Source organism: Gallinula chloropus (genome assembly GCF_964237585.1).
Source record: "Gallinula chloropus genome assembly, chromosome: 6".
NCBI lineage: Eukaryota > Metazoa > Chordata > Aves > Gruiformes > Rallidae > Gallinula > Gallinula chloropus.
This window is the reverse complement of record NC_140091.1, coordinates 4,208,839-4,280,927: the sequence shown is the minus strand read 5'-3', so window position 1 is coordinate 4,280,927 and position 72,089 is coordinate 4,208,839. Positions and strand designations below refer to the sequence as shown.

Sequence of the window (72,089 nt, the reverse complement as noted above, 5' to 3'; positions counted from 1 at the left end):
GCTGAGTACCTTCTCAAGCACACCAGTGGTACACACCTAATTGTGTTCACCTCTCCTTTCCTAATGCATATAGTCAAACCTGTTTTTCCCTGCAGCAAGGCTTAGTCATAAAATCATCTGGAACTTTATACAGTGCTGTTGCATTTGCATGCTAATCAGAAAAGTCCTCATCTCCCAGCCCAGAAGAACTATCAAGCTGCAGGCTTACAGAAACCCTTTGCTGGCAGGGTTAGGAATCTCTTATTACTCCTGAGTCCTTCTCTGAGCTTCATCTAATCTATCAGGAGTCAAATCTGGCCTTTAACCTCGTACACCCCTTCTGCCCCAATCCTGGCCAGTATCACAATTTGACCTCCCCAGGTCAATGCTGTGGATTTTCTGCGTCCAGATGTTCCTTTCTCTTCCCCTGTGCTAACAGTGGTTACTACAAGGATAAGATTGGATTTTTCAACTTGTGGGTGAAGCAGTGAAAAGAAATGACCATTTTAACAACTCCTGCTCACTGATGTTAAAGTGATGATATCGTTTTACCATCATTCAGGGCTCTTTTAGATCTTGGCACTTACCAAGCTGAACAAAACCCACTTTGATCAGTTCCAACAAGATGACAAACATATATATATACAGGTGATTCAAAATCCATTTCTTTGCATGAGATTAATAAACACTTTGCTGATAGAAATAATTCAAAATGTTTAAAAGGGAAAATTTCCATGTTCATAATATAAACCTTGCCTGATTCAGTGCAGTAGCAAATGTTTGTGTTAGGGGTTTTTAAAATGTTTTTGCTGGTTACATTCAGCCATCATTTAACACACTTTTTAAATATATGTGAAACTGGACTTAAATTTTACAACTACTAAGTTCAACTTACAAAAATAAAGATCTAAATTTTCCACACCACCACCTCCAGTATCAGAGTTCAGGCTTGTCTCCAGCACAATCTCACATAGAGAAAACTAGTACCTGCTCCCTAAAGCACAGATAATCTGTCAGAGCCCAAGTTTCTGCAACTTCAGGCTCCTTTCAGGTTGCAGAACATACACCTTGCCCTAAGCACTGTCCTGTTGGCTCTCCTGCATGCAATAGCTAGAGCCTCCATGGGTTGCCCAGTTGAACACCACCTGCATCCCCAGGTTCCCCAGACTAATAATATGCATGAAGCTATTTGCACATCTTTGTTTCATTAATAAATCAGGATTTTAAATAAAGGAAGATGGTTCAGCAATCAGGCTGTGGACTTGGGATTCTTATAGCCTTTCCCCTGCTAAAGATTTCTGATGGGTAGGGTAGGACTCACGTAGCCTGACTCTAGGTATCTAAGAATTAGTTGCCACAGGCTTTGAAATAAAATTCATCTGCCACTGACTCCTGCAGAAACCAATTCTTCCTCACTAACTGTAATGGGTATCTACAGTTAAATTCAGTAGGATAAATCCCACCTTTGCAATCCCATCTCCTCCTATAAAACAATAATGTTGTCCTATGAAAAAGGTGGTTTTAGGCACTTCTTTGCTGTGGAGTTCCACTTCATCCTGCCTCTCATTTACAAATGACAGTAATTTTCAGAAACAGCACTGGAGCAGGGACCAAGCAGTGTAAGCACTAATGTAAATTTTTCTTCTCCTCTGCTGGAAGAAAAATCTTTGCTGACAAGAAAGCCTCTTGCTCCCCTGGGTGAATGTAGCCCTGGCTCTGTCTGTTGAGACTGACATAAAGATTATTGCTTGAGATGCTGCTCTTTGTGCTGTGGACATCTGGGACGGGGATTAAAGCCACTGCGCTCATTTGACATATAAGAGACCACTACCACCTTGGAAAAGGGTAACAGACACCATCTGATTGCTTTCAAGCCAGCTGCCTTAAGGATGAAACTCGGTGTAACCAGTTTATGGTTATTTAACAAACAGATTTGTAATGTCAGTAGGATTGGACAGACACACAGAAGTTTCCTATATATGAGCTGAAACCTTGCAAAAGCTATGATTTTGCACCAGAAATGTTAACATTAAAACAGATCCATCTTAATACATTTTTTCCCCTTGGTGCATGTTGAAAATAGCTTTGGCTTTTAATATATTTTTATAAGATTTTAAAGGTGACTTCCATAGTAGCTGTCCTATATAATTTCTTCCCCTTTCCTGATTTCAGAGGATTGAACCAGATGCCACTTCAAGGATTGTTAAGCAACAGTTGTACACAACAACTAATCACACAAAGAAGCTCAAACTCTGGAAAGACTTACATGATGCACAGGCCCTAAAAAATGTTAATGGGCCAGAAACAGACCAGGAAACAAACCAACATTGGACTTTGAAGGCAGCTATCTGCTTCCTCTCTTCTGGGATAAGAACTCCCATCTTCAGCATTCTTAACAGGCCAATTCATTTCAAATGACTGCTTGAGGTTTGAAAGCTGGTAACCTTAGGGAAGCACGGTACTTTTAAGTAATTCTAAGTATTTTTTCATGTATTTTCAATCTCAGCAATTGACAACCTTAACTGGTGTGTAAAAGCTAATGGACCTCAGTAGACACCCAGCTGAAATAATAACCATCCCTTGAATATTAAAAAGCAGGAACTCGAAGCACCTATAACAAGTGATTTACCTTGAAAATTAGGATTCATGTAATTAGCATGCTTTTTTTCCACACAGCAGACCCCCATCTCTAAACACACTGGGCCCAATTCTGTTTTCATTTACTGACTCAGTCAAGCTCAGTGGATTTATACAGGTGGAGGAGAGAATCATACTTGCTGCATTTAGCTTTAATTTTAAAATAAATGAATTTTCCAGAACAGTGACAGTATTGACCTTACATATTATCCAAATAGAAATTTTAATGAAACAAGTATAACACTGAGTATAGCCATAATAGATATGCAAATATTGGTCTTTTCTTAAAGGTCTCCCTATCTGGTCACATGGATTTTTCTCGCATTTCTGGGGGTGAACACAGAGAGCATTTATTAGAAGCAGAGAAGGAAAGGATGGCTGCACAGCCATGGAGAATCAGGCCATCAATTAGATTTTCACTCTCATTTCATGAGAATTCTCCCTTGAACAACGATCACAGGAGAGCTGTAAAATTTGCTCCCTTCTTAATTTCTTCTTGCTATGTGACAGCATCCACCTTTGCTTTGCACTGGCACTGAAGAGAAACCCCTGCTCCAAGCCAGGCAAAAAAACACCTATGTACATTTTATCTTAATTGTGCTCAGCAAAACATGGTCACATGGATGGTGATTCATCCAAATGTACACAAGTCAACTAAAAAAACCACCAAGCCCAAAACTCCGACCCACAACAATGGTGTCTCCCACAGTTCCCAGCCCCAGCAGACTGAAATTGCCTTTTGCTTACTTTAAAGCTCAAAGACACTGGAAAGCGAACAGAAGGCGGTAACTTGGCCTAGATTCATGCATAAGAGTACAAAGGTTATAAAATAGAAGGTTTGAAAAGCAATCAGAGCCACCAGCTGAGAGGTTTACAGTAACAGCCTAAAATCAGGAGCTTCAAAATAAAAGTCAAAGAAAAAGGACCTACACAAAACAGCTTAAAAATGCATGATCTGAAATCACATTGTCCATCTCCTAGCCAAAATCCAATTACCTATGTACTGCATCTGCCTAACATTTTATTACAGTGTATTGCCTAGGGCCAGATGGTTAGAGGTATTTAGGTACCTAAAGATGCAGAGAGTGGCCTACTGGGATTTTTCATTCTTCCTATAGATTTCCTTCCCGCTTATGTGATTGCCATGCACTGTTCTGACTGCATGCAGAGCAGTTGCATCACTCAGAATCTCTTAAAATGAGGACTTGTGAATGAGATTCCCCAAAAGGTCACTTCTCCAGCTTTCACTTTCCACAAAATATCTGGGTGGATGTTTCCTGGTGGAACTGGTGAAGGCTAGAATGTTCCTGAGGACTTACCTGTAAACTCTCTGAAGTGGTACATGAGTTATCTTGAAAACCATCTTCTTCCAGTCATAGAAATGGGGTATTTAAAATCTTTCTTTTCAAAGGAGGGGTGCTACTTTGTGTAAAAAGTGGGCATGCTAAAATATCCAGTGGTTCCTTACACACATCTGCATGTAGCAGGTGTATGGAGTCAATCACAGCAGTAACATTATCTGTTGTTCAGAAATGATCCTCAGGGTGCAGATCTTCATATTTCTCAACTGTGTTGTGAAAGATGCTGGGTTTAGAGAAGAGCTTACACAAGAGTCCATTAGTAGGACAACATCCTCACAGACTGAGCTCTTAAACCTTCTTAGAGCTTGCCTGAAAGACAAATAAATCAGGGGAAGACCCCTGTCTGGGAACAAGCTGAGGTCAGGTCCCAAGAGTCCTATCGCTTCCATTCCTTGCCCAGTTCACAGGCCCATTGCCACTTCTGCTCATTTACGAAGGATGAGCATCGAAAGGGCCAGAGCCCCACCACTCCCCTTCAGGCACCAGAGCTGAAAGCTTACAACAAAGCAGAGCTGTACCCCAACAGTGCAGCAATAAGTAACTCTGGACAGACCTAAAAGCAGAATGCCCTATGGCCACTGTGCAGCTTTCCACCCCCCAGCTCTGAGAAGGACAGCAGGACATACTCCGTGACTCAAGTAGCATGGACTCTACAACATAATTTTTAACACCTGACTCAACCTAAGCATGTGGCATATCTATCACTTGCATGGATAGAGGGGAGATCCCATGATGTGAAGAGAAGGTTGGGTAGATGCCCACAGAAAATGGAGCTGGGGACTCCTGCATTTGGAGATGGGACCCTGCAATGCTCATGCTCCCTCCATACACCAAACTCATCAGCCATTTCTTAACTAGGCTCTGAGTCCCTCCTGCTGTTTGCTTCCTGGTGAACATCCAGCTCGCTGATGACTTTTCTGGTGATGTTGCTCATTCCTTCTCTTTGGAAATCTCCCAGGGTCTGACCTGGGCTTGTTTCTCTTCCCTTGTGTGCTCAGTCTCATGGCCCTCTCTTGCTGTTCCACTATCACCTCTGTGCTGACAACTCACATATCTGCCTTTCCAACCCTACCCCATACACATAAATCTCTTCAGCACATCATCCAGCATACCCTCCCTGCCAGCTCAAGGGCAACTTGCACAAAATTGAGCACCTTATTTCTTATACCCTCCACCCTCCCCCTTCCTGCTTTTCTCCATTATTTTCTTAATTTCTCCTCCCTCCCTGCTTCCTTCCCCTTCTCCCAGGCCAGCAATGTCAGCACTACCTTTTATTCTTCTGCCAACTCCTTCTCACATGCAAGCTGACAAGATTTAGTGAACTCTCTTCTCCATAATATCTGACCCTTTCTTTCAGTCATACCAACTCAAATTTTGCCTATGCCCTTGCCATCTTCACAAGTTTATTATTCCACAACTACAAGCTCCTCCCTCCAGGCTGTTTAAGATCCACGATGTTTCCCCTCCAGCCCATCAGTCAGAGATTGGTGCTTCTTCTGTATATCATTTCACTGACTTCTTCTGTAATAGCTTTCTAGTTGTCTGTCTACAGCTCTGCCTACACAGAGAGCCTCCCTTCCCCTATATTCCTTTTTGTTCCTTTAGTTTGCCAGCTGGGGCAATCCTGGCATTCATGCCTCATGCTATACAGAGTAATTCTCTGTGCTCCACAGATTCCAAATAACAATGTGCCTTTGTCTTTCCAAAACAGAAAGGCCATAACAAAAGGGATTTTGTTTTATTTTTGAAGTGTGTGTTAGATGGAGCAATTTACTATCTCCAAAAATCCTTTTCTGAAGTACAACACCCCATGTTGTTTGAACAAAAATGTACTGCTGGCAGGTAAGTTTTATGGCAAGAATTGTTCTTCACTCCTGCAGAATGAATGTAACAATGCACTGAGACTTTTTTAGCTGAAGAGCTGCAGGTGTTTGGCATAATTCCATGTCTATCCAAATTTGTGTTTAAACATGAGTGTTTTGTCATGGCATTCTTGAGTGGGAAAGGGGAGGGGAAACATTTAGGGTTCATCTGAGTCAAAAGAAGGGCTCCAGCTCCATCCCTGGGAATGTTAGCATCAACAAAAGCCACACTAGGCATCCCTTCCAAGAACAGATTACTAGCATGAGGCAAGGTATACAGAACGACACCCCTTTATTTCTTGGAGCAGGCAGGCAAGAGACTGGGTCTCAAAAATGTGATTTTAAAGGGATATGCCATAACTCCTCCTGTTTGGCCAATCAAACCTTTCATTTCTTTGGCTATTTTTACAAGATCCTGAAAAGAAAACATTTCACTCCAAGGTCAAAGAGAATGCTTTGTATTGTACTAATTAACTTCCTGGTTCTCATTTCAGGATGAAAAACGTTAGATCTACTTTGGTTTGGTCAACATCAAATTTATTTCCTCCCTGTTTACTCTTTGGCTGCCAAATCAAAAAGCAAATGCTCAGCCTCTTAGCTGAAAGCTGATGTGTTTTGCTGCCATTCCTCACTAAGAGGAGTTTCAGTTGGGCCTTTTCATTTCAGTGGTATAAGAAAGAGGTTTTTCCCCAGTTCTGTCTGGATCCCTTCCAAGTGTCTCTCATTTTTCAGTCTTTCTCTGAAAAATAAAAAAGGACCCTCTGCAGAAAACTATTCTCTAACCTCTCCTTTGAGTCCCTTCCCAACACAGTCAGTTCACTAGATTCTCTGTGCTCTTTATGTTTCCCAGTAGGAAATGGCTTGGAGTCTCACATTCCCCTCAAGTGCCCTATGAATTCCTTCTCCTTATTCAAGGCACTGAGCTGAGTCCTGTGCAAACTACCCTGTCCTGCACCCTACAAAAGGGCCTGGTTTGCCTTTAACAGTTCCTTAAGACTTTTCCAAAAGAAAGCAAAAGGATAAAAATCTATTGCATTTGCTCAGAAAGGAAAAACCAGTCAAAGGCACAGTTCTGCATATCCCTATAAGCCTGCAGCAATTCAAGACCCCTGAGCTTTCCCCGAGTACTTAATGGCTTTCAAAAGACAATGGCAGTTTGTCCATTTCTAGAGGAAATCCTGTGAACCTTCCCATCAGTGTCACTGGGGTTGATGGGAACCCATTTCAGTGGAAGGAATGGCACATAAAAATTAACTCTTCATACAAGCAGGTTTTAGCCCTTTTCAATTCATGAGAAAACCTTTCAAGTGTGTGCCAGCCTCTCCAGAAACATCAGCAAAGGAAGAAGCCCCCCATTCCTACAAAACAGAAATCATTTGTTCTGGTCAGAACAGAGGCAGAACGAGCAGCAGGGAAGGAAACAATACTGGGTGCTTCCACAGCCATTGTTACGAGCGTTCCCAGATCCTGCACGGGTCACAAAGCAAAAATGAAGATGTTTTGCACAGACAGGTGCAGGCACTGCTGTGATTAATCAAGCCATAATTAGGGACCTGTCGGCAGGCACTAAATATATGTTCTAGGGCTTCAACCCTCTTAGAAATCTGTGGATGGAAAACTTGCCAGGCAGGAAATTTATAAAAACAGCGAGTCTCTGGATGATGAATGCACACAAGAGAAGAAACTTCCACCAGGCTATGATAAAGACAAGCCTCTCTATTGCTTCACCTCTACAATTTTTTTGTCTTTCTATTTCTCTGAGTTTATTCAAGTATTTTAGCATCAATTGACTATGCAGTATAACAGACAAAGCCCACTTTCTCTTCAGTAAAACAGGCACAATTTCAGCACCTATAGAGGACTAGTGGGTTTGCTGTTTTGCAAAGAGCTGTGTACCTGCAACAGTATGTGGAAGCATCTGGGGGTTCAGATTCACTCTGGGAACAAAACGGGTCTCCTCTTGCCCTGCCCTCACCTTACATATCCTTGTGTCTAGGCAAAGGTGAGGTATTTCTGTTTAACAATGAATAGAGGGCATAAGTTCAGTGTCATCTTATAATCTGCACATGAATTAGTGCAAAGTCAAGGCTTGAGATATTGTACTTATTTCTATGCAAATGTAAGATGAGGGTGTCCCTTTGCTGAGTACTACATCACCCCCAAGCTGAACTGGTCGGTAACCAGCTGCTGCAGAAACTTGTGAGGTTGGTACCCATGAGGGAAGAAAGGCAACTAAATCTTGATCTGCCTTAAGAAGTACCACAGAATAGGTCCAGATGAAGGCCACAAAATGAAACAAGGTTACCTGGGGCATCTGTGCCAGGTAATGCTGTCCTATTCAGGATAAAGCAGCTGTGGCACTGGTGGCCACCGGTTTGCAGCCACCCTTCTGACAGAATTTAAGACTTAACATGGATATTCTCCTCTCTGTTCCACACAACACACTCCTGTCTCTATATGAACAGTTCCTTTACATTTTAAGACTTTTCTTCTGACCTGCTCTGAGATACATACATGTCAGTTACAGCAGCTCACAGATGAACTACCAGTAGCATCAAAGTGCAAAGTGATGGAAGTCAATGCTTAACAAAACGTCCAACCACCAGCAGAGTTTTGTAGCTGGTCCTGACTTTCCCACTAATGCATGATGCTGATTGGAGAGGAGTAGATAGTTTGAAACGAGCTCAAGTATGTCTTGATGACAGGTTGGCTATGAGCCAGCAGTGTGCACTGGTGGCTAAGAGAGCCAATGGGATCCTAGGATGCACCAGGAAGAGTGTGGCCAGTAGGTCGAAGGAGGTGATCCTTCCCCTCTACTCTGCCCTGGTCAGGCCTCACCTGGAGTGTTGTGTCCAGTTCTGGGCTCCCTGGTATAAAAAAGACAGGGATCTCCTTGAGAGAGTCCAGAGAAGGACTATGAAGATGATTAAGGGCCTGGAGCATCTCTCCTATGAGGAAAGGCTGAGTGAGCTGGGACTGTTCAGCCTGGAGAAAAGAAGACTAAGGGGGGACCTAATTAATGTTTATAAATATCTTAAGTATGGGATGCTGGGGGAATTGGCCAGCCCCTTTTCAGTGTCTGTGGAGACAGGACAAGGGGCAATGGCTGCAATGCACAGGAAGTTCTGCACCAACATGGGGAAGAACTTTTTCACAGTGAGGGTGACAGAGCCCTGGGACAGGCTGCCCAGGGGGGTGTGGAGTCTCCTTCTCTGGAGATATTCAAGACTCGTCTGGACGCCTATCTGAGAGATATCTCCTAGGGAGCTGCTTTGGCAGGGGGGTTGGACCCGATGATCTCTTGAGGTCCCTTCCAACCCCTACAATTCTATGATTCTATGATTCTGTGATTTATGAGCTGAAGTTGCTTTTGCATAGACTTTTGATATTAAAATATATGCTGTCACATGTGCTGTCACCATGATTTGCAAATACAGAGGTTGTGGGTGATGTGGTTAATATAGTGATTGCATTATACAATGCTATACTATGTTACACTATGATATTGAATAAAAGAGATTGCAGGAACTAAAATGCTGCTCTGAACAGAAGCCTAACCTACAGACTTCTGGTCTGGAAATTCCACAGTCTGAATATTTGTGTGTTTCTTCCTCTCAGTGATCAACTGCTCTGGCAAATATACAGCATTTTTATCTCGATTGTATATTGGTTAAAAATTTTTGAGGAAGGCAAACTATTAGTTGTCTGATTGAGCTCAGTGTTATTAAATGCAAGGGGAAGTCATCTAATATCTGTTTAATTGTAGCTGCCTTTGGTGAGTAATATTGATGATTAATCAATTGACCAAAGGGGACAAGCTGAGAAGGGGAATAAGGGTGAATCGATGTGCAGGAGAGAATGTGAAGTAAGATGGACTCTGAATCGATGGTGTTGCTACTTGCTCAGTTAGGCTGGCGATTGGGATGTGCCCTCTGCATGAGCTCACGAGCAATGCAAAGAGGTTGCTTCACAACAAAGACATTTCACTGCTTTTTATTTATATTGATTTCCCAGTGAAGTGTGTCTTGGCATTAGGGATTCCCACAGAGCTGGGAAGAAAGATCAGATTCTTTCCTTTGAGGGTCAGGAAATCCTGAGTGATGAATCTTGTCTTCTCAGAAAAGGAGACAGGAGCAGAGTTTTGGCTCTAAGTCGCCTGCTAGAAATGAAGAACTCAGAGCATGTCATTAAAAGGGAGGAAAATATAAAAGTAACTGGAACTGAAAAGCTGTGATTAGGAGGGAGGAATATGTTAAAAAAATCTGAGCAAAGAGAAAGGCAGATTGATGAGGTCAGTGCTGTTACAAGGAGTATTATCCGATACGGTGATATTTATTTGTGTGTATATTTATGGCTTTTGTAGTTAAGATGGGTGCTTTCTGTAGGCACCAAAACACCACAGGCACACAAGCTGGCTTCACACCCACACGCCTGGCTGAGCAGCGAAGCCATGAGAGCCGCTGGAAGAAGTGCTGTCTTCTGCTGGGAGGAATCCACACGGCTCAGAGCGCCGGAGACGGTGGTTGTCTGAAAGCCTCAGCCACCTGTAACTTCTTCGTGTTGAAGCAGGAGGGAAGGGAGCGCTGTTGAGCAGCAATTCAGTTCGGAACTACCGTGGTTTAACTCGAAAGGGGTGAAGCACTACGTGGCTGTGAAGTTGTTTAAAGGCTTTTTCTTCTTTCTTACTGAGGGATATTGGATTAAACACAGGGTAAATATGGATATGGGTCAGCACAGGACAGGAACAGTTGGGCTTGATGATCTTAAAGGTCTTTTCCAAGATTGTGATTCTGTGATTCTGTGATAAATGGCAAAACTAAGAGTAGCCTGAACATCCAAGCTCCTAGACAGTATCCAAACTGCAAGACACCACCAATCCCTGTAGCACCAGAGTGGAAAGAGCCTCAGTAATACTGAAAAATCATTTAAATGTTGTTAGAAATTGAAGGCACTCATGACATTGAACTCTGCCTTGCTGCTTTCCTGTACTTACTGTAAGACTTGGCTGGTTTAAAGGAAAATGTGTGTTATCCTTCAGGTAAAACAGGCTGGCAAGTAAATGTGCTTCCCAGAAGAGCTCATGAGAATAAACAGAAAGGGCTTGGGACTTCTCCCAGGTTCCACTGCCAGGTGATATTCAAACTCTGGATAATCCTAAGGACTCACATGTAACTTAAATCTTGCAGAGTTTGTGAGTTCATGCCTCATTAGTACTACATGGAATATTTCCCCATATCAGTATGTGGTAATAGACAATAAACTTCACCCTTTAAGCGGCTCCTGAATGTCATAACACAGCCACCTATCTTACAAAGTAGAACAAATGAATATGTATATTTTTCTCTCTTTTCTATTTCCCATCTGCATGAAACATATGCCACGTACAGAGATTCCAAGAGATCAGACCAGGGTCTGTGGTCCACATGCTAAAATTCGTAATAAAATATGCATGATAAAACCTTGCAGAGGAAATCACATTTCAAACCAGGAAAAAAGCCCTCCTTTTTAATGAGGGTTTAATTAATGTCAGATGGGCTCAGTTGGTAACATTCTTGCCTCTGGTGTAGGAGGTCATGGTTTTGAGCCCTACATTAGGCTCTGGGCTCATAAGCAATGCTGACACTGCAATGTACTTCTGCTACACTGTTAGAGGTTCTGACCTTCAAATGAGGTGTTTAAACTAAGATTCCTCCTGCTAGTCTCTGGTGGTTCTTCCAGCTGGAAGCTAAAGATGTCCTGGCACTTTTTAAGCAGCACAGGGAATAGCCCTTGCATCCTAACTTACTCTTCCTGAATAAAGTAGGTTATAATACACAAAGCTGCAACTGTCAGCCATTACTGACAGTTGACAACACACACTAATGAGACTGCTCTGCTTATTTATGTGCTGACTCCACTTACCATACAGGAAATGTTCACTGCTTTGTCATAAAACAGCAAAGGACTTTTTCTCAGTGTTCAAAGAGGAGAAATGTAAGGAAGACATTAAAATAACATGAAAATGGTTAATTTCTAACATGAGAATGCCCTGTGTGCTTTCCAAGAAAAACTGTACCACTCAGAATAAATTGGCTAATATTGTAGGCAAGGAGAGACTGTGGAGTTATGAACAATCTGAGGCTTATGAAGTAGATAACAGCTGTTTCAAGACTTCTGGCAAACTGTAAGTTTCACTAAAATCAAGACTGACCTTCAGCAGCAGTAGGGTTAAAAATCTCAGGAAAAATATTAATGAAATAGCAGTCAGATTGGTGTGATCTATGTGATCCTTTTAATCAGCTGAGTCATCACAAAAGACATTATATGAACCTATCTGGAAATTAAGATCTTTATGATCTGTCCATTCAGACCATCACATATGATTTAGAGCTAAGTATCAGAACTGTTCCACTTCCAGCCCTGCCAATCCTCCTAGCCCCTGCCCTCCTCCCCTCCTCCCATCGCACACAATATTTTAGAACCAAAAAAGTTTCTGATTTCAGCTCCAAGGTAACTCTCTTACCTAAAGTAGAACCAAATGTGCACATTAAGGGAGAAGGCACAAATATGTCTCTTTAAATCAAAGTCTCTTTATGCAAAGTATTAAACTAAAAAAGAAAAAGCAGCAGTAAAGCCCAGAACTTCATCTTGGTGTTTCTCATGCACCCACCTGACAACTCCTGTACACACATTTAAAAATACTAGATATTTAACCTACTGAACAATCAAACCTAATAGCAGCCTCCTAGCACAAAGTTTGTGGTTCTGAAGTACCCTGGTGTCCCCTGGATGGCAGTGACAACCATGTGCTGTAAGACAAATAATCCTAGCAGAATACCTATACCTTTCAGTAACATCTCACATTTTCTGTTTACTCTAGCTTGGCTTGGGAGGGAAACAAGAGTTACAAAATAAGCTCCTGTACACAGTGCCTCCCACAAAACAACTTGATGAGAATAACTGAATATAGTGCAGCAGGATAAAGGTTTGATTATGTAGAATCTGGTTTATGTCTAGGTAGATAAAATACAATGAATTCATGGATAGAAAGTTAACTGGATGTATTTGTAAGACATCCTATCTCCTCCCTTTTGTTCTCTCTGCTGGGCCTACTGCCACTTGAGTAGAGAAAAATTGAAATGATGCCATCTACCTTTATGAAATTACATCTAAGATATTTACAGAGGCTCATTTCATGAAGATGGACTTTTTTATTCTTCAGTAAATCATTTCTGGTCTTCAGGTAACAACTTTAATGTTAGAAAGACCCGAAAAGTAATTTATAGCTCTGAAAAGCAGAGAAACTTGAAAAGAACATATGTTTTTAAAGCAGAAGGTAAGCTATAGTCCTATGGAGCCCAGCTGAGCTCCCAGCCAGCCTCCCATGGGTATTCAGTCACGATGCTTTTGTATGATTGCGTTATTCAAGACCCTGAGCAGTGACAGTATTCTAACTTCTTACTTGGCTGATAGCATCTATATAATCCTAGGTATAGTTGGTCTTTTCTTGGAGCAGGAAAAAGGGCTTTCATGGTTGCTTCCAACTATATTCCCTGTGATTTTTTATGTAGTGTGATGTTGAATTGGCTTCTAAAAAGGTACAAAAGCCGTACTGCATGAACAAGGAACTTAAGAATGCAATTACAGAAGGAAAATTAATCCTTGACTGTTAAACTAAACTGATTGAGTGCAAATGACATTATTCCTGTCAGAGAGGAAACTGAAAAGCAGGTACTAAAGCCACATGCTGCCCCTCTGAGCAAGGCATGTACCTAACAACATGGGGCAGGATTTAACGCCTGGCAGTGAAACTGCTGACTGGCCAGTAAACATGGGCACCTGTGTGGGGTTTACCTCACCTAACATTTTCAGTCTACCTTCAGCAGATCATCCAGTCTGCATTAGTTGTCTATGCTTTCACCATACTTAGTGAAAAGCGAATAGGCTCCTCGCCAGAAAACTTCACAGTCTTAAAATGAGTGGGATGGATTATTCTACATACATTCTATTTCCTCCTCTGCCTCCAGAGGGAATTCAAAAAGGTGAATGAAGACCTTAAGGACAGCTCTGAAAACAGCACATGTCCTTGATCCTGTATTACAGAGATGCTACTGAAAATAAGGCAGGAAATTACCAGTAGAAACTGTTGCCCTTTCCACTTTACCACATAATGAATTAAAAGTAAAAATTGAAAGGAAATATGGGAAACTTACAGAATTCTCAGATTTGGACACTTGCTCCTTTCAACAGTGACTCTCAGCCTAAAGCTGATGGGATCCCTAGGGGTTCAGATACATACCTGAGTCCTTACAATGTAGTCACTTTTAAGCAATGTCACATCCCAATAAGCTCCAGCCAGGGTTTCCCAAGGCTTTTTTTTTTTTTTAGACATAGTAGCCATAGTGACAGAAACCCAAACACCTCTGTTCCCTACATGACGTGACTTTGTTGGGTGTTTCTTACAGCTGGAATTCAACTGTGATCAAATGTAGAGGTGACAGCTCTGCTGAGGAGGTCTAACACACACACAGCAGGACCTAATCAAGCTGCAAAGTAACCTGAAAAGATTAGAGCAGTGGGAGCTGCAGGCAATACAGGCAAAGTCAGGAGCAATGCCAGCCCCACACCACAGTGAGGAAATCAATCGCACTGTCACAGAAAGATTAGAAATAGGAGTTTCTTCCTCCATCAAAGTGAGGAATATTAATGCTTTTTATTATGTCCTTCTATAGAAATGTGCTCTGGCTTTTAATGCAGGCAGATGCTACGCTTGCTACGTATGGAAGTGCAAAATACTATTCCTTTGGTGAAAATGGGTAAATGGTTCAAGAATCTCAGTTTTGGTGAGTTTTTATGAAGGCCAGTGTCCTCGCCGTGCTGCCATGTCTCACTGGCACTGCTTCCAGCAGTGAACAAGGCAGCGTCTTGTGCTCATCTCTTGGGAAAAGGTATTTACACAAGTATCGACTTAACAGACTGAAGGGCAGGCAGACTGATAACTGGCCCCAGTGGCAAGGCTGCCTTTATAGTATGGCCTGCAACCATGACAGTCAGAGCTTTTTTACTCCTCATCACTCCTGTCAAGGCATTGCAAAGGAAAGTTACAAGATTCAGCATTTGATTGCCACAGTGCATTTAACATCTATATGACAAACTAAAAATATACTGAAAAGAATTTAGAATAAACAAAACCACAAACAAAATCTCAAGTTCCTTAATAATTCAATGTCATCATTACCCCTCTAACAAACCTACAGGGCCTTTTGATTAGAAATTGTTCTGAATGGAAGCTCATATTGCAGTTGAGCAGTTCTTCCCAGGCTGTGAGAGCATGGCCAAGGGCTAAAGAGACCCCTCTCTGAAAGATGGAGTCACCTCTAGACAGAATAGAGGGTGAACTAACGAAAGACTCAGGTTTTCATTTAAAGTTCTTGGTGTTGAACTGAATGGCCCCACATTCAAACATCCAGGCCTGACCAGAAGTCTGGGAAAGAGTGATTTTATTGGTTGCCCATGGCAGTGTGGAAAAGTCAGGTACACATCCTTGGGAATAGGAAAAAATGGAAAAAAGGTATTATCTCTAGAAGGAGAGGAGAACCACCACAGAAATTCTTCTTGTAACAACAACAGTTCTGAAGATGGCTTCTCAGCCCCAGGAGAACTATTTTAGCCACTTCCTGAGGGAAGAGAATGTCTTTTCTCCCTGCATGTGTAGTAAAGAGGCCTGTGGAAAACTGCAGGCGCTTGAGCGGGGAAGATGATTCCTGCTAGCAATGGGGTGTACTGCCAGAGATAAAGCTCCAGCCCTTGGAACAGCTTTGGTGGCATGACAGCCTCTTACCACTGTGATAGCTGTCAACCATGCTTTTCAGAATATGGAAATAAACTTATCGGTGTCCAGCTACAGTGTGAAGCAATAGGAGACAGAAGCTCACTCCACAAAGTCCCCACGTCCCTTTTTGGCTCTGTTGTGCTTCTCATACTGCAGGGAGATCACAACCACCGAGGTCTAGGACTAAATCCTGGATGGTACTAATCAGCCTCATCAAAATGACATTTTTAAATTTTAATTTCAAAATTGCATTTTCAAGAAGAAATTTATCTATGTTCCAGTTTAAACACTGTAAATCATTTGGCTAACCTGACAATTGTTTTAAACTCATATTTCCTTTCCTCTGTTGAGAAAAATCTGAGAATCAGATTTCAGAACAATAGTTCTGAATAGAACATTAGTTCTAAATTAGCTTTCCGAACAATAGTTCCCAGGCAGCAAAAAAGCCCATCCCTCAGGGGCTTTAATGTGGAGTCTGGTGCCAGAACAGACACATACAGAAGTTCAAACGACTGAGTCAAATGGCCATAACTGTAAAGCCCTTTTTTAGACATCTGGATCCCAGGTTAGGGGCTGCAGAACAGGGCAACTGATATACTACACAACACCCTGGAATACTTCTTCCCAAATTACAAATGAGATATGCTAATGTCTGCATAAAAACTACTGACCAAGCCCTGGTGCATTCAATTACATTCCAATATAATGTCTCAATATAGATTCCACAGCACAACAGCATGAACCCACTCATTAACTATAAGCTCTACCCAACCTGACTCTAATGCAGCAAATAATACCAAATTGGTCATAATTGCAACATAAAACTCTTGTTATGTTGTGATTAATTTCTCCTTCATTCATATTTGTAGCTAATGAAAATAACTTACACTGATAAATAATTCCTCAAGTTCACTCCAGTGAAGAATAGAACAGGTGTGGCCCATGTCCCCATTATCCAAATTGTCCTCGAGATGAGTTTTAATTTGCCATGAATACTTTATGCTGCATCCTTTACTACTGTATTATTCATTTTCTAGCAAAATGCGAGGCAAGTAATCTCACATGGGAAAAGACAGTAGATGGATATTAGCAGGGATTTTATTTTCCTTTTCCAATCAGCCTTCAGGGTTTTTTGGAAAAGAGGAGAGACTGCTGTTACTGAGAGAAAGTGGCAAGATCTCCAAGAAGTACAAGGGAAATATTTTTCTTCAAGATTTTTTAGTTTTGTCAATCCAGATAAGAATAGAAAGTCAAAATGTGAAGTGTACATGGAAATAAATTCCCTTTCAGCCCTGGGAAACATTTCATTTAGATTTCAGATATACTTAAAGTGACTTGAATAAGAATTTCAGATGGAGTCATCATTTCACACTAAAAAACCCAAAAACCTATTCACTTTCAAAAGTATTCTCTATTAACAGTTATGGGTTTCTCTTCAAAACTTTACCATAAAAACAAATATGCTCTAATAACTGCCACTTCAAAAACTCCATCGTGCTAAATGTCTGTCATACTGTGAAAATACAGAAGGTTTTTGGGTAATTTGTTAATGCAAATCATTCCTTTGAGTACCCCCAAACTCAACAACAATTTGAACCTTTCATTTTATTCTTTCTCAAAAAATTCAACTCTTTAAGCATTAGGCAGCTTGCAGCTGAGCAAGTATTTCCTGATGAACACATCCACAAGCAAGAAAGTGATCCATTTTCTCCAGGAGAAAGTTCTGGACTTCATTTATCCTGACTAAAAGCATATTAGAACTTGCTGGAAGTACACTGAAGTTATTTAGAACATTTTTCCATAGGATTATCAGGATCTAAATGGACTTACTGAAAAAATAAAATAAAATAAAATAAAATAAAATAAAATAAAATAAAATAAAATAAAATAAAATAAAATAAATCCTCCCATTCCCTAACAGACAAGAAAACTTCAGTTTTGGGGCTCAGAAAATGTGTAACAGTTTAGACCTTACAAAGCACTCTCATACCTCCTGGTCTTTCTCCTGTCCCACTCAGATCCTTCTCCTTCCCCTACTTTGAAAAACACATGTAGATAAGCTTGCCTGCCCTTAGCAGCACATCACAGAGTCCATCCTTGTAGCTGGTTGGCAAATCTGTGCATCTCAGCCATGCTGCCTTTGGAGGCAGCCAGGAACTGAGGAGCCAACAACAATGGGTTCCAGGATCCTGCACCAGTCCTACTGAAATTTGGTCCCTTTGATCTAAGGGTGCAGGTCTCCTGTATGATCTTCTGCAGAAAAACTGACAGGGACAAAGCCCACAATTATTAACCTTTCCACTTGTTCCCATAGTTTATTGTGACATGACAATGCAATAAGCTTGAAGGTAATCAAAAAGCAATTTTGTACTAGTGAGCTTAAAATGACAAACCTTTCCTTTTCTAAATAAATCACCATTATTCCCACATGGTCCATGCTTGACAAGTTTGTTTCCTTAGTAACAGAGTACTTAAACAGGGCTTGTGTGCGAAGATTATACCTTTAGCCATAGAAGTGAAAGAGGAGACAATAGGACAAAAAGTGGTCCACCCACCTAAGCCTGTGATTTAAATATTTATCAGGAGGGAAATGACAGAAGACAAGGATGTGCAGAAGGCCAGGTATGCCTATTCCCTCCCTGCATTCTGTGCGCTTAGTGCAGCCTTTGAACTCTGAGGGGTTTTCAGACTACAGTGCCTAAACTGAATTTAACACTCCCTGATGTTTGTTCAATAGCTCACCTAATGTTGAGGTCAGCTGTCTTATAAATTATTGAGCAGATTAACAGTGTTAGGACTACAATATAAATAAAGGGTACACACCAGACGAGGAAGACATACAGCGTGTCTGGCTCAAAGACAAAAGAGTGAACAGAGAGAAGAAAAGATTAATACGCTGTGGATACATTTAAAAGCTTTCTGCTTTGTTCCATCACTAATTACATAACTAATTGCTTTGTAATAGTAAACGTATTTGACTCTGGATACACAAAACCTGATGTTATGTGGTGCTGAGCTCACTCCACTGTTGGAGAAAATACTTCAGCTCACTCTGATTGTGGATGCCTAATAAATTCCTAGTTCTCTTCCATCAAATGTAGACATGTCAAGTGAACACTGAATGGGCAGGTCTTTGAAAAATATAGCTTGCTCTGTAATTAAACAAGGACAGTTTTTCTAGCATCAAGCTGAATTGGTGCAAAGCAGATTGATTTGAAGACTTTCGGCAATTTTAAAAATATATTTTCCCCACCTTGTCAGCTGATGGGTTTCAAACTCCCCTTGACAAGCAAATGCCATAAAAGACTCTAAACAGCCAGCATGTTGATAGCCCTAAATCAGACATTATAGAACCTATCATTTTTACAGTCCCTGAGCCAACTACCAGCCACTGAGATACAAAAGCCACTGAGCCGACGTCTATAAAAGTCCCCTGTGTATCCAAGTGCCCCTTCCCTTCTGACCTGACCATTTCAGCAGCTGCCCCAAAGAACCAAATCACAGTAGTTTGTCAAGTGCCAAGTAACTTAAGGTATTGGAAGACAGAGAAAAGAAAAGGGAATGTTTCTACTTCTTATGTCAACAGCATCACTTGGAAGGCGGTGTAGCTGGCTAACTGCAAGTAGCAGAGGCCAAAATCATTTCTGCAGAGAAATTATCTGAATGAGTTTAAGCCCAGATTCAAAACTTAATTTCAAATAAAGCTGGTGATATTGTAATGGGGATGAATTATATCTGCTATTTACAAGTAAATTTTCTCAGCATATGCAAAGAGGTGTTTATAAATGAATACTAAAGTTGTGATTTATAAGAAGTAGAGCAGTATATATTCTAGCAGACATGGCTTATTTTAAATCTCAATCAAAAGCAACAGACTCCAACATTCATTATGACTTGAAGTATTATTCAGCAACACTTCTAAATTACCAGGAAGAAGTATTCACCCATTTCCTGACATTTTCCAGCAGCCATGCAGCTCGCTCACAGGTTTGAATAGGTTCCTTAAGATTATAAAATCTGCTGCTAATACCAGAATTACTGCATAACAGAACTGGCCAAGAGACAGATGTGTGATCTGTTGCAGGTCACCTGATAGTTTACTGCAATAAAAGAGGGGCTGAATATTGACAGTTAAGTTACTTTTGAAGGGAGATTTCTTCTCTTCATCAAAGTCATCTGAAGTGTATATAGATGGGAAGGTTTTATGCAATTCACTTTTACTCAGTCAGGAGCTTTCTGAAAGTGGTGCAGAAAACAAGGCTCACATGATGAAGTGTAAGGGCTCCAGATGAAATCTGAAGAGCTGGTGGTTTCATTACTTACCAAAAATTATCAAGAAGAGTTGAGATGAACCATTGTACGCAATTTTTAATTGGCTTTCAAATAGTGACCAGAACTGTGAGTCACTGTCAGAGGTGTCAGTGTAGGAATGCTTGTCCCACAATCAAAAAGTTCTTTTCATCTATATTTTGCCTCCTGAGCACTCACTCTCCCTCCCTCTTGAATCTTTTAGTGTAAACAACATTCAATATTGAGATGCAGGATGAAAATCAATACAGAGCTTTGCTAGTAAAACAATTTACCTCTGTGCATGGGAAATAATGAGCCCTATTCCTTTAACTCTGGATATTAAGCTGTCTTTTAAAAAATGTAGTGAAATATAAAACTTGCTAAATCTAAATTGCCGGCTTAATAACATATTTGCCCAAACATTCTTGGATGAAATATCAATTTGGAAGAGGCGCCAGATTAGATTCATCAGAAAACATGTTGCAGAGTAATTTAGAAAATATTAAAATGTCAACTTCTCTCCAATCCTCTCCCTGAAATGCAAGAGAGGATATTGTTCAGCTAAATAATTCTATAGTGTTGGGGGTTTCTCCCTTCCCCCACATTCTGTTCTCTTCTAATTGTCTCCTGCTACAGGAAAGGAGCAAAATGAGGCGTTGTTAAATGTTTTTGCTGAGTGCTTTGTCTTTACCCTCTTTGATCAGGACTGAAACTTTCCCCCAAGTACAAGTTCCACCTTCCCAAACCATGTATGGAGATTAAATTCTGTTTTCATACACTCAATGAGAACCAAGCAAAATAAAAAATGATTCCATGACTTTTAAGAAATAACATTTTGATTTTCTGTCTGGGACAACCCAGTGACTCTCAAAGTCTTTCAGTAAAAGAAAGTTGCACTCTGCATTGCAGGACTGAAGTGGATAGATATATTTGCAAAAAAAAATTTACTGTTTGCACCAATTTCAAGAACTGCAGTGCAGATTTATGCATTCCCTACTGGCAATTTGCATTAGCAATAATCAGATGAAAAAGCACGAGCTGGTAAGAATGACATTTCCTCCTGCACTTAAGAAATCAAGTGTGCAAAGCTATTTCCCAACATTTTCAAAAGATTTTTAAAAATCTCATCTATGATAGTGAAAGGTACCTGCAAATTATGTCTTTAACTTGTGGTTTTATAATGCTTTTTCATTAACAGATAATAAGTTGACTTGGTTTACTTATTTACAGTATTTTAGGGAACCAGATTAAGTGAATCTTGCTGCTCTGAAAGGACTCCAGGTTACCATTCCTGACTCTTCTACAGCTTTACTGTGTGATCTTTGGTAGATTACTTATCTTTAAACATGATTATTTTTCAAGTAACTGTCCAGAGTATTTAGTAAAGGGAAGGACCAGACCACCAAAGTAAATATTTAAGCAGGGAAAGGATAACCCACATTCAGATGTCAAGGTTATTGGAAAGCCTGTGGACTGCACTGGCAGGATTTAACCTCTGCAGGTAGATCCTGAAACAACTTGAAAACAATAAACTGAATTAAAATACCAGGACTGAATTTCTACCCTTTGAGTGCAAACTATCGATGCCAGTAACTCCTAAGTGTCAGGAGAGACCTCTCACACACATATTGACTGAGCCTATTCTCACTTTGCTGCTCTATCTTAGAAAGATTCTGACTGCCAGAAAAAGGTACCTTTCTACCACAATCCCTTTATATCACTCTGCCTTCTGGACTCTTTACTCTGGACCCCAAAATGTAGTCCTGCTACAGAAAAGGCAGCAGCCTAGTTTTAGGACAGTCTCCCGCATGCCAAAACTTCTGTGTTGAAGACTACTTGCAAGAAAGGAAGAGTTAGCATCCCTAGTTGGGCCTTTGAAGACTCAGTTTCCAAGTAGCAACTTCACTGTCCCATGTTGGGTTTGGACACTCTTGTGGCAGGATCTTGCCACTCTTCAAGCAGTGAGAAATAAACTTCTTATCACAGGTATCACTCAAAGACAGAAAAACTACTGAAGAGCGTTCCCTTTGCTTACTGGCCAGAGAGAGGATAACGTCTTGAAGCTTGGGCACCCTGGTCCAGCTTTCATGAGACCACAGTCAAAGTCTTCTATTTACCCACAGAGACATCTGAGAACTGCAAAGCTGTGCTTTAGATCTCAGCCATCAAAACTGCACTTCACAAGAAATAAGGTCTGTGACAGGAACTGAAGTTTATAGACAGATCAGTGGCATCAGGCTATTAATTACCTACTGTCTGAAAGTCTCTTTGAAATGCAATGTGTAAGCTGTAAGGCATATTAATAAATTCTCAGTTACCACACTGATGTGCAGTTCAAATGGTTAGAATAAACTGTTATTCTAGTCATTATTCAAATCACTAGAATAAACTGTAAAGTCCTAGAATAGCATTACTGAGTGTCTGGCTGGAATCTAATATCTTTTACAACTGAAAATAAAATCCTGATCATATATTCAAAGTGCAACTGGTATAGTGGTGTCCATCTGAATTTGCAGATACCTTGAAACACTAATGCTGAGAGGTGTGAATATCCACAGCTTCAAGACTTGTTACATTGAAGGTTCATCAAGAGAGCTATTGTACAGATGGGAGAGCACACTGACAGCAGTGCAGCCAGCTCAATCTGAATGGACAATTTTCAGCAAGTGGGGTAAGTCCTGGGTGTCTCTGTTGCTCTTGAAGTCAGTTCAGTGAGCAAAAACTAGAGGAGGATGCTGCAACACTGCCTCTATTAGGGAGCCCTGCAGCAGGGAAACGTCACACAGACTTACAAGGGCTGAATCATTGCAGAGACCTATACTCCAGAGTCCCCAATGCCCTGAATTTCTTTAGTAATCACTTTGGGCCCAAGCGCTTTTACTGAGTACTTCACCCTTCTGTGCCAGCACTTCTTACGCAGATACACAATTTTAGATTAATTTCTTGATTAGAAGCTCATAGTTATCCAAGTCCTTTGCTCATCAGTAGTGTGACATTCACAATCTGCCAACACACCACTCTGGGAGATTAAGTAGAATAGATTTTAAATGGTACGTTATTGACATTTCAATTATTTAAGCTTTGGGAGAAAGTGACCAGATGAGGTTTAGATTATATGATCTGTCTCACAATAAAGTTCTGCTGGAAAGGAGCAGATGAAAAGACAGGGTACAGGGCAGCCCAGGTGACTCTAGATCACAGCTGAGAAGAAGAGATAGACCAGCTGGATAGATTTGCTAGGGAGATAGATCCAAAAGCGCCTTATAAAATAGTCAAAGTGATACAAATGCTTTTTCTAAATACCTCAGGAAGACAAAATACCTCAAGGAGGAAGCATGAAGCAAAAGGACATTATCAGCAAGGAAGAAATGAAAGGGCATCATCAGCCAAAAAACTATTGGTATAAATCAGCCACCAGCAAAATTAGTAAGATAGTTAGGTGATCTGTAATCATGAGAAGACTCTGGAAGACTTACAGTGGAAGCAAGACAACCTATTTGTGAATGGGGTTACAGCACATACTTGCCAAAGCCAGCAACAGGCAGGAGTCAGGGGCTCAGGAAATCCTTCTTATCCCTTTTTTTCCCAAGGAACACAGCAGTCCATGAAAACCAGCCATCATATTACTATTACTAAAGTATAAGATAAAAAAAGTATACGATGGAAGTGATGTAAAAGCCTACAATTCCTGCTCATAGAAATCAACAGAGGGTATCTCAGGGTTCCATGATGTTCTGAGTGACAGTACCTGCATCCTGGATGCAAGGCTCTGACCACAAAATGTCAAAACCACTGAAAGTCTGTCATTATATGAACCTCTCATATAGCAGCCTGCCTCAGTTTGCTCAAATCCTGTAAATGTCAAGTAAACTGGACAGCAACGTTTGTATTCTTATTACTACTTACAATAGCCAGACAGAATGAGGTGGGCCCTCTAAACAGGAATAAAATGTATGACATTTTTTATTTTCATCTACTAGGGTAATCTTTTAATTTCCAAATAAATACAGACAGACTGAACCTCTTAGTAATGACTGCAGAGTAGGGAAGCAGTCAAGTATTCTTTTTGTGTATTAGTAATTATAATAATTCAAACTGTCACTGGTAAGCACTGAAAACATGATAGCCAAAATGTTCAGCCATGGATGTATTAATCCAGACATCTAAATTCAAATCACAGAATCACAGAATCATAGGGGTTGGAAGGGACCTCGAGAGATCATCAGGTCCAACCCCCCAGTCCAGCCAGATAAGCAGGGGACTCTTTTTTTAGCTGAGAATCTCTGGCTTCTAAGGGGCTGATCTACTGAAGAACTTTGATAATCACCTCATTTATGAACAACTGTAAAATCACTTGTCTTTTCATGAAAACACTTCAGCACATTTAAGTGCTGATGTAAACTGGGACATTATTTGGGAAATTAAGCTGAGTTAGGGGCCTAATTGAAGCATACAAGTTAAAACACTTGGGCATAAATTATGCGTTTCTGTAACGATACTTTTTCTCACATAAACAACAAACCAGGCGTCTTTCTTACGTGATAAAACCTCTACCCAAACTGTGAAGTTGAGGATATTCTCTTCAATTTTTAGAAAATATCTGAGGCACATTAACTGCCAGACTAGGGAGAACACTCTGCCAAGAAAAAGCAAAACATTTTCCAAATTTTCTTCCTGGGGAAAAAGTTTGTCATCCTACCTGAAGCCATGAAAAGAAAACAGTAAATATAATGAAGCACTAACACCCATCAGGCAGCATGTTCAGAGGCAACTGTCTGCTTGACACACCTTGAATTGTATAATGAGACCAAGTGAGTTTTACTACCTATGAAATAATCATCCTCAAATGAGGTGGTTGGAAAGTATTGTTGCTAGGAAATTGAATTTATATGTAAAATTAACTCAACAGATTTGAGTATTAAGTAGGTCCTTATTGACATGACTGGAAACAATGGGAGCCAACCAGAAATTGCCTGTCTGATTTATCACAGGAGAGAGTAAGATCTAGAAATCCACCTTTTTACTCTTCTACAAGCTCTGAAACAATGTTTTTTTAAAACTTGATTCCTCACCCTTAGGGCACCATGAAGTTCCCATTAGTAGCTAATTGCAAACTTGTCTCTACCTCAAAATTTGTAAATTCCTCTTTGGTCTTAGCTCAAACTGAATTCTTAGAAGCTGTAAAAAAAGGTTCATAAAGCAGGCAGTGACTTGACTGCCAACTAGAGAGGCTGTCTCAAATGAGTGCAGCAAGCTCACCTAATATCCCAATCTGGAAAGCCAGAAGCAAGCCACTGACAGCAACTCAACACCAATCCAAAAGTGGCAGCATTACAGGAAATGAAGAAGATAATAAATGGAGAGCATAAAACAGTCATCAGGCATGAATATAGGACAGATTTTGACTACAGGACCAGACTTTCTCCAGAAGGAGTACGATGCAGGGGTGAGCAAACTAAGGTGTCTGTCTATGACTTGGCTTTTCTCTCCTAAGGCTTAGCCAGTTCACTGTTCCAGTTTGCTCAACAAAACAGACCTTTCCATTTTATAGAGAGCCACAGACTTCTGAGTATGAATATAGGTAGTAAAAACATCGCAAGCATTATTACTGTAAAGATGGATGGTTGCAGCTCTGAGAGGAAGTAATGAATCTGGATCTTAGTGCTCCTTGAGACTTTCCAGACTTAGGTCCTTCAATTCTAAAACCAGCCCCTTTCCCATCAGACTCTGGAAGAAGATCTCTTGGCTTGCACTGCTGCAAAAAGACACTGATAGGTTTCCTCTACTGCAACAGAGAGGCCAGGCACAGATAAGAATTAAATGATTAACTAGTGGTTAATGGTAGTGTAAAGATGGTAACTTATTTTTCTGCAAAATATTCCCTTTGTAAGTGCAAAGAAATAAAATTCTGTGTTGGACTGGATTATGGATGTCTAATTCCATCTCGTCTTCAGTTGGTGTACTCCAGAGAGTATAACTAAGAAGGGCATCTCTACATGGAGAGAATCATGCTAGTAAATATGAAGAAGTGGGTAAATGATGACATCTTGCCCCACACAGGGCACTCTGCACAATTACAAATTTTCTTCATAGGAACAGAGGAAGAGAAACCTGAGTGTTCTGTGAGTTGGGCCAGCTGTCATATGTAAAGATCTCATACATACAGCCCAGAGGATTTGTTTTCCTAAACAAACTTGCAATCATCTGTCTTTTTAAATGTAACTTCTGTGACACGCAGAGGAAAATCAGAAAGCGATGCTGAAAGCTTTCTATGCTCTATTAATTTTATTATGTAAATCCACTCCCCAATTGATATTTTCATTCAAAACTAGCACAAGATCCGTCATTATTCCTTGATGTAAAGGGAAGCAAAACAAGTAGTATTCAAGCAAGTAGTCTCATTTGGATTATTATTTTAATACAGCAGTATTGTCTGTAGGTAATTTTTAAAGCATGTTTGCATAGCAATTCTAGGCTGCTCTTTCCCAGAGGCTGTTCAGCTTTGTCAATATTTATTACTATTGCTTTTGTAAATACAATAGAAAGCAGAAATGTTTGACTTTAACCTAATAAGCAGATTTTGAGAAAAGGACAGCAAAATCACTCTTCTGCTTTTTGAGTTATATGTCTCCATACTTAATGATATGGCAACAAAGGGAAAGTGAGACTTGCAAAGACTGAAAAGCCCAGGAAACACATGCAAAGCATCCTTAGTGTTTCCGTATCAGTTCTGCTGGCAAAGGTGAGTATTATATATTTGGTTAAAAACTGCTTTTAATGTAACATTCACTCACTCACCTAGTCTTATGGACATGCAAACAAGTGTACATATTTTATTTAACTGCTACATTCCTTAAATACTTGGAAGAAGTGTTCCACAATCAAATGGTCTATGAATTGTACTTGGTCTGAAGACCAAACACAAGGTTTAACTCCACTGTGAATACTCAGACATCAGTTACTCAGACCTAAACAAAAATACAGAAGTTGTTAATTGGAATAGCCAATAAATCAAAGCAACAGAAACTCTTTTCCCCTACAGAAACATAATAGTCAAATTTTCTCCAAAACATTATCAAATTATGAATTATAGTGCAGAAGCACCTAGTAGTTTCAGGTAAAACTTTTGACTAAGCACTCCAAATACACAGCAAGAAATAATCCCCAAAGCAAAGAAGTTCCAAGAAAAAAGACAACAACAGTGGGGAAATCAAAGCAACATGAAGGGGATGTGATTTCATCTAGCCAGGGCTGGAGCACCAGAACCCATCCAACAGTTCTGTGTGCTGTTTGGGACAACTTGGAGAACCAAAGCACAACTTCTGAATCACATTTGAGAGTTTAAAACTCCTATTACAGATTTATTGAACCATGGTATGCCACCATGCACAGGTTTACTGTTTCCTAGTGGAATTTAGTACTACCTGGCTGAGACCATATTATATACCTGCCAGACTGTCAGAGTTCTGAGGGCAATAAAATCCTTAATGACCCTGACCAGCCTCAGGTAGGGCTTTCACCCACACTCATGAGACCACAAACTCTATGCTCCTTTCTGAGGTGTGCTGGAGGAGCACTGGTTTCCAATGTAACCAGCCATGCCTTCTCCCAACCTTGGTGCTCCTTGATCCAGAGATCAACCGGCAGACTAACCTCCTGACTTGACCTTGGCCCTGCCACCACCACTGTGGGCCCATGTGGCACCCACCCACTGATCCTGACCTATAGATTGACTTCCTGGTATGACCTTAGATCTGTCTCTCACCATGGTGTCTCATGATCTGGATTCCTACTTGGACCTGACCACTGACTTTGCATATGTCTCCTTGTATAGGTACTATGGAATGTGGCTGTGGCTGGTAAAGCCCCTGCTCTGCTGGTTGTTACTACTTTTGTCTCCCCATCCCTCAGGGAGCTGACAGAGCAGGTAAAGATGCTGTAATAAAGGATTAATGGAGATATGAATCATGCATATTTAAGTGGAAGAATATTCTGAGAACAGATTGAATGACACTAAGCAAAGAAGGGTTTGTTAATAGCCTCACAGGTAAGAGGAGTTTGGAGAATGAAAAACTTCAACCCCAGAGCCAAGCAAACAAAATACACTGCCTCCAATATTGGCACTACCATGTAGAAATCGTATAGGACAGGTCTTCAGACCTGCTGAACCAAACTGAGGAGGTGTTTGAGGCCACACTTGAAAATCTTTCTATTGTATGTGTGGAGGGAAAGGTTGTTTCTCCACAGGACTTGTTAAGGGTGAATCAAACTGATCAGGAGCATAAAAAAGAGCTAGGATTCAGGAAAAGTCAAAAGTCTAAAATCCAACTTGACATTCACACTCCTGACATCATCAGTCACTTTTCAAGGTTCACTACATGTTTTCTGACACAGAAAAAAAGTTCAGTTTGGGGTGGGGAAAGAGTTTTTGAAAACTCACATGCAAAAGCATATGTCCTCATTTAGCACTGGGGAATTCAACCCCATCAGATTTCTCACAGTTCTGTTTTCAGCCTTTTTTAGTTGCTTATAGTTGTATTTATATGTCCTTAAATGCTATGAGCATGTTTTGGGTGTCTTGATTTTATGGCTCAATTATTTTACTATGGAACAACTACAAAAGTGTCCATGTTTTACCAAAGGAAAAAGGCAAGTAAATTTTCCAATTATCAAGGCTATGTAGCACTTGGTGTATATCATTATGAAGCTGTTAACAAAAATGCTACATTTTCATTAGCTAAAAGGCTATTTATCCCTAATGAGTTGTTAAAGACTAAGGGCAAAACTCTGCTCTCAATTGCACCAGTGTAAATCTGCAACCCATTTGAGTGCCTCTGGATTTATACTGGTGTCAGTGAAAGCAGAATTTGGCCTGGATGCTCTTGGATTTGACTTTGTAATCTGCTTCCACCTTAAGAAAGTCATTATTCACCAGTAAGGACCAATCAATAACAGTAATACTGGGGGGAAGGAGAAATCAAAGGGAATTATTTTTTCCCCTCCCTGGATATTTCAGACCACAATACATCTAATATATACAAACTATAGCCTAAAACGTGCAAACTGACTGGCAAATGAATTCTTGTACCTATTAGTGGTACTTCAGCATCCCACATTTTTACTGCAACTCTTTAAAATATTGGGAGCAATACCTAAGATTCTAGAGCAATGATTCCTTACTGATGCAAAAGAAATTCTCCCTTATTTTGCATTTCATAAAACCAAGAAAGGTACTCAAGTCTTTACAGCTGCCAAGGCAGCGGGTGTGAAAGCACAACAGAAGTTAATATTGTCTCAGAAATAATAGAGATGGGCATAAGCTGAGAGATTGATCCCAATGTAACATTTTCACAAAGCCTAACAGATTTAAGAGGTCAAAATATCAAAGAGAAGCTGCAATAGCCAAGATTTTCAAAATCTGTAAAAAGATAGGCTTTCTTGTGGTATGAACACTGTATTTCACAACATTTATTAGGAAGTCTGTTGACTCTACAGATTACTTAAGCCAAGGATACTTGATGACCTCCCTAGGATTCCAGTCTGTATTTCTGCTCATCAGTTACTCTTACTGAGGGCAGTGTAGCCTTTCCTCTCCCAGTCTGACCTCCTTTCAGCTTTGGAGGCCAAGATAGCTACGTTCTTTTTGCCATACTGCATTCTTGTACAGCAACAGTAATAAGTGTAACCAGAAAGTAGCAAGTTCCTGCTTGCCCCAGTTTTTCAAAACCAGCAGATTGTTGCTAACACACATTTTTTCCATCTCCCTCAATAGGAATTAATCTATTCCTTTTATCTACTTTCATCTATGAAAATATTTGCCATCAGTAAACAAAAAATACAAATATAATTAAACACAAAAGAGAAGGGATATGCCTTGCATTGTATGAATATTACTCAGGAAAATATTATAATAAATATGAATAAAACAATGTTTACTGTAAAAGAAGTAAAAACATGCAGCTGTATTAACATTTCTCAGTAAAAGTATGATTTCTCATTCTCCTTTTCTTCACTTAGTTGAATTCAAGTCTTTAATCCTATAAACCACTAAACCCTAGAGAGTACAAATAAAAGTAGAGTCACTGAGAGCTAGTGTTAATTCACATTACATGGCAGAGAGTTACAGGTGAAATATTAATTTACAATAAAACACAGCCTTTAGGAATCAGTGAGTCTGGTCTGAATGTCTGCATGGAGCTAATGGGGAAAAACCCCAACTTTTTCCTGTAGTGACAATGACAGTAATTCAAGATGGTATGTCCCAGCATCTTCCTGCCAAAATATTTCTGCCTTCTCTTGTTTTGATCACCTAGACCAAGAAGTTGCAAGCAAATAGCAAGGGACTAATATCATGATACTGCCAAACACACTTTGGTGCTTGGCCACAAAAGTCGGCTCCTCAGTTTGTAACACATGTATTGTCAGATTCTTGGGAGGTAAAGAAGCAACTATGTCACTTGGCTACTGCAGGACTGGAGCACAACAAAATGAACTGAATTTCTGTATAGAAGCCTGTGACAAAACAATGGAAGTAATCCAGGATTCTTAGGTGCAGTCCCTGGCCGCTGAACTATTTATTCTTCCATGTTTCAGGGTTAAATGGTAGGAAAGCTGATGCTTCTTTTATTTTTATCATCTAAAGAAGAAAAAGGGAACCCACTACAGGGTTTCGTGGGGGGTTGTTATTTTGTCACTCTTGTTACTGGATGGTTTGCTCATTGCAGCACATGTTAGCCTGTCACATGTTTTCAATCTTTGCTGAAATTCTCTATTTCTTTCCACTTGCTTGTTTCTCCATTTTTTACTGTCACTACCTCTTCCATCTGGGTTACAGTCTATTTTCTTCCATTTTTTCCCTTTCTCCCCCTTTTAGCCTGTTTATCACATCTTTGAATGGTGTCTCACCACAGTAGAAGCTGGTGGAGGAAGTGTGTGCCTACTGCTGATGTGTAGCAAACACACAGGATAAAATGAGTTTGACTCTTCTTTGCATCTTGGGTACCTGAGTAAGGGATAAATAAAGGCTCAAGTGATCTCTGACTCTCACAAGTAGCTACCTGGTACCTGTGTATCCAGGTTTAAGGTCCTGGGAGAATCTCAGCCACTGTAGAATTTTCTTTCAAATTCAAAGAGGAATAAAGTAGCTGCAGTATTCTGTCTGTAAGGGGAACGATGCTTGCAAAGCCATAGGGAATAAAACTCAAGCCTTATCTGTTTTTTGGATGTGATGAATATGAATGTCACTGCAAATTATCAGGTGGTCTTTGGAGATCATAAGCGAAAAGTCAGCCTTTAAAGACAGTCCAGAAAAGTGCTACTGAGGACCTTCTAAGTGAGAAAAAGTACTTTAAAATCAATATAAAATGTCAATCATAACAAACAGACTTCAGAACTGCAGTTGTGCCTGATGTGAAAGTGAAGCTTAGAATCAAACTACCAACCTAATTGCTATTTAAGACTTAGAAGATTTGGCCCCAGGCCTGGAAAGTCAAAGACTAATGCAGTAAATATTCAGTCCCATATAGTGTTTGTCTTCCTTCCCCATTCAGTTTAACTTCCAAGTCTCATCTGACCTTTAAGAACCATTCATTTCCTGATCTCTAACCTAAAAGAACTCTCATCAGTTTGGGCTTCCCAATGCTCTCACTGCTTTATCAATCAGAAAGACTTGTTCCAAAGCACCACCCCAATCCTGTTTAGTTTGTGTCTTTTCACACTTACTTTCCCATTATTCTTCTGACCAGATTAAAAAGCAGGCTCCGCTGACAATACTCTTTGCAGAAGTCCATGAAATGGAACCTACTATTTCCCACAAGGATCCTAGCATATTTACTTTACAATTTCAGAGGGAAGTTATTGATATGCCACTGATTTATACCAGGAAGGCTCAACACCCAGATATAATTTATCTTGGCCTAGTGTTTGGAAAATGAAGCATTCAATATTGTGTCCTTTGACAAATGTATATAGGCACTGGATCCCAGAGGTAGCTCTAACAAATGGTTTTATTCTTGCATCATTCTAGAAATGCCTAAACCCAGCAGCTTCACAGAATTGCTTTTGTATGTTCACACTAAATAGTCTCGCTGTTTTTGGGGAGAATTAAAACCAAACCACTAACCCTCGAGCTCAAAAGCTGCAGAACTCATTTATTTTTAAACAAAATAATTAAAAGAAAAACACTAACCACAAAGACTTCACCTTTAGAGTCAAACAGCCTAATTGAATTTGTCCCTGGAAATCTTATTACAGTAGAGGGAAAAAAAGCACATTAAAGCTAGGGTTTCCCTTCAAGTGAATGTTCCACCAGCAACTGAGAATCTCTTTATTTGCTCTGGATGCATTCATGTGTCTAATCTTACCATAAATACTGTATGACTGTGTTAGACTGATTTAATGGCAGCTCTATAAATAAAATCCCCTTGACCTAAAGTATCAGCTCTGCTGCTGTTCCGATGTCAAGATTCTTGCTGGAGCTGAGGGTGTGGGGCCAAGTCCCAGAGTTGCATCCTGACCTATTAACAGTTGAAACTTGGATCATTCCTTCCCTGAGCAGCTCATGGTGAGGTGGGAGAGGGTGGTCTAGCACAAATTCTCATGTGGCAGGACACAACTTGTGAGTTGTTTCTGAAATGCAGACTGCAGACAGATGTACAGGGATTGCCATTAGGATGTTGACATTTACAGTTGCAAGTGCTTTGCGTTACCATGGTATTCAGGGTACTTGGGGTACTGCAGTAGTTGTGTGCACATGTTTCTCAGAGGACTCTGGGCATCTGCTCTTTAATGCCTAGCTGTTCTTGGCTCCAGAGCAGCCAGGTGGTAGGTCAGAGCCACCCATATTCCATGGAGCCTAGGAAATGGATTCACTCTTCCTTGCCCTGCCATGGGAATTTCCAGCAGGTAGCTTTAATCATCACTTAGACACAATAGAAAATTCTCCACTGGCTACAACCACTGAGAAACATCAACAAGAGAACTAGCCCTGCCTGTGTCCTTTTCCAGCTACTGCTGACCTACACATGTCCAAAACTATTTGTTTTCTTAGAGTTTGTATTTCCCACACACATGTGCTTCCTGCCAGTGAGAGTTGAGCTGGGCTCAAAGGATATAAAAATACATTGCAGAATCAGTCCAGAGAACACAACTGGGCTCAGAAATTGAAGCTGAGCTTACTGTGCAGCAGCAGAGTGTGTCTAGCCAAGGGGCTAGCTTAGCTAGGGCTGCTTGAGTCTACCTTGGCATTATCACTAAATTCTCCAGACAGTCTCAATACGCCTCTGTGGAGATGACATCATGATATCAAAATGAAATGAGACTATTTAAATGCAAGACTATCATGGTGCTAGTACAATGTGAAAATGAAACTAACTCAATGTAACCCCACAGGGAGCAAGTTACAGTTTGAGAGAGAAATAAAACAATGTAAATGCGTGTAACACTGGACTTAAAGAGCCCACCGAGGCCAGGGTCTGTTGCTGAATTTGTTTGGGCATTCAGCTTAATTTGTGTCATATATCTTGAGCTGGATGCATTATTTTACTGAATAGCTATTAACTAAAATTAACATGCAGGAAAGTATGTAAGCGTTCAGGCAGGGTTTGACCTAAGCTGTGAAAAGCAAAGACACCGTGCAAGTCTGGCATTTCCTTCCTAAGTGGGAAATGTCACCAAAACAACTCAGCAATACAAAAATCACACAATTATGAGTAGTCTAGCATATTCCAAAAAAAGATGTTGATAAATTCACTGGAAACCAGAATGGGAAAACATAAATGATAAGAGAATGCAGGGATTTGGTCTGAATTCAGGCTACCTGGATTGGGAAGGGGACGTGCAAATGCAATGGCATTGTGAAGTATTTGAAGGGCGTAAAAGAGCGGAAAGCTGGTTTTAATCCTTAGGGGAGCTATCTAGGTGTAATGGCTCAAAATTGAGAATAAGAACTATCAGTCTGAATACCTGAAACAGCCTGGCATTAGTGAGATCTGCTGGGCTGTGACAGGGTCTCCCTTGGAAACAGGAGGTTTCAGATGGATCTATACTAGGTGTGCTGGGCTTCCTAGTACAGAAATACATGTTCATGTGCCGCTTGGCACAACAGCAGTGACGTGCTGCTGAACCACACGCTGCAGCTGTCCTAAGCAAGAGCAACAAAATATGCAAAAAACTTGGCTTTCCAACAGCCATGATGGAGGAGATGTTATGGACAGTTTATCTTGAGGTCTCAGGGTCTGCCTAGGCCAAATTTCCAGCTGGAAAAATGTCCTAAGGTAGACCCTGAGACACGTCATCCTCCCACTGCAACACATCCACAGTTCACCTTTTCCATATACTTAATAGTAAGAAAAATTTCCCAGATGATCACAAACCTTAAATGAATTAATGAGCTACAGGTCTAGAAGACACAAAATGTCTGTGTTATAATTTTTTGAAGAAGAACCTGAGATTCATTGGAAGCCTCACAGGAACTAGAAGAGATGCTAAAATTTCCCCTCTACTTGCTAGTGACAAAAGGAAGGGGTGGAGGGATACACAACTGACATTACATGGTCACCTAGTTCTTTTATTGACATGCATTACTTACTTCAGTGACAGCATAAGGATGCTCCCACAGAACTATTATAGTTTACAAGACCTAGGATGTCAGCTATATTCAGGGAATCTTTAATCCAAATAACCAGAAGTATTTCAATATGTCTTTGAAGAGCACTTCATCTATGGTGACTGGCCTTACCGCAGAATCCCTGGGAAATTTTAACATAGAACTCTACATGAAGTCACTATATGCTTCCTGCTCTGTTTAAGTTAAATGTATCAGCTACTTATTTAATAAAAACACTAATCCTACAAAGGCAGAAAATAAAACAGAACTCAATTAGTCGAGATAAGGGATCAAAGACGTGATACAAGTTAGGGCAATTTTAAGGATGCAGGAGAGTAAAATAACATTAAAACTGTTTGCTGTGTAGCATCATCATTATGAAACTCCTTGACTTGCTGCAGAGAACTAAGAAGAAAGGTACAAGGGAACACAGCAGGAGCTGAAAGCACTGAACTGTGGAAAAAAAACGTAAAACCAACAACCTTGTAGATCCAAACCCAGTTGTGTATTCAAAGAACTTACTAAGGCCTGGAAAACAATGTAACTGAAGGCATAAACAGACGCAGGATAAGATGTAAATTCTTAGCTTTCCAGAAAGCAGGAATATGGAAGACAAAAAGCCCAAACCAACCAGAAGAACAACCAAAAAAAATGCACCCTGTAACTCACACAGTAGTTTGACTTCTGAAAGGGCTTGATAAAACATTTTGGAGTTGGGGTTCAGTTCAGGTAGTGCAGCTTTTCTGGCATTTGTCAGCTGTGCTTAGGTTTTGCTGAGATGTTATCCCAGGTTTGTGACATGAGTTCCATGCCTTTCCCGCAGCCCTTCTAAAGAAACACAGCAGACTGTGATTCAAGAGAGAGAATTGCAAAACCAGTGAGTTGAAGAGATCACCTGTGTTCTCAGACATCAGTGGAAAAGGAATACAAAAATACAAAGCTGCCGCGCTGCAGGCTGGTACCTACCATCTAACTTCAAGAGACCCAAACTTGCTGATTCCACATCCATGTCTGAGGTCCAGCACCCTCCCTTCAGACCAGCAAAGCCCGTTATCAGGTACAGCTAAGCCTATTTCCAAACCATCAAAGGATTGGACTCTGGGAAGATTCTGATCTCTGGGTACGTGACAGTTACAAATGGTCTGTGCAGGCCCTATGACAGGCTGCTCACTTGGTAACTGATGAGCTAGTGTCCCGGAGAGCAGAGCCCATGTATTTAGCAAATGACAGAACTGCTATGTTGATCGAATCTATGTGGATAGTAAAGAAAAGCAAATACAGGCTTTACACTAAATGCCCATGATGGATAGATTCATCTTGCTGTGTGCTACTCTGATTCCAATGTATCCATTCAAACTACACATGTAATTCAAAATTTTCCCTGAATTTATTCTTGTTTACAGGAACTCTGAAGCACTGCGCTTCCAAGTGTTTGCAAATGACAAAGTACTATACTCTGCTCCAGGGAAGGATTTGAGTCCATATCCTGAATTAAGTCTGTAGCACACTCTTGCTAGCTGCAATAAATAAAGAGCAGGCTTTGATTTGTCTATGTGACAGTGTAAATCAAAGGAAGTAGAGGGAAAGAAACCCCATCCACATGGCATCTGTGAAATGAGAAGAGGAGGGGTGGAGGAGGTGGTTCTATTTCTTCCAAAAAGCTTTGGCCAAAATCTTTGGCTTTCAAAGAGCAAAAAGCTCAAACCTCACACCCAGAGGGACCTCAGACACTTCACCTTTGTGTTCCATGAACAGTGTGCAAATCCACGTTTTACTGTCAAAAGTAATCACAATACTGAGGTTTTAATTTTATTTTTTTAATATTAAAGGAGACAAATCTGTAAAATTTTAAGTTTCTAGGTCTTTGAAACCCACCTGTGGGGAATGAGAGATAGAGATATATAATTTGCATTCTTTAAAAAGAAAAAAACAAACTTCCTTTGTTTCTATAAATCACACACAGCTTTATGAGGTACCTTTGCACCAGAACTGTAAAGCCTCAGGATGGCTGAAGAAGCTGTAGTTTTGCCAAGTATTTTGGGGTTTTTTTCATCTTCTCAATTTGGGTAATTTTTGTAGCAGCAAAAATCCTAATGAAATTATCTCACTATTGAGAGACTCTTTGTTGCAATTTTTTTTTTACCTTTTCACTAGGTCAGCCTGATGGACTGCAGCAAACACACAGAAACACAATCTCACTGAGTCCAGTGAGGTACTGCAGTCCAAACCTATTCTATTCTATTCTATTCTATTCTATTCTATTCTATTCTATTCTATTCTATTTTATATTCTATTTTATATTCAATTTTATTTTAAAAGATGCAGGATTTCCTAAATTAGCCTTTTAAACTAAGAAAGATAGAGAGTAGCCTTGTCTTACTGAAAACACAAAATCACACCTGTTTCCAAGACTGGTTCCAGAATTCAGATTTGCCCAGGCCAACCTGCCCATCAGCCTCTGTAACCTGCCAAAGGTCGCTCTCTCGGTGGATGAGTTTTCTGACCTTCTAAAGATGTGGGAATCAAGTTCAATAAGCAGCTTCAACAGCAAGCCTTTCATCTCTGACCTCCAGGCTGGATTACTGCAACTCATTAGACTGTTACAGTGAAACATGCTAATAGATTGCACATTAAGAGTCATTGACGTATCAGCACCTGGGGTGAAAGTCTCTATAGGAAGAGTTCAAGATGCCATGCGTTACTTCCAGCCACTGCCATACTCCATCAGCTAAACCACTTCATCTCGCCTAGGCTCTGAACTGTCAAAGCTTTTCTTGTTAATTTGAAGCAGAGGCAGAAGAATAGTACCTAGAGTAGCTATCTGGATTTATCCTTACTTTTTTTGCAAGCAACCAAGTTTAAAGTAGAAAAGCAGGGAATAAGAAAAAAACACAGTTAGATGGAAGAGGCCTTAGAGGAAGACAGAGGTCACAGCAGTTCTGGTTAGTGTTAGAGAGGAAGAGCTGTGCTTATGGCTCCTGCAGGAGAGGCTTGTGCACATGTGCTTTGTTCCTATTGTTCCAGGAGGCAGGATTGTGTACACAGTCACTAAAATGTCCAAATGTCTGTAGGGAACATTTTACTGATACAGGGTAAGTTATAAACCATTACAGCAAAATATTTCTATGCAAAGTTATACATTGTAAAAATGGTGGGTTTTATTAGGGTACTAAAATGAAGCAAAACTGGTATAAATGTTTCGCTGTGTTTTGGGGTTTTTCTCCTCTAAAAATAGCTATGCTTTTATTATGACATTTTGATGTGAGCCCTCTGACCATCAGCAACTCTATCCCTACACACCCACACCTGACAACTACACTGGCAGATGTTGGGAATGAATTAGAGCCTGATTCCACACCAAGGGCAACAAAAGGAAAATTTCAAGACCCCTAAGCCTGCTACTGCTTAGGAAACTGTTTGGCGTATCAGCTATCAGTGCATGAGAACCTTCTGAACACTTCTCTCTGCTAAAACTGGGATTCTTTTACTAACTGCCCTTGTTAGCCCCACCAAATTCAAGGTCCTCCTTAAAGTCCAAGACAAATCAGTTCATGATAGCCATTACAAAATCCCCTCCAAACTGTGATGCTTCTTGACATCTATGTCCCACAAGCATAAATGATAAACCTGAAAGTCCAAAGTTAAGAGATGGAGATTTCTTCACGGATAGTCTGATAGGTTGGGACCTGCTCACAGAGAAAAAGCAAGAAGTCCATATGTCTCTAAGGCTTCCAGACTCACACAGAAAAGTCATTTCAGTGAATCCTCTCTCTTGCAATACTGACAACAAGGATAAAAAGAGGTCAGCATGTCAAGAGTTAGTACTAAAAATAGTTTTCAGAATGACAAGAGACCAAACAGCCATAAGGAACTGAAGCTGGGGAACATTTAAATACTACACCCTGAGACAGCCATGAGAAGTTCTCAGGAAAATGTGTAATGTATGTGTTACATTAGCTATGCCCACAAACACCTCCAGTCATTAAACCTGCAGCCAAGGCAGGATGGAGCTGTAGCAGATGTGTGGGAGTCAGAGATGCTGCAGGATCAGCAGCATTCAGGATAGCAGTCACTACTAAAGACAGGATAGGTCTCTGGGCACAGCCCCAGGACACAGTTCCCCTAGCTTCTGCTAAAATATAAGAATTTGCCCTTTTAATGCCAAAGGTCACAAACCACCATATTGTCCAAGACTGTGCCCATCACAGTTATGCACAATAATTAATAACTTTCATAGACCTACCTGAACATTGGCTTAAGAGTTAGTGTGTGATCAACCTGCACCATCAGGTATCATGCACTGAACGAGTGTGCATTACACAAGTCTTCAGGAATACCTAATATCTCTGACTCTCACACACAGCAGCACCAGTGTGCATCTTGTCTAAAAAATAGTACACATCATTCGGGGACAAGCTAGCTTCCTTGTCACCAAATCATCATCATTACTTTAACCACTATCATTACAGCTGAACTTTCCAGCCCAGTCAAATGAAGTAAGTCAATTCCTTCTGTGTACTTTTTTTGGATGTTTTCCTTCCTCTGTGGCTAATTATTGAACGTTTTTTCTAAGCCCTAATTCATGCCTCCTTCCTGCTTACTGAAGATAAAATGTCATCTGTGCAGGAGCTCATAATCAGCTGATTCCGACAAGCAAAGGATAAAGCACAAAAAGAAGAATATTGTTTTAAGGAGGGAGAAATACAGATCTAACTACTGGGACTTTTGCCAGGGATTTCAATGTGAACAGAATTGAGGCCTCATTGTTGACAGTGAAAATCAGACCCTGTTGATTCTCAAGGGTTTTTTTTCCTTCTAGCTTGTTGGCGGAAAAAACTGGTGAAACAGGCCAGTACAGCCTCATCTGTATTATCAAAGTGATGGGAGGGTGGTACAGCTGAGGATATAGCAAAGAAGTGGGCAAAACCCCACCAAACACAGAGCTAGCTGATGGTCTGATTGTTCTGAGAATCACTTGCTGTTTTGCTAAATTGCTTAAAGACATAGAAACCTTCATTGGGATCAAAATTTGAAGACACACTTCATACACATGTCCACCTCTGAAATCCAGCTGACACATTCAGCTCCTCCAAATATCAAGCTCAATTCTTCTCCTTCACCCTTTTGATTCATGAAATACCTCACATGGAATGGGGAGAGAAAACAAGGACTGAGACGACAAAATAAAAACAGATTCCTCTCATTTTACCCCCTCCTGAACAACAGGGCTGGCTGATGTTAAGGAACCACTCACTCTCTTCCCCTCTCATACTCTCATTATCCCTCATATTCTAAAATTCTGGAGGCAAAAGTAAAACCAGCCTGTAATATTTTCATTTTCTCCTCCCCTCAGATATCCATCCTGATACATCCTTGCTATTCTTCAATTTATTCTTACATTCTTACATTTCTGCTTCATAGAAGAGGAATTTAAACACTAAAAATCTATGTGACCCTTGCAAGATGGCACAGAAAATCGAAAGTCTCCACTCCTTAGCTGGGAACTTCACCATTAGTCCACTCTTACATTATACATTCATACTCCTATCCCAGGTTGGTTGTGTTTGGGCCCAAATCCACCAGGAGGTCCTAACTGCCCTAACAAGCCTCAGCCGGGCCCTCTGCACGTGTATCCACCACCCAGGGCTCTATTTCAGCTCAGCCCCCAAGCCTTGCTGAGCTTTGCTGGAGGTAATCAGGTACACAGCCCTGTTGCTGCTGATCCTGACATGCTGGCTGGGCCAGTTCTGATCTTAGACCAGACCTGTTACTACAATTTGTCTGATCAGTAGACTGTCAATGCAACTCAATTCTATCAGCAGCCCCATGCAGCTCACCCTGCTTGTGAGCTGACTAGCCTGTACAGTGGTCACTCTCCGCTCCCGGCTCACTTTCCCTCATGGAGCAGCCTCACTTTTGGTGCTCCCTGACAGGTTGTACAGAAGGAAAAAAAAACCCAACAAGCCCCAGGACATCAGAAACACAAGTGGAAGCACATCTTGTATCTCTCTGGAGCACAGATCCTGCTTTCATCATTACAAACAAGCATGTCATCAGCACCAAAGTAAAGTGTTCTGTCTTCATATGTTACCCTAGTCAAAGGAAAGTAGGCTGGATTTGCAATAGCAGCTCAAAACTGGCTACTGCAAGTGTAAATCCAGTGGTGCATACTTAGTTTTGGCATGCACAATTTTTCACTCAAGTCAGTCAATCCTTTCTGATCGTTTCTGTTAAAGAAAAGTAAGGCTTGACAGCCAGCAGCTTTCTGTAAAGTTACCTGCTATCCAGATAAATGAGAACTGAAAGCATTCAGCATAACTACATGAGATTCACTGGCTCGTAGGGATGATGTTTTGAGTTTACTCCAGGAAAGAATCACTGCAGTTAGCACTGAAAGGGAAAATCACCTTGATAATTTACTAAAGCCAGACTAAAAATTAAGGTGATGCAATGCATCAGATTGAAGAGCAGCTCAGGCAGCCCAACTGCCACCTCGTGGCTAACACGTCACACTGCAGCAACGTTGCTGCGTTACTTCACGATTTACTCCATTTTATTCCATACTTATATAGAATAAATCTGACAACGTATCCTAGGCAGGAACAAGGAGGTCTGATTCTCTAGAGTCCAAACATGTAATATGCATCAATGTTGCTAGAAGGGAAAAAAGAGATAAATTTCATTAGCTCAAGTTTAGATTGCAGAGATGTAGGAGACAGAGGATCTGGGTTAGGGCAGGAATCATCTAAATTTGGTTACTAATCTGGATGAACTGATCTGACAAAAGAAAACCAACTTCAATGCTTATATGAAAAAACATCCTTTAAAAGTTTGTGAAAAATACTTCACTTGACAATTGGGCCAAATGCCCAATCCTCTACGCAATTCTAGAAATTATGCAGCAAGGGAATTGAGAAACACCACTTTCCCAGCAGCTTCTTGTATCTTTTGTGGCCCCTTGGACAACCTCAACAGCCATATGAAACAAAGTGGCATTTTGACATTATGAAGAACCTGCAATGAAATTTGTACAAGAACTTTATAGTTTGCTATAAGGTTTATAAAGTTTTCAGCCCATTTTGCACTTTCAGTAGCTTCTGTTGCTTATGTATGGATACCCTTACACCTTTCTTTCTCATTCACTTGATGTTGAAATGCTGGTTTTCTCACCCTATTTCTGTGCCACTTGATGAATTTTCTGCACTGCAGTGTATAGAAAAGACAGGAGACAAACCTGAGAGAAACTGGAGGGCCTTGACCATGACACCACTCAAGAGCAAGAAAATAAACCCAACATAACTGACTATTCACAGGAAGGCAGTAGCAAAATAAACAGATTCCAAAGAATTATTATCTTTCCCTTTGGCTGTTCCCTGCAGTTTCAAGAGGAACCACAGTCCTGAACTGTTACATGCACCTGCATGTTCTGAGACAGGTGTCTTCAGCTAAAAGATTTGCAAGCTGAATACTACAAAATAAATGTTAATATCTTATCACCAAAAGTGCTGTCAGCCAGCACTGTTTTTATTAAAATATAGAAGACAACGACATCAAATCCTAAAGTTCTTCTTCAAACTTGCACCTTCAATACCTATTTTGCTGGTCTCCAACAGTATGAAAGACAAGGTTAAAGATATTTTATAGGTGACTAAGTTACACATCAGGTTTCTATGATGAACTGCTGTTGGCTATGATTTCCTAATTAATCCAGTATTGCCAGAATCCCATTTTACATTGAAAGATTTTAGTAAGCTGTAACAAAAAGTTTAGGAACATCTTTTTTAGAAGGTGATAGATATCAACAAATAGAAGACTGCTTGAAAAATGTTTATGCTTTAATGTAATATAATGACTACTGAATATCTCTTCAACTTTTATGCGCTAGTCAGTGTATTATAATTGAGCTCTACTGAATTACTTTTCTAGTGGATAAATACTGTACATGCTGTAGTGTGAAGAGACATCATGTAATGTATACTAATTAAGCCATTATATCTGTAGAGAAGATCATATCTGAAGTATCAAATTAGCAGGAATTAAAACATCTCCAAGGATTAATGAAATGTTATGGAGCCATTCACTTCCAGGTCAACAGGTTCAATTTCAGCTCAGTTTAATAGTTATAATGAATTTATGTGCTGGAGATAACAATTCTCTGCATCCATTCATAAATCAGGATAAGAGCCCCTGGCTTGTACCAAGAACAGCAGCCTTTAAACCAGTGCAGCCAGAACAAGGTAGCCAGGAGGATTAGGCTAGGCCTGTATTTGGCATGTAGCCTTAGGCTCCCTGAGATCAAACAGCACATTTACTGGATGCCTGCAATATGTGTAGGCAGCTATGAGGGACACCAGAGACACTCAGTCAGTTCCCTTTACAGATCTGCCAACAATTGCCAGCCCCAGCAATAAAGTTATCACAGGCAGAGCATTCCACTCCATCCTGGGCTTGTTCAGCTTGCAGAAGAGAAGGTTCCAGGGGATGGGGCTTATAGCGGCCTTCCAGTCCCCGAAAGGTGCCTATAAGAAAGCTGAGTAAGAACTGCTCCCAAAGGCATGGAGCAATAGCACGAGGGTTAATGGGTTTAAACTAGAAAAGGGGAGATTTAGGTTGGATATTTGGAAAAAATTTTTGAAGAGGAGGGTGGTAGATCACTGCAATGGGGTACCCAGAGAGTAGTGGAGGCTCCATCCCTGGAGATATTCAAGGACAGGCTTGATGGGGCTCTGAGCAATCTGATATGGTGAAGATGTCCCTGCTCACTCCAGGGGGTTGGACTAGATGGCCCTTAAAGCCCCCTTCCAACCTAACACATTCTATGATTCTGTGATCTGATCTTTTATTTGACTTATTTAAGAAACCATTCTGTGTATCCTGATCCCTCTGTCACCAGCCCTTGCTGAGTCTAACAGAGACACCTGCACCAGAACAAAAAGATGAGGCAAGGGCTCAGAAAAGAGAGAATTGTAGCCAACTTCTTACAGCTAATGTGACAGTAAATATGTAACAAACCCTGATTTTGTGGTGGAACCACAAAATTGAGATTAAAAAAACACCATGTCAACAGATTTAGGCATCAGCTCCTTAGTGTTGACGGGCTGTAAACAAACAGTAACTAGTTTATGCATAAGAGAAAGTAGTTAAGAAATAACTACATCAAGAACAAATAACTGTATCTTAGTCAAGTACACATAAAGAGGTACATCCAACCTCTGCAGATACACATCAAATGGTGGCAAATGGAGTAAATGGAATAATTACTGAAAGCCTATCAACTTCAATTTGCTATGAGGACTCTGGTTTCAGACACACAGACACTGTGCAGTATGCCATAGTAAGCTAAGGAATGATTCAGAACACCAAATCACTGTCTTACAGAGCTTCAGTACCTCCAATAAAGCCGTTAGAAAGTTCACCTGTGCAGGTAATATGGGAAAACCTAACTAGTATTTCTGAGGTGTTTCAAGTGATATAGAAATGCAAGTTCTTAATACCACGCCTTATTGCTGGTGACTAAACCACTCTGCAATATGGATTGGGAACCAAAAGAAGCTGCAGTGTACTGCTGAGAGCAATGACTTATCCTCTGCCTTTACTACCAACCACATTTTGGGATCATCCTGCTCCCCCTTCAAAAGCTCCCAAGATCTGTAAAAACAAGGGATTTCAGCAGAGAATTTTGATGGCAGTAAAACAGCTTCCAACAGACTGTTATATTGGAAGTAGTTTTCATACCAGGGGCATTGAGATGCAGACACCCCACTGGAAAAAAAAAAGCAAAGCCGTGGCAGCCTACATAATATATGAAAAAAGCATCAAGCTTGCAGGATTGTTCTCTTTAATGACTACAAACAGAATTCAAGAACAAAGAGCATTCTAACAGCTGTTTGCTTTACTTTCCTGGCACTTCCCTATTTCAAGTTAAAAAAGTAAACACCACAAACCAAAAGTTATAAGGAGCCCTTCTTATTGCAGGACTCCCTGAATGCACGTCAAACCTCTCAACACTCCCACCACAGTAAACACATTAAGAACTGTAGTGAAATTATATATACTTAGTCTTTCAATGGGAGGCTGTGAAGTACAGCGTGTGGTACTGGCAGTGGAAATGCAGCTGCATTTTTTTATTCATCTATTTAACTTTTTACTTTACTATTGTCCCTCCTGTATGACATGTGTCTTCCAAGTACCAAATTCTTCCCGCAACACTTGGAGAGCTGTTTTTCTTGTGCCATACTAAGTTACATAACTGCAGTGAAACCTTCTACAGTGAAAGTTTCTGCAATGAAAAGCTTGCAACTGTAGCATTTTCCTATGGGATATAGTTTTAAATTATTGTTATTAATAATAAATCTATAGCATGTTTTATATGCTTATATATAATAATATATTGTTATATATATACACATAGCTTAAAATAATTGCATGTTCTTTAATTTTAGAAGTGCAATTTTCACTTTGCCTTACCAAACCTTTGGAAAAAACGGTTTTGGGGGTTTTTTTCTGTTCAAGAAAAAAAAACCTTTAACAATGTAAGCAGATGTAATGTATAGTAATTTGGAAAAAAATAAGGAAAAAGTGTCTTCCAAAAGACTGATGAGCACAAGGCATTTTTTGTGTTGGACAGTCAAGAGAAGCACAAAGAAGAAACCCCTCCCAAACCACTTGAGAAAAATATTAGGGATAATTCAAGATGTAAAATAAACCCCAAAATTTTCAAGATCTCATTTCAGACTTTAAAGCAATAGCATTTTAGAGGCCTAACTCTTGTGTTTGTGTACTTTATATAGACACATACACACACATGTGCATGTATGGATATATAAGGTTTGTAAGGAGAGAAAGAGAAGTTTTATTAGACCAGTAGAGTTAGAAAAAGTACATAAGCCCTTTGTGAGTCTAATGTAAGGTATACCTCCTCTCTGAAACCTTTCCTCACAGATCACCATGGTCATGCAACAAGACCATTTACATACAAATTAAAAAAATCTCCCTTGGTGAAATTAAAAATTGAATCTCTAGCATTACACTGCAATACTTAACCACTTCAAACAGACATGAGAAATATGAAACTTGCGTAGTTTCATACCTCATCTTGAATCCTATAAAATCTCTTCTATATTCTCCTTAGTCCTAACAGACACAAGCATCAAGTTGCATGTCAGCCACGAGCCCTGGATAACAAAACAAGCTTTGACACTGGAGTGAGAGAGAGGCAGCAGCGTTGGGGTCTTGGTGTTGCAGTATAAACTCTAAGGTCCACAGGGAAATCTAAATGGTGTATTTTTCTGTTTACCTTCAGGTGACAATGTCCAAATGCTTCAACACATCACTGAATATCTGTTACAAAAACTCCTGTCACTAAGAATAAAAATGGATGGATGAATAATGATCAGGCTGGACCTTCTGCCTGTTGCCAAGAGTATTGAGCAGAGATTTAAAACCATCTTGTGAGGAATAAGCAGCCAATCTAGACCTATGTAATCAGACCCAGAATTATCAGCATTACAGATACATAAACTTACCTCTGAAGAGAAGTAAGTTAAGTAGTTGCTGGCGTTTCTCAAAGGACTCCGGCTTGTAGACTGAAATCAGTAAGGGAATTACTTGTTTCACCTTTTTTTTTCCAACTGTATTCACTGACAGCACTGAATAGGTTATTTTTTCCTTTGTAAAAGCTTGCATTCAGCTTTAATTGAAGAAATATGATAAAGTCTGCCCCTCTCCATATATAAGAAAGAATGTTTCGAAATACAATGCTCTGTAAAACTTCCTGAATCTCTCCTTCACGTAAAGCCCTATCATACACAAAAAAGATTTTTGTTTTAATACAAATGAGCCACAAAAGCTCTAAGAGCAAGTACATCTTAACAGATAAAGGAATAGGACTTCCCCTTTTTATTTTCTCATTCACTGCTGCCTCTTTCACTGTCTTCCTGCAAGATCAACATTTCAATACTTTCATCAACTGCAAGGCAAGGATAACTCAAATGGTTGCGAATAAAGATTAACACGTTGGCTACGCTGCCTAGTCCATCATAAAAGGCAGAGCTTTACCCAGGTTGTGTGTACTGGTCTTCATAAAATGGGTAGCTTTGGGGGGGTTGGGAGGAATGCTCAGCATTAGATGCTGGTTTCCTGAAGAGAAGTCACCTTTTAGGATAAGGTACAGCTGAAAAAGCTGTGCAGTCAAGGTATCTTGTTATATTTATCTACTATGTAATATATTTGTAATATATTTCCACATCAGCAGTCACTCCTATCCAAATGGATATATCCAAATCAAATGTCACTGCAGTAAAACTGCCCTCTGATGAGACACCCTGATTGTTAAAAAAGACAACAACCATCCTTGTAAAGTGTTCTACACTAGATTGTGTTTCTTACACAGTATTGGTTGTTTGGAGTTGGGTTTTTTTTCAGAAGAAAGACTTCCTTGAAATTATTTAACTCCTTTTTTTAAACTGAGTTTTGTGCAACATTTTCAGGTTTCTTTGAAGAGAATTGTTGAGATAATCCATATTCTAAAATGCCTTAGAAAGCAGAAAAATCCCAGCAGTAAATCCACCTAATTAAGTGGGGGTGTATCTAGCCCATAGGCTATTACCGCTTAATATTTTTAAACATACTATATGTGGAACAGGAGGTAAGCTCTCCTCATTATTTCTCAAATGAAGCTGAACAGATCTAACCCAAATTGCAGTAAGATAAACCAGACAATGTAAGTGATGAAAACTGTGCTTTTTTCCTCTGCTTTAGGGACACTTCTGGCTCATCTGTCCTCTGATCAAGGTGAGCCCGATAAAGCTGAAAATTACACTGTGTGACTGGATTGCACGAGATTATCTTTCCCCTGAGAAGTGATTTATTTTAGTAACTCTTAATGAATAAGAAACTTTCTGCTTCAACATGCTGCTCTTCTTGTGTGGGCATGGTTCCTTATTGCTTTCAGTGAGAGATCACAAAAAAGAAACGTAGATTATGAGTGGCTACATCTTCTTTATGGTTCAAAGACAAATCTGTGTTGGAAGACAGACCTTCAGGGATGTCAACTTTCATAAAAAGGGAAAACTGTTATCATTAGTTTGTAGGTTTAACTGCAAAAGTTACTGGCAGATCTTCCACTTTTTTGGTGTGAGGAAAATCCAGTTTTGGTTTTGAGAGATCTCGCTTTGTAGAATTTGGGGTTTCTTCATCTGTAGATGATTCCAGGAGATGTTGCATATTAAGTTTGAAAATGAGGCGAGGATCTGGTCCAGAAAGAGATGGGCAATTGCAGCTCTCTCTTATTTTAAGAGCCTGTGAATACATAGGAAAACAAATCAAGCTCATTTAAATAAGGAAACAAAGAACGTTTCAGTCAGGGATTTGGCTTTCCAGTAAGGTCTGCATTTGCACATAAATCTTAGTGAGTATAATACTGAGTTTGAGTTGTTACTGAACAACAGAAACAGAGAATTCCTGAGAAGGAATGTAGCAATATGGCAAAACAATGGAAAAAATGGAGAATGAAGAATGACAATCATTTTCACACAGACATTCTCTCAAAGAATGGATAATCTAAATGGTACAGCACAAATGAATAGGAAGTTCTTCCAACTATTTTATGTGGTAACTGACTGTTCACATCAGTACCTTTTACCTTTTAATTTACATTCACATGTAAATTGCATGTAAATTTTAGTTTACATTTACATGTAAATTAAAATGACCACATCAAGAAAAATAAAGGGCTGTGAAAAATAATCTACTTCATCAGGTATTTTCTGTTATTGAAGTAAGTATATATAGATGTCTGACTCAAAAAAAGAGAGGGAGAAATCTCAAACAACCTAACGGCCATTGGACTGTTTAGCACAGAGATCAAGATGGTTGATCACTTATTGTTAAGATCCAGTTACACAAGTGATCTCATGTCTAAGAAGCATTTGACTATGCAATTTGCAAGTGTTCTGAGAATAAAAGTATCCCTAAAAGATAAAAATTTCTCTGGATAAAAAGATTAGCACTAAGAGACCAAACTGTAAGTTACTCCTGCTCAGTGAGTAAATGCCATTGCTTCCATTATACAGGTTAGAAAGTAGAGGCACAAAGGAGCCAAGAATTTCCAAGAGGAAGGAGTCAAGAATTTGCAAGAGAATCACAATCCCTTAGCGCAGGCGCACTCCTCCCTACCCCAGATCATTCTGCCCTGTGGGCAATCTGAGGAAGGTATGAGAACGGGTGAATCTCATGTCTCAAAGGTGCTGTGGAGAAACTGATACAAACCAGTATAAAGTCAGCTGTTTTAAAGGATGCTTGAGTTGGTGTTCATTGCAACAAAGCTGAATATTTTTAATTAGTCCATAAAAACAGGCAGCTCATTTTAGAGCTAACAATGGATAACACACAACTAAGCACTTAGCCTGTGGTTGCACACAGATTTACTAGTATCCATGTATTCCCCTACTAGACCCATTTAAACTAATCAAGAAAAGCAGTAAAGTTCCTGTGCAGTATAAAGCAAAATATATGTGGAATTTTGAAGGGTTCTACACCTCTGCTGAGAGCTATTTTTTCAAGATTTGCAAAATGAACACCAAGAAAACACCAAGTCAAGAAGTACCCTGATACTCAGCACTAATCAGTGGTCACTTCTATGCAGTATTATCTTCATCTTACCCTCAAAGAACAGCATGAAACCACAGCCAGATTAACATCCAGCTTTATTTTTAATCCTCTCATGGAAAAGTAAGTTCAAATATGTATTTTATTCCACTTCTCTCTATAACTGTGGATTCCTGAAAAGTAATGGCCAGACCTATCCTGAGATGTAGCCAGGTGCCTCCTGACCAGCACTAGCAGAAAGCATGTGTTGATTAATTTGTTCTAGATGGACTAAAGAAGAAGAAAGTAACAGAGTTTTCATAGCAGTCCTACCACCTCACTGCTTTATACATACACTAGAGTTGGCTGAAATGTCAAATCAAGTATTCCAGTAAATGTATGCATAAGTATTTGCCCATCATGTTGATACAATTTGGTATTCGTCCACAGGAGACACTGGGAACACTTTAATACAGATTTTAAAATAGAAGTGTAGAGCTTCTTGACTCATTTTTTTTTTTTGTATAAAGAGTACTAAAAGATATTTCTCCCTAACTTTAGTACAGTGAACTGATAAAGAGTGTGCTGAAAATGGCTAGAAAATAAGAGAATTTCAATTTAACAACTGATTTTGGAAAAAGATGCATTCCAGGAATGTAGCAAGAGTTTCTCCAGCTGTTTCTTGCTGAAATGTAGTGTTCAAATTTCTGGATACATAACTCTGGATTAGGCACGCAAATATTCCCCTTGTTTAGCTTCTAAAAAAATACAAATAAAGCTTTCAGAATTCGTTTTTCTACAGCATGACCATACATGTAGTCACCAAATGTAACTGTAGTGCTGAGCACTCTTCTGCTTCAGTGATCAATTAATTTCTAAACTGACATTTATGACAAACCAAGAGTTTTCTCTTATTCCCTTCCAGAACATAAGCTGCTGCAAGACCGCATTTATGTCAAGCAGCATTATTCAAGGCAAACAGAAATATAAAGATTTAGGCTGCATCCTGGAAAGGGCAACATAATCCTCTTTTAAACTAATTTAGCAATTTTAAATCTCTGGTTTTCTTGGCTATATAGTGCCTGGCCTATTTTCACAGTTTCATTTACCTAAAATACTAAACTCACAAGAGCAAAGGTCAAAAACAATACTTCAGAGCTAACATTTTTATCCTTTGCATGTCTTCACACTCTTGCAGGATACAAAGCTTTCTAAGGAGGTAGAAGGCACCTATTCAAAGCCATCAACTCACATGCCAAAAGAAAGACTACAGTTATGAGAATGTCATCTCACTGTTATGTTGACATGTCATCTCACTGCTAAAGACAGCTATGACTACACTCCCCAGTGAAAGTAGCCTTTGTATCTGTCTGTGACTGCCATGCAACACAGGTTAGAAAGCACTCTTTGCCTGACTCGGTTGACTGCTGCTATTTTGTTTTGTGCCAGTAGCTCTGTAACACCATTAAGATGCCAGTAACAGGCTGAGGAGCTTACAATATAATTTTTCCTGAAAGATAAAACAGCCCAACATGGTCAGCTGTACTATACTTTCAAAATCACTAGCAACTTCAAACCCCGTAATTTAATACCGCTCGAGTAAATTGGTTTTTGACAGTGTGGGTAAGAGAACAAGTAAAAGCTTCCTTAATGAAGCACATGCATATTGACAGTGTAATAAGAACATGTTCCACTGACTGTTTATACTGAAGAGTGTTCTCAATAAAGACAGACAGAGCTGAGATGAGGTTAGCAAGAGTGAGTACATAGATTCACCTGGGAACTTAGAGTACTTTAGCACTGTTCTTTTTAGGTTAACCTTAAGAGAGAAGTACTGCTGTTCAGTATAAAGACTACCTGCATGCTTACTGGTTCAGGAGATCTCAGATAAAATATCAGAACTATTGCAGTAACAATATCAGAACTATCTAAGTAACAAAGGTGAAGTTGTTTTTCTTATCAATACAATTGCAGTCACCTCCTGGGAGGAGGGAAGGCATAAGAATTAGGAAGGTCTGCCTCATCCTATTGCTTTCATATAAAGCCTACCAGCAGAGACAAATACAAAAACAAGTAATTTTTAGGTCTCAATATTAATCCTTCATCACTGTCACACATACCAGGCTAACTGCTGCATTGAAACCCCTCACAGTCTTTTCTAGTGCATCCTACCACTCAGGCTGTCAGCCCTCTCAGTATAAAAGTCACATCATTCTCCTGTCCACAAACCAGGCCAAGGGTTAGAATCTCCTGTGTATTACGGTGATTACCTCAGCAGGGCTGACTTACACTCCTGACCTTGCAATCCTGACAAAACCTAAGAAATATCACAAGCATGCCAGGAAAAACAAAAAGAATTGCAAAAAAATAAGAACAACTAAGTTGCAAAATTATTACAATTGGCAGGCATAGGGAAGACAACAGGTTCTACAAATGAAATACTAGTAAAAGATGATGAAAAGAATGCACAGATTTATTACTTGGTGGACAAAGAATCAACTTCTATATAATGCTAATACTTCAAATATTTCACTACATTTTGGCATAGAAAAAATGGTGACAAAATAATTAACAACTTTATGAGGAGGATAGAAGCACGGGTCCATATTTTAAATTCTTATTTTCCCTTAAGATTTCACACTGATAGGGCTTAATGTATAGATCCTAGTACTAGAACTACCTGAAGTAACCTTCTAATCATAAGCACAGAAGAAATACACCAACCCATTCCTGGAAGGGAAGCAAAATAAATGTATCTTCAATATCCAAAAGGCAGCTGCCTGAGGAATCTGCAATAATTACTCAATCAGTAATAAAATCAACCAACAGCAAATGTGAACTTGACAAGAACTGGTCTTGCCACAGTAAATTAATGAACTTTTTTGTTTTTTTAACAAGTTAATTGACCTAGCAAACAAAAGAGAAGCAGTACGGGTGACATATCCCAACTTGGTATTACTCTTGAAATGATCTCAACATGGCATTTCCACAAGAAGGAGTGGGAAATGGGAGTTACAGTGAATCAAAAACAGAATCTGAGCCAACAACATGATGCCAAAAAAGCAAATGTCATGTCAAGATGAATTTTTGTGTCACAGGCAAGGCTCAGTAGATAACCTTCTGCTTCACTCGATATAGCTGATGTATAGCGCTCTATTTGTGCAGCATACCAAGAAAAAGGAAGACAAACTGTAGCAAGCCAGAGAACATTAAAATAAAAGGTTCAGAGATTAACTATAAGATCCTATTGCTTCTCTCTGGCACTACACTTCCATAATACTTCTCTCCATAACAATGGAGCATCCTTCCTGCTACTAAAAATTATAATTTCTTTTTCTGCAAATAAAATGCATTGGACTTCATTAAGCATCTTGCCATCCATCTTCCATGGAGGAATTCTAGGGGATTTCAGTTTCCTATTTAACAGTATATTGTTTGCATAGTTCACAGCCCGAATCTCTTTGAGTGTGAGGGAGAAATCCTTTCAAAACATAGTATATCTTTTTACTTTTACCAGGACAGCACCACATCGTAACTGCTTATAGGTCTCTTATTTATCAATTCCTCAGCTTGTCTGTAGCTTCAAACTGGTTCAGAAAATCAGATTCAAGACCTTTGAAACTCATCTGATGTTCTCCCTGTCTTTTAATTATGTAAAAAGAGAATCCCTGTGATATTCCTCCTCTAATTTACATTTCCTGAGACTGTTAAGTAACCTCATTGAGACATGCCATTTCATTACCAAAAGAAAAGTTCTCACTTTAAATGATCATACCTTATTGTGAACTTGCTTAGAAGTCTGTGGAGAAATGTCTGTGTGGCCTGAGAAGTCAGAAAACTCATCCCTGTTTCTTCCAGCTACAGTAGCTGGCCTAATAATGGATAGTGTATTATATTTAAAATCATTTCTGTTTCAAAACTATCAGCATATGAAACACAACAATGTTCTCAATGGATCTGATACTGAGTCTTAGGAAGTACAGCTTCCTTACAGAGAGATACTAGAGAGATAAAAAGGCCTTTTTTAAAATCTTTGTTCTCCCCCTGAGCTCTGAACATCTAACAGTCATTAATATATGGTAAACATACTGCTTTAAAAGGCTTTAAGTATGTGAACAATTAAACAAAAAGGCACTGGTACTGAACAACAACAAAGCCCTGGGATTCCCATTAAATGCCTGAGACCCAGCTTCAAGGCTGGAGCTCTCAGATGAAGCAGAGTCAAAGCTTCAGACTTGAAGCATCCAACACCACCTCTACATACTTTCATTTTTATTCCACTTTTGTAGTATCAACCTCACTTACCTAGTGAACTTTTGTTAAAAACAGGAAGCTTTTGGCCCCTGCTTTCTCATTCTACTCAAAAGAATGTTTAAGGTAAAAGGCAAATGAAAACATTTCCTCCTCAATTATCTTTTGGAATAGTTAACTAGCCTCCACCACTCTTGCAAACGAGTGCAGCTATAAAAAGATCAAGGTTGCTCCACCTGCAAAACTACAGGAGATAAGACAGAAATAACATGACTGCCAAGTCTACAGAGCTGCTCAGTTATTTAACTTATTTGTTCAGTCCTGGGGCAGAACATAAGAAGTAATTTATTTCATTACCACTTTATAAGCCAGTCAATACCTTCATGAAAGTAAAAGATCCTGGACCCTTTATATTCAATCTAACTAAAACTGAGGCTCTAATATAAGTATCATTTTCTATTTGGCTGCTCTAGTGTTTTACAATATCCATCAAAATAGTCTTACAACCTGTTTCAGCAAAATACAGAATTTGTGTATATTTTTATATTTTATATACAGAATTGTATATATTCAGTCTAGCCAGTTTCCAAGCTCCTACCCTTAGTGTTGATTTTGATTTAGACTATCATTTAGAATACTTACTGCATTCATTCTCATCAAAGCATTCATTAAAATCTTTTTTTCTCCTTTGAAATCAGCAAACACCTTAAGATTTTAGTGTTCCCTCTGCCAATAAATCTTCAACTGCCTTTATCATTTGGAGAAAGACTTAATGTTACTAAGGTGGGTTTTTTCAAAAAAAAAAAAAGTTGTTACCAGTTGGTTATAAGAAAGGGAATTCCCAAACAGAGTTTAGCTTGCTGTAAGCAGTGCTGTTGTGAAGTGCTTTAACACCTTATTTTAAAAATAAAAGACTAGGCAGAAACCAATCTATATTATTTTTCTGTAAATAAACATCTATTCAAAGAAACAGTCAACAAACTAAGATTACTGAACTTGCAACAGTTCTCTGTCCTTAAGGTACCAGTAAGCAGCACATCAAATTAAGTAGCTATCCACTTGGCATTCCTCTGAGAGGAAATCTGAAAGGAAGAACTGAGAAAAGAGAGCAGATTGATGGGCAATTGCATGAATTAGCTCAAGTTCCTTCGAGTGGGGTAAAATTTGCTCCCTAATGTAATGGAACAGAGATGTGAAGAAAAAAGCTGACTGTAAAAGCTACAGAGACCTATCATAACTAGGGCTATTAAGAAATCTTCTGTTGGGGATCTGACATTGTGCTGAGGTACAGTTATCTGAGGTGTATTCAGTCCCATATCAGTGAGAGAAAGAGAACAGGATGGAGTGTTCTCTGTTTGGCAGCCTAGGGCTAGCTACCAAAGCTGAAGAAGTCAAGACATTTTAGGGGTGTAACTCAAAAAGTGGCATCCTAAATGGCAAAAAAAGAGAAAAGAATGGACAAGATCTGTGACACCATCACATTTATACCAGGAATGCCATTCAAAAGTAAAAATACTACACTTTGATGAGACGTCAGAAAGGAAAAAACAAAGCATCCTAGAACATAATTACACTTTACCTGTGATATCTTAATTTTTCCTCATTTAATAAAACCTTTAAGGTTCAGAGCTTTGTAACAGAAAATTTCTGTGAGGATAAAGAGAAAGATAAGCACGATGCTAAAAGAGCAGATTGTGGATCAATACTGAAGCAGCTTGTGAATCAATACCAAACTAATTCTTGCAACCTTCCTAAGAGAAAAAGACACACTTCCTTCAACTCTGCTCACCTCTGGGATAAGGCGGTCTAAGTGCTCAGATCTGTTTTCATGAGAAGGGTGTGTGGAGAGCCACTCTGGTAACTTGGGCTGCCCTTGAATGATTTCTGCTAATTCCATTTGTTGCCAAAATACACTGCTTGCTCGGACATCCACACAAGCCTAAAAAAATTAAAGGAAATACACACAACATTATTTTATTTAAAGTAATATAATACACATTCTAACGGATATTGTATTACAAAAGACAAATTTTAAAACCCTAAAGCCTGTTTAGATGGTCCCCCTCGTACCCAACAGGACAAGGTTATTCTAAAATATTTAAATGCAGGGAAAAACTCATCCAGACACACACTGGATTTGTTCCTTTTGATGTCTATGTAATTCAAGAGAAAAACAGCCACAATTGCCAGCATGTACTTGTTCTTTAAAAACTCAGCTGCATAATCTAAGAGATATTTTCTAGACACAGTAAAGCAGAAGAACAAATTAATCATCTCCACAAATTTAGACAAATTCACAGGAAGATGTTTAGAGTCAAAGATGTAGACTGGTAATAATTTTTACTCAATTATCTCCAAGAATGAACTGTAAAGGCTTTTCTGTAAGTGATTACACTGCCTTTTTCTAGGATATTCTGTGTAATCCACAACAGATTAAAACAGCGGTTCTGCAGAATTCCCATCCCTTTCCATAGAAGCATATAACCATAAAAAGTCAAGGAACACTAACTTTAAGAATGGCATTTGTATATCATCATCAGACTCCTTTATATTTGCATTTATGTTGAGGAGGAAAAGAACAATTTTCAGGTTTTTAAGAAAAAAAGAGGTGAGTACTTAGAAAGTAGAAAAACGACTTCTTTTTTCCCCCCAGAAATGCAGAATTGGTGCTTTATCCTTTTAATTTATTTCATAAAATAATTATTATAAAGAGATTACTTACACAAGCAGAGATATGCTGATATACCACTTTGTTATTATAACATCTTAGGTACTGCAAAGCAGTGAGCAACCACACAGTAATTATACTCTTAATCATGAATTCTATTATTCCCTTAGATGACTTTAAACTACAAAAGTAGTTTCAATCTCAGAATCAAAGTTAATTTAAAAAACTCTTCTTTGAAAAAATATTAATAATTATTAACAAATTTTCTTTATGAAATATTAACACTAGATGGTGCTGCTCTCACAGGTATCTAACCCTTACCTAGCTCTATTGCACTGAAATAGAAATGAGAGTTGGTTTGGTTCTTTAATTTAGAATTAAAATCCACAGGGACAAAAAAAAGTGTCTGAAAAATTATGAAAAAAACGCTGAATAGTTTCTGACCTAACTTTTGTCTTTCTTTAGTAAAGCTGCATTGTTTTTATGGCTGTATTTAAACTAAATCTTTACAGTCTACAACAATATTTATATACTTTGTAATTACATTGTTATGAGAATAGATATGATAGATCAGACTATTTTAGGTGCACTGCAATATATTAAAGCATTCCTCAGAACTTCTCAAAATATATGGAGACTAAATGAAACAAAAATCTAAAAGGCAATTTCTATTTTTACATAGAATTCAATATATCCTACTTACACAAGTCCACTGTTTTGCATTTTCATAAAGACATAGCTCTTTCTTCCAATAGTAATAAACTACATATAAAGTATACAGCACAGTTAATAATGCACAACTTTATGAACTTCAATGTTCTTTCTCACAATTTAGCCAGAATGACTTTGTCTTTCTTTACAACTGTTTTGTTCCCCATTACTTCTTTACATCTCTTTAAAAGTTTGGGAACCCTCTGATGCACAGCTTACGTTTGTATGAAGTGTGAAAACTCCCTCTGACTGTGAAACTGAAAAATGTCTGGCAAATTGCTAATAAAACAGACCAGTTTCAGTTACCTTCGCTGCAAACTGAAGTCCCACTTTATCAGCTTCAGCCTCCAATCTTCTGCTGTATGGTCTATCAAACATAAACTGCAAGAAACACAACAAAGCTTTGTTTCTTGGGACTGAAGCTAGTCCATTGTAATTATTTTTCTAATCTTGTAAGAAAAAGTGTTTATCTGTCACATTTACATTTCTTGTGATCAGTATTGAATTTCAATAATGGAAATAAATATTATCCTAAATGTAACTCATTGACCCTGTATTCACTAGAAATCAATTTCAATTATACATATTTTCATGGCCCCTCTCATCAGCCAGTCCACAGCATTTTGCAGTACCTAAAGGGTCAATGCCAACAGTAAACGATTTTTTTTTCACTAAATTTTATTTGGGATTAAGATTTTTGTAGGTATATAAAAATTGGTGATAGGATTTTTTTACTATATGTAAAAAACTCCAGTGGGTCGCTTACACTTTTCTAATGACTGCCTTTACACCTGGTGCAATCTATTTGGCATGGTGAACAGCCCATAGGATGGAATGTAGCCATAAACATTTTCATGCAGAAATCACACCTTTGTCATGATTATTCCCCCAAAACAAGTTGCAAATTGCCCTTGGGAAATCAAACTAGAAAAATCTGACCAACTCCTCTCCCTTTTTCCTAAGGTAAGACACTGTATTAACACACACTAAGAAACAGTGGCAATTTTTTCAAATGGTTATTTAGTCATCTAATTCAGGATCTTCTGGCATATATAATTCATGTAGATTTGGACAGCCTTGCCCTACTATATCAAGTTACAGCACATGCAAATCAGGACCTGTTAGAACACCCTGCTCCTGAAGAGATAAGGAATATGTCACAAGACTCTGATTTGGGCATTGATTAGGCAATATCAACTGAAGAATGGGGCTGTGCAAGGTTAGCAAAGAGAAAAAAGTTCTATCAGTTCTTTATCGGGTTATAAAAATGTATCTTCCTTACAAGTTCCAAACAAAAAAACCCCCCAAAAAACAACAAACCAACCCACCACAAAAAAACAAGCAAACAAGCAACCCCAAATCAAAACAGATAGAAAAGAAAGGCACCAAAGAAACGGTCCAATCCCTCCAGTACATAAAGGTATATTTGACTTTTTGCCTCTTTCCAAAGTAGTCCTTACTGTTTTTCTTACTAGGTCAAAAATAAAAGCCAATTAAAGCTGATCCTCTACAGATATTTTTAAGTCAAATATGCTGGTCTGTAGATGAGGTCACTTTCTAAATTCTTAGTTTCATAATAGAACTTAACCATTGCAATTGTAAATATATTTTAAATCTTCTGATGTCATTACTTGATGTGGAATACATATATTTCTACTGCCTTGAAAAGTCCTCCAGGTCTACTGGAGTGTAGATGGCACTGGCACAGGGTGCCAAGAGAAGCTGGGGCTGCCCCTGGAACCCTGGCAGGGTTCAAGGCCAGGTTGGATGGGGCTTTGGGCACCCCATGGCAGGGGATTGGAACTGGATGGGTTTTGAGGTCCCTTCCCACCCAAACCATTCTATGATTCTGTATGTTCACTAAATGACAAAGTCTTGGCTACTCTGTCATATATTTCTGAAGCACCATTTCCCAGTTAGTCAGATAAACTATTTTTTTAATTATTAAACATTTCTCACACAGGGATATGAAACTGGTAACACTAACTGGAACAGAGGCTTACACAAACAGGCAGTTTTCTATTGCTCTGGAGGAAACAGACATTGCACTCCCGGGTGACTAACAGAAACAAAGATTTCCACTCAGCATCCTTTGTAGGTGGGATGAAAGCTTTGCTAGTATTAATCACTTATTTGTTCCGCAACAGGTATGGATACATTTAATGTTACTGAAGATAAGTTTGATTAGAGTTTCAAACCGGTTATTATTGTACAATATCTCATTTATGATAGATCTTTTCTATAGCACACCATGCCTATGAGCCTAAACCCAGATTCCATTTGCAATATAAAGCAGAACTCTGATCCGCTATGCCAAAATATCAGTTGCAGTTAGCCTGGAAGAGGAGAAAAGATGCTGACAGGGAGTAAAATCTTGCTGTCTAAATTATGAGCAGTCTCAAGATTGATTCACACTTTGCTTTTTCCAAATTCAGCTCTTCAAAATGCTGGCTAGCATTCATCAATGAATTGGTTTCTTAGCTACTTGTACAAATATCCAAGCTCTTTAGAGATAATTTATGTTCAGAAGCCACACATCTACCCATTAGCATAAGAACTACCAAAACAGATTGGTTATGTTTAATTTTATGTTTTTGAGGAACTGGAGGAAATCTCAGAAAGAGAAGTCAAAGAGACCAAAGAGCTCTTTCAGTTAAATTCAGACTCAAGGTTGATGATAAAAGTGAAATTTCTTTAAAAAAAAAAAAAAATTAAAATCCACTTTTTATAAAAAGAAATGGATAGGTAACTGCCCAGAAACAGTGAGTACGTTAAACCGCTGAAGAAAAATTACACCAGAAAGCCCCTGAATTTTACTTCATTGGAATACATGCTGTCTGAAAAGATTATTTCAGTAAGTTTTATTACAGCATGGTTTATACTTTAAAAGGGTGTTTAAGTTCTCAATTTTCTTATCTTGGAAACCCTCCTTACCACCAACAATCCATTTAAAGACTTCCATATAGTTTATCTGCTTTAGAAAGAGTTTAACAGCTACTCAGAATAAAAGCATATACATATACAACTGTACAGGGTGAGCTACATTTCAAAAAGACAATCATCTAACTTAATTGGCAAGGAGGTACTCAGACCCTGCTGAGCTAAACACAGTCATCAAGGGAAATCTAAAGTTCTTCAAGACAACAAATGGAAATATGTATCAAATACAGATTTATAAAACCGTATTTCATTCAAAACCATACTCAAATATTAATTTCAGTTTATAGTAATTCTCCTTTTGCCTTTTTCCTCAAACATACTATTTAGTGATACTACCTCCCCAAGATTAAAAATGTTTTTCCATGGAACTCAGGAAGGGTAATGTAAAACATCACTCTTACCTCCTGCAGCTTGCTCTGAATCCACTGGCCAAGAATTGCCAAACTATCACGGGGACAGATGGCCCAAATCATAGTGAGAAAGATGAGTGATAGAAAATCCAAGAAGTGAACCAGGCTGGCCTTCTCCGCCTGCAAACCAAAATGGTCCCACGTTCATTCCTTACTGTCTGATGTTTCTTTAGAACATAATAGAATTTGGGAACACTGTAAAAATAATTACTTGGTTTTCTATGCAGCTAGAGAAACAGGGTAAGCCCACGTTCACCTGCTTGCACAAAAAAATCCAGTTAAATACAAGGTACTTTGAGTCTAGAATCCACACCACCTGCTTAAACACATCTGGCACAAATACATTTGGGCTATCTCCCAATTCAAGAGACACAAAGCTTGAGATAAGATGATGGCAGCATGCAGAGTTCTTTGGTAAGGAGTCCATGAAACACCTCAGTTGGAATGAAAAACCTATTAAAAAAACCTACAAGCCTGTTTTTTACATTAATTTGAGAAGAGATAGACATAATTTCGACAGGAACACTAATGGGATAAGGGGGGACTAATACCTTTTTTTTTCCTCTTGCATTCCTTTAATTTCAGAAACTAAGAGATCCTGAAGAAAGAAACAAATGCTTCTGTTTTTCATAGTTCTATCTGACATGCAACAAATTGGTCTGAGCACTAACGACCCAAATCATATAATACTTTTCTCTATGACACTTGGGTGACACAGGTTCCATACAAACAAGGCAAGTTCTTTTTATTATTAGATGTATTTTTTTAGAAGTTTAACAAGTTAGTTGGCTCAACTAAACCCAAGAAACCATGATGTGAACCGCTGCTCATCCAAAAATCATACGAGATACAGTAAATCAGTTCTCCTATATTTCCACTGCCTTTAAAATGTATTTACCCATTTCCAAATTAGTTTTACAATTTTAGCAGGATCTTTATGTTTACATGCTTCTCAAACTGATGGATAGGTAATGAATACAATTTTTTAAAATGACATGCACAGAAAGAAATCAATTTGGAGGCAAAGAAGCACTTTCTAGCAGAACACCTCAATCTAGGACAGTATGAGCCATATTTCTATGCCACCGTCTTTTTTCATAGTTGGACCTACAAAGCACAACAAAACTATTATAACCATTCTGCTCAAATAACAAACTACCAATTTCAGCACATCCATATCAGGCTATGGAAAAATTAAGCCTGTGAAAGCAACCATCTGTAAATGCAGAATCAAGCTCCAGACGTTCTAGAATCTGGCATTCTAAAGCCATGTGCTACTGTAATAAAAATATAAAGTATTTTAGAATAATTTAGTAAAGTATATCCACTTATGTAGATATTAGCAAGTCTAGGAGTAAAAAAAAAGAGTTGCTAAGTGCCTCTAGTTCTGTATGTCTGCAATATAGGTGAAGAGGCACCTGCAGCCGAAGTTCTAAATGACTGTTGAGTCACAATCCCTCTGTATAGTGATGAAAAAAGCACTGGCAGACTTTGTGTTAACACTGACTACTACAGGACCTCTGACAGTTATGAAGTACTACTACATGACTAATAAGGACATACTGTATCAGAATACTCTCATTTCAAACTCAATTTTTCATTAATTAGAAAGCTTCACACTGAAACTTTGGTTGGTAGTGATAGGAAAAAAATCTTAATTAAAGTAATTAGAATTCATTTAAGAATTTCAGACAGCTTTCTTTAAATACTTACTGCATGTTCCAGAACAGCGTGAGCTATTTCATGTCCCAAAATGAAAGACAGCTGATGAATATCAGAAACTGCATTTAGCAATCCAGTGAAAACAAACACTTGGCCATTCTGTAAACAAAAAGACAGTTAAAAAAAAAAAGTAGAAGACACATAAAATGCTGTTTCAATATTTCAATACAAATAATTTTTATATTGGGTTCAACTTACTGGAAACACGAAAGCATTTACTTCCGATTTGTCTACCACATGGATAACCCACTCGACATCCAAGACCTGTGGGATGTCCTTATTGCTTTCCAGTAAATGACCAACAATTTTCTCCACAACCTGATAGCGTGCATCTGTCTCAGGTAACATCTGACTTTCAAATTCCTCCATCCACTGGGGAAAAAAAAAAAATAAATAAAATCACTGGTTGCCATGCAGAAGAAACACACAAAAAATTACTAATTGGTAAACTAATTTAGTGGCTACACAGACCCCAGTTCAATCTAAGTTTGAATGCATTTTTCTTTTACATAGCCAAAGCCGAGATATTAGATTGAGGCTTTCAGACCCACAAGTTAAGGATTAATAAATTTAAAATAATGTAAACTTAGCACAGATCAAAATTAAAATCGTATAAACCTGGTCCTACAGCCTCCTGTATCTGACGTTTTCCTAACACACAGTTAAACTTGGCATCACAATTTGGCAAACCTTTCTATGCCTTCCTGAATTTCCCTCTGAATTTATAATTTTTCTGTATCTTTGTACTTCTATTGTAACTCGTAAGACAAGTTTACACAGAAGATGTAATTTCACTATATCTTTATACTACTTTTGCTACGTTCTTACCTCACATTCTCCATCAGATGGAATAAAATTACATTTATACATGACTGGATTATTAAGTCTCACTGACCTCAGAACAGAAAATCACAGAACTCAAAGCTACAGAAATTAGTGCAATGGACAGGTTAAAAGAAATCAATTACAGAAAAATGAGTTGATCCAATGAAAAAAAAAATAGAATTGAATGCAGGTAGAGAGTACTACCTTGGAAAGTCACAGCTTAGAAGACTTTAAACAAGTGCCAAAGAATGCTCAAGTCAGCACAAGAAATGAGACAGATCTGAGCATACTCCTATTAGCTATACTTTCATTGCTTCTACCAGGTTTTTACATTTCTTGTTATATGACAATAACACAGTTAGAAATGTTTGCTACATCATATAATTTGTTCTTTAACCATCATGTGTCACTGAATGTTTTGCTGATGGAAAGGGAGCTCTTAAAAAGGATGGGGACACACGGAAGGGGAAACTGATGGGGATGGTCTGCAGGGTTGTGAGCACGAAATTCAGAACTTGTGAGGACATCACTAAATTTGTTTGCCCGTCTCATCAATCGGACTATTTAATCACTAAAAAAAAATTAACAGTTTTAGAGCCCCTTGAATTATTATTATTTTTATCTTACCATATTATACTCCATCTGTGAAAGTTCCCTAAAATGTTCTTTTCCAAAGACCAACAGCCGAGGGCGTCCAGTGATGGGTGTCTCCTCCAAGTGAGTAAAATAAAACACAACAAATAGAACTCCTAAGCTGCTAAGACCCAGGAGTATCTTCCATTTATTTTTCCTTGCACTTTCTTTAAAAAGTTCCCGTTTATTAGGAGGAAGAGCCTTCCACCATTTTCTTATGCTCCTGTAAGATACAAATGGTGTCCACTTAGAACATAGTTAAAAAGGAATTTGTGAAGTGCCTGCCCCTGCTGTATTCCCTATTACAGTCTCACCTCACATAAGAGCTTATGGAAGATTATACTCTAACTGGCTTCTACTCCACTCCATTTCTTCCCTCCCACAGGAGAAGAAGGAATGTGTCTTGGTTCATCTCCCTCTACCACACATAAATGAGAAGGGCAAAAGATACATCTAAAACCTGAGAATGGAAACAACTTCTTGTTGAGTAAATTATCAGTCCAGGCCCCAGTCCTATAAATCTCTGCATAGATATTAAAATAAAAACACTACAAATACACCTACCGCCCTCCAGAAACTCATGCACACATCTTTGCACAATGGAGTCTTGCACTGAGAGAGAGAAAGTAAAATGGTATTTTACCTGCCAAGAATGATAGCAAGTAATTTCTGAGCTGGTTTAACAATAATCCAGAAAAGACCAACTGGTGCAGCCTGAAATGATGGTGATGTGTGAAAAGACCTTATTGTCTGAATGCTCAAAGCAGAAAGATGATGTGGGAGTTGTCCCACAGAACTGATCTGAAGGGATTTGATCTTCACTCCCAACGGCTGAGAAGACTGGAAACAAAACCTTCCTGAAGGATGGTGTGCATTTTTGTACACTTCTGTATCTGGGGCATTCAAAAGGCATCTCAGCCCTTTACTGATGAAGTTTCTGTAGGGGTCAGGACTTCCAGTCAAAAAACAGTTTCTAGTATTTCCACTCAAATCCAGCCTTTGGCATCTATTTTGTGTACAAATGACTTGAGTATGGCAATATCCAGCGTAACACCTAGAGAGAATATTGCACTTCTGCTGCTTGGTCAAAGAAGCCAAATGAAAGAAAGTACAGTTCCTGCCCAGCAACTTTAGACCGCAGTTGATACTCATAACTTCTTTGGTTGGTTACCCTGAAACAAAGAAAAAGAATAGCAGAGTTCAGAAAACCACCCAAAAACTTAAACCCTGAAACATTATATCATTTCATCCAAAAAGAAACCATGTTTGTGGTTGTTTCTTTGGTTTTTGGGTTTTTTTTTTTGGGGGGGGGGGGGGGAGTGTTTTTTTATTGTTGTTAGGATTTTTTTTATTATTTTAGGGGTCAGAAGAGGCCTCCAGAGATCATCAAGTCCAATCCCCCCACCAAAGCAGGCTCCCTAAGACAGGTATTTGATTGCCAGCAGTTGCACTGCACATAAATGTCAGTTACAACTACACTCTGCTACAGTTTTAAGGTACCAATCTGCTTTGAACTGAGAGTCACTGTCTTGTATGGCTGAGAACAAAGTAAAGCGTTATGTTTTCTTTCGATTTTATCACCACCAGCTCCGTTGTACAAGGTGTGTGTGCACCACCCCATTCCCGTGCTGGCCTCCTCGCCACAAGTGCACACACCTGGGAAAATCAGGATCTACGGAGCAGTTCGAGGATACTTTGCTCTCGTACGCAGGGCGCGTGTCTGCACCCGGCCTAGAAGCCAGACAGCTCAGCACAGCCAACCCGAGCGTCTCCCAGCCTGTGGGCTCCAACTCCCGGGGCATGGCAACGCCTTCCCGCCGGGCAGGCATCGGCACCCGGCCACCCCCCGCCCGAGAGGCCCCGCGGCGGACACTTTCGCCGCTGGCTCGAATGGCGGCCTCCACTTCCCTCCCCACGACCCGCCAGTATTGCGGCTCCTCACAGAGAGAAACCGCACCGTCAACTCCACCCCACTTTTCCTCGTCCTCCCTTTCCGGCACCTGCCTGACCCCCCGACCTCGGTGCTGGCGATTATCGTGATATGGGCAGACGTGAGGACACGGGGGAGGGCGGGGCGAGGGGAATCTGCGGCTCCCGCCCAGGGCCGGGGGAAACAGCTCTGGCCGCCCCGCCGCCACTGCGGGACGTCCTTGGGATTTGCTTCGGGAAAGACCTCCTCCGCGCTTCCCTACTCACCACCCCGGAGGCGGCGGAGGAGGGGTCTGATCAGGCCGTCGCGGAGACGCCGTCGACGTTAGGCCGAGGCGGAGGGCGGGAGGTGGGACGCGCCCGGCACCGCCCCCGTTGCCTGCTCGGTTCCGCGCCCCTTCCCTGAGGCGGCGGCCTCCGGACCTCGCGCCTCTTCCCGCCGCCTCTCGCGCCCCCTCACAGCGGCCCCTGCGAGGCTTCCGCCCGCCTCAGCCGCGAGCCCTCCTGGCGCGCGAGATGAGGCGGGCGGCTGAGGCGGCCGGACCCGCCATTTTGTGGCAGCCCCGGCGGCCTCGGCTCGGCCGCGGAGGGCGGGGAGCGCGAGCGGCGCCGTCCCTTCAGGAGGCGCCGGGCCACGCTGCCCGGCCCTTCTGCGCGCCCTTCCACTGGCGTTCCTGTGAGGGCTTTGCCCTGCCCCACCTCACTTCATGGATGGGGGTCAGCCCTGATTTCTCTGTCTCTAAGCCTGGCGATTAAGTCCCGAGCCAGACCTTCTGCTGTGACAGTGCCAGGTGGGGAGGTGATGTTTGGCCTTTCCCAATCCTAAACAAATGACAAGCTCCTAACCTTAGTGTAACTTTCCACCCACTTTTCTATCTGGCAGAAGTATGTCTTAAATTATGTGATGTGAAAAACAGCTTATTTGCTGAATGAAAGGGTGAGGCTGCGGTATGTGTAGTAATGACAGGGCAGCCCATGCATCATACAAGCCCTGAGGCTTTGCATGTAGATAAAGGCTCTTGTTGCGAAAGGTAAAGAAAGGTAGATCTTTGCCTTCAGTAGTCACATGTGCTGTGCACGAGTGCAGTACAGTATTGTTCAGTGTTTGCAGAGGTTAATCCCTTAGTCCATTCTTTTTTATTATTGAGACCCTCTCCCGTGATAGTTCTTAAGCGCTGATGTCTGCTGCCAAGGAAAACAGATAGTGATCAGATCTTGGGAGTCCAGGACAAGAAGAAACATTATGTAGCGATAGGCAGAAACTTTGGTTTCAGTAGAGACTATTCCTTTGAAGACCTGCACAGCCTCCATTATGAGAAGCGTGAAGAGTAAAATCTGTCAGTCAATTAGCACAGCATTAATTTTTGTGACTGTCAACTCCAGTCACAAAAACAGCTGAGCTGCTGCAGCAGCAAAATACTTTCCCTAACCTAAGGCCCACATGTGTCCCAGCTGTCAAGAAAGAACTGAGACGGAAGCTCTCAGGAATGTCTCCTGATGCATAATGTCCTTATTTCTTGGACTGTGTATTTTCTTGCCTTACTGCGTATTTTCTTGCCTTCTGTATCTGTATCTGTTTCTAAACCAAGCATGAAAGCTTTCTACAATTTCTTCCGTGAAGCAAATGTCATTCTTCCACCTCACAGAGTGTCCACTCTATTTCAAGTCTGCTGAAATATTTTTTTCTTTGCGTATTTCTTTTTGGTTATTTCTTTCTCCAATTGCATTATTCAACTCTTGTGCAGAAAGGGTATAGGAGCTGTTTCCACATTCCTGACTCACCTAAATTCCTGTTAAACTCAATGGATGTTTTGAGTGTGCAAAGACAGGAATAAAAATTGTGTTCTACGTTTGGCTCTTCTAAAGTGGCATCACTTATAATTAAAACTTCAAAGCAGACTGGCAGTAAATAAAGCACAGGTAATTACAGGATCTATCAGATACCAACACTAAATGTCTCTCTATATGGAAATTGATAAACAGTTGAGCAATTGGATAGTTGTAAAGCGATGTTTTTCTCTAAATAGACATAGTGAAAAAATATTCTAACTAGTCTTTTATGCCATGGCCTGTCACAAGTTTCAATCAATACATATGCATATAGCCATTTTCTTTCTGAGGAAGGAAGAGACAAGCTTCTATGCTTTAAATAGGTAGGTTGAGTTGTTTTGTAGTTGAGATTTTGCTTACTAGCCTCATCTCTTCTTCAAAAAAAGACAGTTACATTTCTGAAGAAGACTGGAAGGCAAGCTTCTGTGTCTTAAGACTCCAGAAGACCCACTTGGAGGTCGTAAGTGATGTATATGTTTTCTGATGAAACTCAACATGGCACTAAATTTCATTGCCAAAAAACTTATCTGCAGAGGGAATTCAGATCATGAAGCATTTCCACAGCTCTTTTATTTTTTTCTTTTTCTCCACAGATGCATGTGAAACACTTGTGAACTCTGTGCATGGTAGGATGGAGCTTACAGTCATTTGCCATTACCTGTATCCAGATCTCTGCTTCAAGTTGTTGTGGAGGAAATCATTTAATATCAAACCCCTTGACTGACTAGGTATGAACTTACCAAAGCTTTTGCACTCCACATGCACTGTACTGAACTGAATGAGATTTCATATCAAATTATTCACACAAGCAAATAGGAAATCAAATAAAATAATGAAAAGCAGTCAGACTACAAATGTAAAATAAATTATTTTTCTGTATGTTCAGGTACTGAAGTATCCCTTTTGATCATTATAATTAAAACATTGTTAGTTAAAATGTTCAGTCTTCAGGTTCAAATGAAAGTCATAAAATAATAAAATATTTGTCTTTTATATAAATCCAAGCAAAACCTTAAGTATTAATTGATGGTTTTGTCATTTGAGTTTCAGTGTAATTCACTTCTGCTCATGAGAGTTGGGCTAAAATCTTGCCAGAGAAAATGTTCTCCATCAGCTTTCTGCAAGGCAGAAATTGGATTTAATGCCATTTAACTTGTTTGGTCAGTTGAAATCTCTGGAGTTCACATTATCTCAAAAAGTCTAGGCATCACTGTTTATGAATATTAACACTTTTCCAAGTCTTGTTCACTAGAATATCCTGTCTTGATCTACTGAATGTATTGTGCTGGGTGCTAACTGATCCCTGCCCTCTCTTACCCAAGTAGATACTATTTAAGAATTTATTAATAGGTTAGAACTATTTTTGCTTATTATCTATGTTAATGTTAAAAAAAAAAGACTCAAAATCCAGAAGATTAAGTTATTCAACCAAAAAAGTGTTTCTTCTAAAAGTTACTAAATTCAATACAATCCTTTATTTCCAAGAGGTTGTAAGGAAGGAATGAACTTTGCTTTCTATTTTACAATATTTTAATGAAAGACTCTGTGTAAAAAGGCACAAAAGACTATTGGATCCCTTCCTACTAAGAAATACTGTTTTGCTATCCTAGATGTCCAGTTTTTAGTGCCATTTATTCAACACTGGCATTCCTGGGAATCCCTTAGTGTTGCCAGTCTTACATTGACTTGTGACCTTTGCACTTCTAAGGGCAGCTGGGATGCTTAGGAGTTGCAAAACTGACAGAAATTCTGAGAATCTATCATTTAATAGCTTTTACTTTCCTAGTTTCTCATTATTGCACATAATTTGTAAACTGCTTTTGAAGCAGCTGACGTGCATAAGAACATAACTGAAAATAGTAAATGTGACAGAAATCTTCTAGTAGCTCTCTAAAATGCAGAATTTATTTGAAGAGACTGAAAAAATGGGACATTAGTTAACTTTCTATACTCAGGAGATTTTGCTTAAGTCTTTATAGCAGAATTGAGACAATTTTACAGCTATCTTACCTCCAACAACAGAACTCCACAGACCTGGGCTAAAAATGTATGTGCAGTGGCTACAGCATGTCCACATTCATTTACTATCTGGTTGTTCCACTTGGGTTTTTCTGGGTGCAACCAGACTAGCAGAAATGCTGAGATTTCTCATTTTTGAGGCTTGGAAGGACAACTTTTATTAAAAAAATAAAAATTGAAAAAAGCTGAACAAGGTTGGGTGCGTGTGCCATCAATACTGTGGGGCTCACATGTAAAAAATCCAGTAGAAAGTCAGAAATGGATTCTCAGTCTCTCATTTAGATAACACAAAGTCTCCCTAATTGTTCCTGTGGCGCTTGATTTGTGCTGGAGGAGGACTGTAAGACCTGTTACTCCTTGGGGAATAGGGATCGTCATGAAAATGAGATGTGAATCTCGTCAGGCTGCCTGATGTGTGTGAAATTTTAACTAGATAAATCCTGGTACAAGGAATTTTGCTAGAACTGCTGACTAATAACTATAAAAGTTCTGGAAGTTGATTTTTTTTCCTGCTCCGATAGCAAAATTAATGACTCAAGATTAATTTTAGCATGAAAAGAGAGGTAATTGCAGCACTTAAAATGCTGAGGCAAATCAGTGGAAATGCTTTGGAAAGGATAATTATACCTGCACGAAGCAGACTTTCTCTTTAATAGCATTAACTGGTCCATTTAAGGAGAAGGGGCCAAGGATGGGCCAACTTGTTGCTTCTTTTAACTATTCTCTGAAAAAGTGGTTTTGATATGAAAGTAATAGAAACTAGTTTGGTTTGGGTTTTTTTTTTTTTTCTTAAGGGGATTCCCTTAGGTTTAAACTATAGTTTCTATATATCTATATCTATATCTATATATATAGATAGTATCTAGTTGTCCTGAAGTGCTTCACCTCACAGGCTTGTGTTGTGGGGTATGTTTACATGGTGCATTTTGTTCCACATGGTTAACCTAATCTGTCCCTAATCCCAGTCTAAACATCCACAAAGAGATTATTCTTAATCAGGGGAAGATAGGAAAAGAAGAGGATTCTCTTTCTTGTCCAAAACAGCAGCAGGTTTGGGCTATTTTCCCACTGATAAGAGCTAGAGCAGGCTGCAGGCTGGCTGAAAGCAGCGTAGGATCTGCTGCCACAAAGCTTTCCCCAGGGCTTGCCTGCTCCAGTGTAAATAGTGATGTGCGTGTCTTTAAGTGTAGGTGTGGGAATGCGTGTGTGTGTGTGTGTGTGTGTGTGTACACACACCAGGCATTTGCAAACTAACGCAGGGATTTTGTGTCAACCCGTTCAAGAATACATTCTTGCATCTATAAGCAGGCATGGATTTTACCAGGGGGAATAGAGGGAACAGACTTGAAGAGGGTTTTAATCCTTCCATGAATCCTTATCGTTCATTTCCTTGCTGTGGTGCTGGCATTGCTTCTGGCACTTTCCTCTGGTCTGGAGTGGTTAGTAAGGTCTTACCTGCAAGGTAAAAGCAAAGGCCCAAACCTGCTTTGTGCAGTTACACAGAGGTAATAGCGCTGTATGGACAGGGCAGCTGTGGTAGCCCCTCACCAGCTGGAGTTGTAGAACATAATTTAGACACAAACAGCTCAAAAGCGTACCCACTGTTATATAATACCAGTATCAGGGTCTATTTCTGTCTCTGCCTACAGACAGATGTATAAACATTTCTACTTAGTATTAAAACAACATCCCAGAACAAAACAATCCCAACTATATTTATGCCTGAGCAGACCCCACAGAAACTGATACAAGATAGATGTTAATCACATTTTTTTAGGGTGCTGCTTGAAAGCTGTAAGCCAGTGTCACCTAGAACATACACCCACCATCGCTGTCACTGTGCTGGCTGTACCCACAGATACCACTCTAACCAGGAAAAGGATAACTAGAAATGGCAGAATGTTTTTTCTAGAGTAGAATGAATAATAAAAAGCATTTTAATGTTTCAAAATTTAAAGCTGACAATGAGTTCATTTTCTCCTTTTCAGGGAGAAAAGTCCACATCAGCAGTGGACAGAAAGTGCAAGAAGCTGAACATCATGGACTGCTACTTGATATACCATGTTCAAAAAAGAGACTAATGTACAGCCCAAGAAGTGGTACAACTGGAGCAGCAGGAGAGAAATGAATACTTAGCAGGAGTAATAGGTATGTTTGGTTTATTTAAGTCCAGATCCTACAGCAGTTTTCCATAGCTTTATTCAAGTAGAATGATCCAGTCCAAAGAGACGCTCTCTGAGCTCTGCAATTAATCTTCCCACTCTTGTGATTAATTGCAGACACATACCTTATCCCTCCTATTAAATGACCCCAGTGCCTTTCCAGTCCCTTGGCAGCATGCTGCCTACTGCTGCTTGATGACTAGCAAGGACACGTGATTTCATGGGCAGTCCTTTAATGATTAATAAAAACACAAATGGCACCACAGCAGCCTCTCTTCTCAACCTCAGCTTCTAAAGAGAAAAGCAGAAGCCAAAGAAAGATGATGAAACTGTTACCTGTTAAGATTTTTTTTCACAATTTGTCACTCTGCCTCTCCTAATCAAAATTAAGCCTACATGCTTATATTCTATCTTTATACAAAATCTCATCACTCACCTCATACGGATTTTTTTTATGACAGAAATTACAAAAATGCAGTGATTTTAAAAGAATGCTGAAAGCCACAGTAGATTCCCCAGAAAAGATGGCACATCTCATGATCTGTGATGGAAGGACAGCTCCAACTTCTCAAACACATAACTTTTATCAGCTCTGCATAAGTTAAGTGGATAAGCAATATATTCTGATCCTTCAGTGCTGGGGGCCACTCAGCTCTAGATTTTTAATTTAAGCCATTTTATAAAAGTCTAATTACAAAATAGTGTAGAGTTAGGTTAAGTTCTGAATTTTCCTCTGACTTGGGAAGATTCAACCTAGATATTCAATTCTTACTTCAACTACTGTCAGTACTAATGTACATACTTGACTGAAAAACACCTACCTTGGATGTGTTGCTGGAAGGAACCCAATAAAGTACA

At 39.5% G+C, this 72,089-nt stretch overlaps 1 protein-coding gene across 1 annotated transcript; it reads right to left on the bottom strand.

Annotated features, from left to right (window-relative positions):
- Positions 1-47,398: 47,398 nt before the first annotated feature.
- OMA1 (OMA1 zinc metallopeptidase) lies at positions 47,399-64,443 on the bottom strand (the record flags this gene model as incomplete). Its single annotated transcript, XM_084265910.1, has 8 exons — positions 47,399-47,844; positions 55,172-55,321; positions 57,068-57,142; positions 60,103-60,231; positions 61,825-61,932; positions 62,032-62,205; positions 63,286-63,514; positions 63,935-64,443. 8 exons carry the CDS (start codon positions 64,441-64,443, stop codon positions 47,626-47,628), a joined length of 1,593 nt encoding a protein of 530 aa, XP_084122036.1. The 3' UTR covers positions 47,399-47,625.
- Positions 64,444-72,089: the final 7,646 nt, after the last annotated feature.